The sequence below is a fragment of the Tamandua tetradactyla genome, chromosome X (genome assembly GCF_023851605.1).
Source record: "Tamandua tetradactyla isolate mTamTet1 chromosome X, mTamTet1.pri, whole genome shotgun sequence".
Classification (NCBI taxonomy): Eukaryota; Metazoa; Chordata; class Mammalia; order Pilosa; family Myrmecophagidae; genus Tamandua; species Tamandua tetradactyla.
The window spans coordinates 36,624,321-36,696,409 of NC_135353.1; the positions used below are offsets into that span (position 1 = coordinate 36,624,321).

Here is a 72,089-nt window from a genome sequence, read left to right on the forward strand (position 1 = left end):
CCATGGTCAAAGTGAAATTAGGACCAAACAATGAATTTCATGGTGATACAGGTGCTGAACACTCTGTAGTGACTCAGCCCCTGGGGAATACTTGCCCATCTTCTGTCTGAATGATAGACATTGTGGGTGCCATGGGTATGGTACAAAAGAGGCCATTCCTGAAAGCCAGACAGGGCAGCACTGGGGGCTACTCTATGTCACACCAGTTTCTGTATATGCCTGAATGCCCACTGCCATTGTTGGGGAAAGACCTCCTAAGAAAGCTGCATGTCCAGATTATCTTTGGCCCCAGAGGAAAAGCTTCACTAAAAATTAAGGGCCTGCAGAAAATCCTGTCATTAACTACACCTACAAGAGAAGAATGGTGGCTACACAAGAAGCCCGAATAGGGAGGGAAATTTCCCCTAACCTGCCATTTCCTGACATGCCAAGTGTCTTGGCAGAGTATAACCCACCAGGCTTAGCTAAAATTGCCCTCCGGTAATAACTGTTTTGAAACCCATGATGTGCCTTGTGGCAGTACGACAGTACTCCATCCATTAAAGGGCCCTCAAAGAGATTCAAAACCATTTGGTGTGGCTAGAATCCCACTGAATCATTCGGCCATGCAATTCTCCATGGAACACTACACTGCTGCCCATGAAAAAGGCTCAAACTGGGGAATTCCTCTCTGTCAGGACCCGTGAGCAGTTAATGCAGCTACAGAAACCATCCATCCTATGATTTCAAATCTATACACCCTGCTCAGCCTGGTCCCAGAAAAAAGCTAAATGGTTCTCTTGTTTAGATTTAAAAGATGCCTTCTTCTGCATATGAATAGCCCCAGTTAACCAGCAGATATTTGCCTTCAAATGGGAAAGGCCCTCTGGGGGAAATAAAAGATCATACACCTGGACCCAGCTGCCTCAAGGGTTTAAAAATTCTCCCACTATTCTTCAGCAAGCACTGGGGAAAGGCTTACAAACATTCCAAGCCAAAAATTACAATTGTACTGTCCTGCAATATGCAGATGACCTCCTGCTCACCACTGAGTCTCTCCATGACTGTAAGCAAAGGATGGAGCATCTTCTCTGCCATCTAGATCAGGCAGATTACCATGTGTCTTGTAAAGAGGCCCAACTGTCAACAGCAGGTTAAATACCTAGGTTTTTGCTTGCAATAAGGAATGCAGAGCCTGGGGCCAGAGCACAAGTGGGTAGTTTGTGCAATCGCCATACCAACCTCCCAAAAGCAAATCAGAGAATTTTTAGGAGCCACCGGATTCTGCAGAGTCTGGATGCTGAACTATACACTCTTAGCCAAGCCCCTCTATGAAGCCACAAAGGGGGGCATTCTGGACCCATTCCAATGGGGAACTAAGAAGGAACATGCTTTCCAGCATCTAAAAATGCTGCTCACCCAAGCCCCAAGTTTATGCCTCCTGAACTTAGAAAAACCTTTCACCCTGTTTGTCCATGAGTGGGAAGGAATGGCCATTGGGGGTTTAAACTCAAACCCTTGGATCATGGAAAAGACCTCTTGTCTATCTCTCCAGACAGCTAGACAATGTAGCACTGGGGTGGCCCTCTTGCCTGAGAGCTGTTGCAGCCAGTACCCTCCTGGTCCACGAAGCTGGGAAGCTCACATTTGGGCAAAAGCTAACTGTGCTAGTCCTCCACTCAGTCACCAGCCTCATGGAACAAAAAGGGCACCTCTGGCTATCAAATGCAAGGCTCTCCAAGTACCTGGCTACTTTATGTGAAACTCCAAACTTACAATTTGGGGTCTGTCAGAGCCTTAAACCTGCTACCCTGCTGCCCATGGGGCAAGGAGCTCCAGAACATGACTGTGTGGAAACCATAGATGAAGTCTACTCCAGCCGACCTGACCTTAAAGACCACCCATTAAAGCATCCTGACATCAATCTCTTCAGAGATGGAAGCAACATGATCATGTAGCGCAAAAACCAGGAATGAGGCCACAGGCCTCCGGGAACATTCCGCGAAGTTAGAACAGGTGGTGACTAAGGATCCGTAGTTTCAGGAAGCAGGTTTTATTTTCTATGGCCATAGGGCTCAGCCTAGAAGCCTCTGAAAGGCTGAGCCCCGAGCAAAAGGCAAACTTAGCTTTTATAGACTGAATTACATGTTAAAGACAAGATAAACAATTGGCTGATTTAAGTTGAGAATGGCCCAAACCCCTCAGCATCTAACCCCCCATACATGAATTTGAGCCAGGAGATTTAGTGTGAATCAAAGACTGGTAAAAAGGCTCTCTCCAGACTCAATGGAGAGGCCCTTATTATGTTGTCTTAGCTAACCCTACAGCTGTCAAAATCGCAGAGATCATTCTGTGTATCCATCACTCCTGGGTCAAGAGAGCCACCGCAGATGACCCCTGGGAGTGTATCCCATTCCTGGACACCCAACCCATGTCATTCTCCAGAAGCCATCACATCCCCCTCCTGCACAACTGGAATCAGCTGACCTACACATGGCCAAAGCTTGAGGAGATCATCAAGCCCTGCTTCAGTCACCCCGGAAGCTGACTGATCTATGCATGGTCGAAGCTTGAGGAGCTGCAAACCAGCCTGAGTATCTCCTCCCTCTCGCCATAAGTGCTCCTGCACTTCAAGTGCACCCCCTAAATTCCCCTGTGTTTTCCCAGCAATCCTCATATTTCTACATGAATTGCTGGCTCCTGCTCCCAATTGGGCTTCTTTCTCTATTATTTAGTATTGGGTTAGCAGCAGAAGCTCCCCAAGACTGGAATCTGCTAGAAAAAGTCCTGATTGCCCTAATGTACCTGTGTTGTGTAGGATGTATCTGTATCTTGTCCTGTGCACCCTTCTAGGGTCCATCAGTAGTAGTAGCCTCCCACCCTGCAACAGCTGTTATAGAGGGACAAGTAAATCAAAGTATTTCTCTGCCTGAACCTACATGCCGGCATCCTGTTACACTGTTTCCGAAGCCAAATTTTGCATAGGCCCAGACAAAAACAAATATTGGGCAGGTAATGTTAAGTATGGGGGAAACTGTAGGACTTATGGGAGGGCTAGGCAGCCTGCCTGCTAGGCCTATTATTATACACATGTAGGCATGAGAGAGGGGGAGGAGTTCAGGATTGAGACTGTGACAAATGGTCAAAAAAGTTAAAGAGCAGCTTGTGTCACTAGCGCAAGGTCCTAAATATAGGTGAGCAAACCTCACAGGGCTTGACAGTCTCAGCCAGTGTATAAATCCTGTACACCAAATAACCCACATACTGAATGTAACCTATGCACTCCTCCATAATGCCAGTATACAACTTATTGCATGTGGGCTCTGCCTTCCCCTTGCAAGGAACACTTTTATAGGCATCCCTTCTCAACCTCCCCAGAACCATATGCAACCACTAGCTGAAGGCCAAACCATACTTATGGGTCCAATTGCCCAGGGTGTTTGGTTAGCAGACTCAGGGAACAACTTAACCTGTCTCTAGGGGTGCCTTTCATCAGAGAGGGAGTTGCTGGGACCATCCTTGCCCATCTGTGTATCAGAAACCAGACTCTCCTGCAGTCTCCATGGGGTGTCCTATTTATGTGGGAGCTTTGCTTATAGGTATCAAGCTAACTCAGTAGGAAGTTGCACCCCAGTTTATTAACTCCAAAAGTATCCATTTACACTGAAAGGGAGTTTAAGCAAACCCTAAGACCCAGGAAGCAAGGAAAACATAAGCAACCAAAAAGGGCCGTGCTTGCTTCAGTTTTAATTGGAGCTGGCATTGCCACAGGAGTAGGAGCAAGAGTAGCAGGACTGGGCTCCTCCATAAGTTTCTATTACAAACTATCTCAAGAACTGAACAAAGATTTAGAGTGAGTGGCAGATTCCTTAGTCTCCCTCCAAGACCAATTAAATTCCCTGGCAGCAGTGGCCTTGCAGAACCAAAGAGTCTTAGACTTGCTCACTGCAGAAAAGGGAGAAACATGTATCTTCTTAGGGGAAGATTGCTGTTATTTTGTAAATCAGTCTGGCATAGTTGCTGCTAAGGTTCGGGAACTTATAGAGCAGATCCAAAACTGGGACAAAGAGTCAGAAATCTGGTGGAATTGGGACCCAAAAACCTGGACCAACTGGATCCTGCTGCTAGCGGGTCCTCTATTTACCCTATTAATTCTAATCACCTTAGGCCCCTGTGTAATCAGAGCCCTCATCAGATTCATCGAAGGTACCATAACCCATCGAACCAAAGCATGAATTCTCCTAATGAAAATGTACAAGCCGCTAAACTTAGAGTGAGGCTATAACCCGTCCCTATAAGTTGGGGTAAGCATCAAAGAGGGGAAATGTAGCAAACAGGTTTTTGCAGCAGGCAGGCCTCTTCCCCCTTTCTTTTTCTTTTTCAGCTGCCTTCTCTGTGGAAAATCCCAAACCCCCTCTCCTGACCTTCAGGAGTGGGTGAAACTGCAGGCAAGTGAGAAAAGACACATTTCTGGGCTAAAACCCCCTCTCCTGACCTTCAGGAATGGGTGAAACTGCAGGCAGGTGAGATAAGATACCTAGGATAGAGACCCCTCCCCTAACAGCTCATCTGCTTCTGTAATCTGCTTCATGCCTTAAACTAACCAACCATTTTTCTTTTAATATTGCTGATCGCCATATTAAGTTTACCTTATCTCTAGCATGTAATACAGTCTATAAAAGCTAAGGTTGCCTTTTGTTTGGGGCTCAGACTTTCGAGGTGACTCAGCTGAGTCCCATGCACATGAGCTAATAAATCACTTGCTTCCCAAAACTACGGACCCTTAGTCTCAGTCTGTTCTAATTTTGTGGAACATTCCTGGTTTTTGTGTTACATTTCCACCAACATATTTTGTTATTTACTATTCTTTGGTTATTCCAGTTATTCTTTGCGAGAAATTTCTTCCATCCTTTAGTTTATTTTTATCCTTACATTTTGTAGTCTTACTTTAATGTGCCCAAATAAGTGTATCCAAATAATTTCCCTGCATGGCATATATTGGATTAGTTAATCTGAACATGAGTGTCTTTCATCAGTCCTGGAAAATTCTAAACCTTTATTACTTCAAGTAATAGCTCTCTTTATTTTCTCTTGTGTGTCCTTATGGCACACTGATGATATTATCCTTCTGTGGTAAATTAAAAGATTGTCATCACTTTATTTGTTGTCTCCTTTTTCTTGTTATTGATGTTTGGCTTCTCTATAATGCATTCTGTGTAATTACCAAAGCTTTATCACCAATAATTCCAGGTGAAAATTTTCAAATATTTGCAATCCTTGTGGGCCTTGTTTTTTTTTTTTTTTCCTCATGGCCTCTTTTAATAGTGTCTTACATCCTTATGTGTTTTATGATTCATGTGTTTTTATGTGTTGGGAGATAACATCATGAATCCTTGAAATTCATCCATAGAAAATACTTGAGCCATGGTATGAATGTGCATTAATTCTGTGGTGTTTATTCCGAGAGATTGGTGATTGCTAATTACTCCTGCCAGAAGCTAATCAAGGAGCATTTTAAATTTCTGTCTTAGGTTCCTTAAATAATGCAGATAATGCAATCTAAGTCTAAACCACATGTGAGAAATTGCTAGCATTTTAAATGAAGATTTTTTTCCCCTTCCACTCAGGATAAAGAATGAGCTAGATGGCTTTGCTCCCCTTTTCTAGGGAGTTTTTTATTCCTATTTTCATGTTTAATTGTGGATACTTAACTTCAGGATTTGTGCCTTTATGCTAGGGTATCCAATCTTAGTTAACAGTACGTTTATCCCTTGTTGCCAAATGGGCCATCAAAACAATGCAATACATCACGAGAACCCTCACTTTTCTTTATGTTAAATTCTGTGTTTCTGTTCTTGTTTCTCTTTCTTTTCTACCATTATTATTTCATTTGTCACTTCTGAGGATTTCCTCTTTTTGGACAATTCAACTAGTATTTGGATAGTAAGTATATGTATGTGAAAATATATATATTTTTCAGAATATCTGAAGGCTTGTAGCCAGTGGATTTGTCAAACCAATTTGTTTAATATTTTGTGGTATATCATCTTGAAATATTTTATTAAAAATAAGATGCATGCATAATTTATAATTTACAGTTTAAAAATATCAGAGTAACTGATACTGGAAATGTATTCAGAAACTCTCCAAAACATATAAGAAAAACATGCATTTGTACATACTGTAAAATGGGCAAGGAAAGGCTATGATCGTTGAAGGAAAGGAAATGACAGCGGTTAGTCCACAATCATCCCTGGCTTCTGTCATGAGGCATTTTAAAGATTTTGGAACAAGGGCAGTGAATCCAAATAGAACATGGCACTCTCACTGACTGATGAGAAATAGATTGGCACACAAGAAGCTTGATTTAGTTGGAATTAGTATAACAGAATGTTGGAAAGGAGTGAGATAGGCTGAAATTAAGCTCTGGTCATCTGTATTAAACTCTCTTTGATTTTATTTAAACAAATGCCTAATTTTATAAGCATAGTGTCAAATTTCATAGGGCTTAGGCAAAAGCTATCAATGAGTCATAAGTTCAAAAATGGACAGCTCAAACTGAGTTAGATGATATTTAAGTTCTGGCCATTTATAGTGGAGAATCTTTGTTCAGCATCCAGGGCATACAGCAGAAAGACAGGAAGAGTTATAACTTAATGGTACAAGGAAACCATACCAAGAGTAATATCAACCACATATCCACCTGAAACATGTTTTAAAATAAACCATGAAAAGATCAAGCTGATTTTTAAGTAATTATCATGGTCAGGTTCATGTGTCAACTTGGCCAAGCGGTGGTACCTGTCTGTCTGGTTGGGCAAGTGCTAGCCTCTCTGTTGTGACATTTCATGGAATTAAATCATGATCATGTCAGCTGTATCCACAGCTGATTCCATTTGTAATCAGCCAAGGGGAGTGTCTTCTGCAATGACTGATGCTTAATCTAATCACTGGAAGTCTTTTAGGGAGGATTCAGAAGAGACAGGCTCCTTCCTGCTTCAGCCAGTGAGCCTCTCCTGTGGAGTTCAACCAGACCCTCCATCAGAATCGTTGGCTTCACAACCTGCCCTGCAGATTTAGTACTCTGTGTTCCCATGGTTACATGAGGCACTTTTATAAATTTTATATTTGTGAGTGTTTCCTGTTGATTCTGTTTCTCTAGAGAAGCCTAACTAATACAACTTGGTACCAGGAGTGGTTCTTAAGAAACAGAATCTTAAAAATGTGTTTTTATGAATGGTTTTCTGCTCTGACTGGACTCAAAGGCACTAAGGACTCTGATTCCCATAATCAGAATGACACTGCCAATCCATGCAGTGACTTGGCAAAAGAGATAGTCAAAATATCACCATTTGCTTCTCCTAATGCTTCGCTTGTATGAAGCCAGGCTCTGGGGGGTAATGTTTTTGACACCTTTACAGAGTTTTGTAGAAATAAGAGGTATTGAGGTGTTGGCTGGTTGTTGTTAGATACACTGGATACATTAAGGAGTGAAAGAGATGGGCTTAAGGCTTCAAATGAAAAACTTAAGCACCATCTGACAGTTGTAGAAGTTTCTATGAGTATCTGAAGGAAAATCCCATTTCCTGTAGTGGTAGACTGAAGATCTCTGAAAATGAGACACAGAATCTTATTGTTAGAGTAGCAACTTTACAACATAAACTGAAATCTCAAGGCTGCATGGTGTCTGCTGGTAAAGTGAAGGCACTGGTTGGAAAGGAGTGGGACCCTGAAAAATGGGATGGTGACATATGGATTGATAATGATGGTGGGGGTGAGGTTGAAACCCTAGGTCATGTTGAGCCTTCTCTAGATCACCCTGTAATAGTCTGCCCTGAGGACATAACAGCCCCACTTCTAGCGTGCCTTGAGGAGTTGGCCACCCAAACTCCTCCTGAAGGGATTAGACTTAGAGTGATTAATCCTGTTTCACCAGATGAAACTGCAAATGAATGCCCTGAAGCAAATGGCTTGGAAGATATTTCTAATTTTTTTCATGACCTACCCCTACTACTCCTCATTTCTTCCAGACCTATAACTAGACTAAAGTCCCAACAGGCCCCCAAAGCTTGTGAGACTAGCGCCATGATCCCTGAAGAGCTCTGTAGTTTCACTTCCCTGTAGGTCAGATATTACTGTAGGAACTGCTGTCACTGAGCTGGAATCCTTAAACACAATGGAGATGAAGAGATCCCGAGTTGGCAGAAGCCAGGTGACAGCATTTAATTGCCAAAGACAGGGTAGACATGGCTATTATAATAGACAGCAAACTCAAAATAGGAGTCAAAATTATATGACTCACAAAGATTTGTGGCATTGGCTAGTAAATCATGGGGTACCTACAAATACCATACATGAGCAGTCTACTAACTTCTTGTTCAAGCTGTATAAACAAAAGAGTTCTAGGTCAAGTGAACAGAAGTCTAACTTGAATTATAAAAATACAGAGTCACAGCCCCTTAATCAATTTCCAGACTTCAGACAGTTTACACACCCAGAGCCCCTTGAATGAATGGGGGGCCAGGTCCCTCTGGGGGAGAACCCTGTTACACTGCCATAAATTTATATCATTAATCTTCCTCCAAGCCCTCCCCAAGGAGACCAATGGTCTTTTACCAGGATAACTGTGCATTGGAGAAAAGAAAATGATCAGAAATTTTGGGATTAGACACAGATTTAGAAGTGACATTAATTCCAGGGGACCCAAAACATCACTGTGGTACAACAGTTAGAGTGGGGGCTTATGGAGACCAGGTAATCAATGGATTATTAGCTTAGGTCCATCTCACAGTGGGTCCAGTGTGCCCCCAGACCCATTCTGTAGTTATTTCCCACATTTCAGAATGTATAATTGGAATAGACATACTGAGCAACTGGCAGAATCCCCACATGGGCTCTCTAACTTGTGCAGTGAGAGCTACTATGGTGGAAAGAGCCAAGTGGAAGGCACTAGAACTGCCCCTACCTAGCAAAATAGTAAATCAGAAGCAATACCGGGTTCCTGGAGGGATTGCAGAGATTACTGCCACTCTTAAGAACTTCAAGGATGCAGGGGTGGGGAGGGGTGTTCCCACCACATCTCCATTCAACTCTCCTATTTGGCTTGTGCAGAAAACAGATGGGTCTTGGAGGTTGACAGAGGATTACTGTAAGTTCAACCAGGTGGTAGCTCCAATTGAAGCTGCTGTTCCAGATATGATATCATTGCTTGAGCAATTCTATACATCCCTTGATACCTAGTATGCAGCTATTGACCTGGCAAATGCTTTTTTTTCAATAACTATCAGTAAGGATCACCAGAAACAGTTTGCTTTCAGCTGGCAGAGTCTTCAATATACCTTCACAATCCTACCTCAGGGGTATATCAACTCTCCAACCCTATGTTGTCCACAGGGACCTTGATCATTTCTCCCTCCCACAAGACATCACACTGGTCCATTATATTGATGATATCATGTTAATTGGACCTAGTGAGCAAGAAGTAGCAACTACTCTAGACTTACTGGTAAGGTATCAGTGTGTCAGAGGATGGGAGACAAATCCAACAAAAATACAGGGGCCTTCCACTTCAGTGAAATTGCTAGGTGTCCAGTGGTGTAGGGCATGTCAAGATATCCCTTCTAAGGTGAAGGAAAAGTTGCTGCATCTGGCCCCTCCCACAACCAAAATAGAGGTAAAATGCTTAGTTGGTCTCTTTGGATTTTGGCAACAACATATTCCTCATCCGGATGTGCTACTCCAGCCCATTTATTGAGTGACCAGAAAAGCTGCTAATTTTGAGTGGGGACCTGAAAAATAGGAGGCTCTGAGACAGATCCAGGCAGCTGTACAAGCTGCTCTGCCACTTGGGCCATATGATCCAGCAGATCCAACGGTATTGGAAGTGTCATTGGCAAATATAAATGATGCTTGGAGATTTCAGCAGGCCCCTATATGAGAATCACAATGCAGACCCTTAGGGAATTTAGAGTAAAGCCTTACCATCTGCTGCAGATAACTACTCTCCTTTTGAGAGACAGCTTTTGGCCTGCTACTGGGTCTTAGTAGAGACTGAATGCTCAACCACTGAGAGCTGAGTTACCTATCATGAGCTAGGTGTTGTCACACCCACCAAACCATAAAGTTGGGCATGTGTAGCAGCACTCTATTGTAAAATGGAAATGGTATACATGAGATAGGGCTAGAGCAGGCCCTGAAGGCACAAGTAAGTTACATGAGGAAGTGGCCCAAATGCCCATGGTCTCCACTCCTGCCACATTACCTTCTCTTTCCCAGACCAGAGCTATGGCCTCTTGGGGAGTTCCTTACAGTGAACTGACAGAGGAAGAGTAAACTCAGACCTGGTTTACAGATGGTTCAGCACAGTATGCAGGTACCATCTGAAAGTGGACAGCTGCAGCACTGCAACCCCTTTCTGGGGTGTCCTTGAAGGGCAGAGGTGAGGGGAAATCCTCCCAGTGGGCAGAATTTTGAGTAGTGCACCTGGTTGTTCATTTTGCTTGGAGGGAGAACTTGCCAGAGGTGTATTTGTATACTGACTCATGAGCTGTTGCTAATGGTTGGGCTGGATGGTCAGGAAATTTGAAAGACCATAATTGAAAAATTAGTGACAAAGAGGTCTGGGGAAGAAGTATGTGGGTAGACCTTTCTGAGTGGGCTAAAAGAATGAAGATATTTGTGTCTGACGTGAATGCACACCAGAGGGTGACTTCAGCAGAGGATGCACTTGGTTTTAATAATCAAGTGGATAAGATGACTTGTTCTGTGCCTACCAGACAGCCTCTTTCCCTAGCAACTCCTATCATTGCCCAATGGTCTCATGAACAAAGTGGTCATGGTGGAAGGGATGGAAGTTATGCATGGGCTCAGCAACCTGGACTTCTATTCACCAAGGCTGACCTGGCTACAGCCACGGAAGAGTGCCTAATCTGCCAGAAGCAGAGACCCACTCTCATCTCCCGACATGGAACCTTTCCCCGAGGTGACCAGCCAGCTACCTGCTGACAGGTTCATTACATTGGACCACTCCCTTCACGGAAGGGGCAGCGATTTGTTCTACCTGGAATAGAAACATACTCTGGATATGGGTTTGCTTTCCCTGCATGAAATGCTTCTGCCAAAATTACCATCTGTGGATTTACAGAATGCCTCATCCATCATCATGGTATTCCGGACAGCATTGCTTCTGATCAAGGAACACACTTCACAGCAAATAAAATGTGTGAATGGGCACATGCTCATGGAATTCTCTGGTCTTACCACATTCCCCATCATCCAGAAGCAGCTAGATTGATAGGACGGTGGAATGGCCTTTTTAAACTCAATCACAGTGCCAACTAGGTGGCAATACCTTGTAGGGCTGGGGTAATGTTGTCCAGGAAGCTGTATTGTTCTGAATCAGCATCTGCTATATGGTGCTGTTTCTCCCATAGCCAGGATCCATGGGTCCAGAAACCAAGGGGTGGAAATGGGAGTGGTACCACTCACTATTACCCCTAGTTATGCACTAGGAAAATTTTTGCTTCCTGTCCCTGTGACCTTGAGCTCTGCAGGTCTACAGATTTTAGTTCCAAAAGGGGGAATGCTTCCACCAGAAGAAACAATGATCCCATTGAACTGGAATCTAAGACTGCCACCTGGTCACTTTGGGCTACTCATGCCCCTGGATCAACAAGTCAAGAAGGTGATTACATTATTGTCTGGGGTTATTGACCCTGACTATCAGGGGGAAATAGGACTGCAACTACACAATGGAGGTAAAGAAGAGTTTTCTTGGAATATAGGAGATCCCCTAGGCCATCTTTTAGTACTACCATGCCCTGTGATTAAAATCAATGGAAAACTGCAACAACCCAATCCAGGCAGGACTACCAATGACTCTGAAACTTCAGGAATGAAGGTTTGTGAAGAACCACAGCCAGCTGACGTGCTTGTTGAGGGTAAAGGGAACATGGAATGGGTAGGGAAAGAATGTAGTGATAAATATGAACTTTGACCACATCATCAGTTACAGAAACAAGGACGGTAATGCTGAGTTGTTCATGTTATACTATTTAAGTTGTAAGATATCAAGTTTAAGAGTGAATATTACTCAAGGACTTGCACCCTATTCTGGAGAGGTTTAATGTGTTTCCAGTTATATGCTGGACAGTTGAGTATTGTTAGGTGAAAAACAAATGTGTGTTTTATTGTTTTCATTTAGAAATTAGGTATGGTTTAAAGTGATATGTACAGCTGCCAAGTTGACAAGGTGTGGACTGTCATGGTCAGGTTCATGAACTAACTTGGACAAGTGGTGGTACCTGTTTATTTGGTTGGGCAAGCGGTGGCCTGTCTGTTCTGATGAGGAAATTTCATAGAATTAAATGGTGATCACATCAGCTGCATCCACAGCTGATTCCATTTGTAATCACCCAAGGGAAGTGTCTTCTACAATGAGTGATGTCTAATCACTGGAAGTTTTTATGGAGGATTTAGAAGAGACAGGCTCCCTCCTCCTTCGGCTGGTTAGCCTCTCCTGTGGAGTTCATCCAGACCCTCCCTCAGCCTCATCAGCTTCACAGCCTGCCCCATGAATTTTGTACTCTGTGTTCCCATGGTGTGGTAGTTAGATTCAGTTGTCAACTTGGCCAGGTGAAGACACTAGATCTGTTGCTGTGGACATGAGCCGATGGCATGTGAACCTCATCTGTTGCTGATTACATCTGCAGTCAGCTAGGAGGCATGCCTGCTGCAATGAATGATGTTTGACTTAATTGGCTGGTACTTAAATGAGAGAGTGCATTGTAGCCCAGCCCAAGCAGCTCAGCATACCTCATCTCAGCACTTGCAGTTCAGCCCAGGCCTTTGGAAATTCAGAAAGGAATCACCCTGGGGAAAGTTGCTGGAACCCAGAGGCTTGGAGAGAAGGCCAACAAAAATTACCTTGAGACTTCCCACATAAGAAAGAACCTCAGATGAAAGTTAGCTGCCTTTCCTCTGAAGAATTTATGAAATAAATCCCCTTTTAATAAAAGCCAATTCATCTCTGGTGTGTTGCATTCTGGCAGCTAGCAAACTAGAACAGATCTGATACTGGAGAGTGGGGTGCTGCTGTGGTTTGTAAATACCAGATATGTTGGAACAGTTTTTTGGATGGCTAATGGAAAGATTTTAGAGGAACTGTGAAGAGAATGATGGAAATGTCCTGGAGTGTTTGAAGAGACTGTTGGTGTAAATGGAACCACTGCCAATCTGGACAAAGGGGGACACTAAAAGGACAAATTGGTGTTTTCAGAGTGAGACCTGTGGAAGCTTGTCAACTTGGCAACTACACACATCACCTTAAACAATATTAAGGTACAAAACATTCTCTTCTGGCTATGGACCTGTGAATCTCAAAACAAATTGTCTGGTGCAAATATGCAAAGGAGGGATGGTCACAGGATCCATAAGGAGAAATTGGAAAGAAAACCTGCAGGGCAAACACCTTTGGACTTCAAAGTCTGAAAGTCATTTATCCATCAGCTTTAGAAAGTGGTAGTCCCACCATTTCCAAGGCAGCTCAGCCTAGGCCTTTGGAGATGCAGAAAAGGAATCACCCCAGGGAAAGTTGTTGGGACCTAGAGGCCTGGAGAGAAGGCCAGCAGAGATTACCCTGAATCTTCCCTTGTAAGAAAGAACCTCAGATGAAAATTAGCTGTCTTTCCTCTGAAGAACTAATGAAATAAATCTGCTTTTAATAAAAACCAATTCGTCTCTGGTGTGTTGCATCCCGGCAGCTAGCAAACTAGAACACACGGTTATGTGAGACACTTTCATAAATTTTATATTTGCGAGTGTTTCCTGTTGATTCTGTTTCTCTAGAGAACCCTAACTAATACAGTAACCTAACCACCAATGACAACAAATGCCACCCTTTACTAAAGAAATTCAAAAATGCTGGCATTCACCAATGTATCATTTATAATATCTAACATGCAACAATACATTACAAGGCATTAAAAGAAGGAGAAAAAAATATAACACAGATTCTGGAGTGAAATCTGCCAATAGAAACATTCAGAAATAACAGAAATAATAACATTTGCAGAAAAGAAAACTTAAGAATTCATTAGGAATACACAAAAATAGTTAAATGACAATATGAACATTATATGGAGAAAGTGGAAGATACAAATATAAGCGAATAGGTTTTCAGAGCTTAAAATAAAATATTTCAAATGAAGATACCACTGGAAGTACTTATAATGAACACTGCAGAAGAAATTATGAGTGAATTTGAAAATAAAATAGCACTAGAAACAATCAAAGCTGAAGACCAGTGGGAGAAAATAATTTGAAAAATGAACAGAATCTCAAGGACCTCTGTAATATAAATGTAATTAGATTCTGCAAAGGAGAGAAGGAGAAGATCAGTGCAGAAAAAGTAGATTAAGAACAAGTAGCCAAAATATTTCATATTTCAGGAAACTACAAATACACAGATAAAAAATCTCAAGAAATCTAATAAGAATAAGCACAGATAAAAACACATAAAGAAGGCAAACCATGGTGGCTCAGCAGGCAGAGATCTTGCCTGCCATACGGAAGACCCGGGCTTGATCACCAGTGCCTGCCCATGCAAAAACAAACAAACAAGCAAAAAACACATAAAGACACATATAATTTTTCAAAATCAATAACAAGAAAATCTTTAAAACAACTGGAATGAAGAAGAACAATGAAACAAAGAAAGGGATGAATGTAAAATTTCATCAGAAATGATTACAATCATAAAGCAATGGAATGAGGCCTTCAAAATAAAAAAAATGTCAGTTTAGAATTTTATATGCAGCAAACATCTTTAATATCAAGTATCTTAAAATAATCTATCTCCAGCACACTTAAGTACAACAAATTTTAAATAAAGTTCTTCAAGTTGAAGGTCAATGATGTTAGAAGTATTTGCACAAATTAATAAACAGCACTAGAAATAATAAATAATCGTGAAATATATAGAATTTTTAGTTTTGCTTTTTAATATTTAAAAAATTAATTGACTGTTTAAACAAAAATTATAACACTGTATTGCTGTGTTTATAAAATGAATAGACATACATGTATGAAAACAAGATTACAAAAACTGGGAGGAAAATTAGAAATATTCTGCTATAAGTTTCTCACACTATAGTTGAATTGATACATTATTATTTAAAGGTATAATGTAGGATGTGAATGATTCATATTATGAAGCCTAGAGCAATTACTAAAAATAAGTAAAATAAGTATGGCCAATTATCCAATAATATATATAATGTGGGATACTAAAATAATAATATTTAATTCAAAATAAGAAAGAAAATAGGAAAAAAACAAAAGTGAACATATTGCATAAATAGAAAGCACACAGCAAAGTGTTAGAAGTAAACACAACCATATTGATAATAATATTACATGTAATTGGCCTGAAATGTGTGATAGAAAATAGAGATGACCAGGTTGAATAAAAGTTTAAGGCTCAATTATGCAAGCTACCAGAAATACACTGTATCTACAATAACAAATGTAGTTATATATAAAAGTATGTCAAAATATGCATCAGGCAAACATTAATCACAAAAAGTGACTAAATTAATACAAAGAACATTATACTTTAAGGAATATTGCTGAGAATAAATAGGTACATTTTATAATAATAAGATACATCAAGAAAACATGACCGTCTGAAATCAGTATACAGCTAAAACAAAGCCTTTATAGCACATGAAGCAAAATATGAAAAAATAAGTATGCAAATATGTAAGTATGGGTGAGTATTTCAGCAGTCTATTCACAGTAATCGATAGAGAAAGCAGAAAATTAGTGAGGATATAGATGTCTTTAATATGCTATCATTCATCTTGACCTAATTGATACTTATGAAATGTGAGACAAAATAACAATAGAATATATATTATAACCAGTTATGCATGTTACATTTTTTAAGATTGACAATATACTGTGCTATGAAACAAGTCTCATTAAATTTAATAAAATTGAGTTTGTAGCAGTATACTAATTGAACACAGGGCAATTAAAAAGTAGAGTTGACTCACTTTTGCTTTCACAGACATTCAAAAAATAAAATGGAATACTATCAACTTTATGACAAAAAATATTTACAGCATATAGTAAATAATCATTTTTTAAGAAATATTAATTATCAAAACTGACAGAAAAAAGAAAAATTCTCAATTGTCTTATATATGGAAATATTTACAAGTAAAACATTTCCATTAAGAAAAATACAGGCCCTCATTGCTTCACAAATGAATTTTATGAAACATTTAAAGATTAAGACCATTGTTACATAAATGCTTTCAAATAATTGTAAGAGGAAACAATTCCCAAATTATTTGAGGCTAAGATTACCCTGAAAGGAAAATCAGAAAAAAAGGTATTACAAGAAAAGAAAACTAGGGTGGGCCACGGTGGCTCAGCAGGCAGAAATGCTTGCCTGCGATGCCAGAGAACCCAGGTTCGATTCGCGGTGCCTGCCCATGTTAAAAAAGAAAAAAGAAAACTAGAGTTTAGTACCACATATGACCATAAAAACAAAAATCCTTAATGTAATTTTACAAATAGAACCCAGCAATATTAAGAAAATAATAATACATCATGACATAAGGTTGGTCAGAGAAAAACTTAGTCAGTTTCACATTAAAAAATCAATAAAGAGCAATCAGTTTTTCAAAAATATGGAATGAAAATATTCCATTTTATTCCTCTAAATACCAACAAAATATACTGAACAACCACCATGTTCTAGTTTGCAAGCTGCCAGAATGTGATATACCAGAAATCAAATGTCTTTTGAAAAAGGGGAATTTAATAAGTTGCAAGTTTACAGTTCTGAGGCTGTGGAAATGTCCAAATTAGGGTACCAACAAGAGGTGACCTAAACTCAAGAAAGACATGAAGTTTGGGGTTTCTCTCTCAGCTGGGAATGGGGGGCATATGGTGACTTCTGCTAGTTTCTCTCCCAGCTTCTCATCCATGAAGTTCCCCTGTGGGGGTTTTTCTTCTTCACTGCCAAAGGTCTCTGGCTGCGTGGACTCTTGCTTCTGGCTGCTCTTGTTACTCTAAAGCTTTTTCCAAAGTGATTTGCTCTTAAAGGTTTCCTGTAGACAGCCTTAACTTGAATGGGTGGAGGCACATCTCCATGGAAACCATCTAATCAAAAGTTACCACCCACAATTAGGTAAGTGACACCTCCATGGAAACAATTAAAGAGGTCCCAACCAGCAATATTGAATGAGGATTAAAGGGCATGGCTGTTCTGGGGTACATTATAGCTTCACACTGGCAAATTCCACTTTTTGGACAACAAAAAGACATGTCATTTACAAATGCAAAATACATTCATTCCATAACAATATCAAACAGCCTCAAACCATTTCATTAACAATACAAATACAATACAAAGTCAGAAACAGTACAAAATCTTATCAAAGTCAGCTACAGGTGTGGTCTGTCCTAAGGCAAAACTCTCCCCCGGCTCTGGATCTGTAAAACTCAGAACAAGTTATCTGCTCCCAACAACATATGAAGGAAGAACAATCATAGGATATATATTCCTATTTCCATGTGGAAAAATTGGAAGAAACAAAGAGATCACCAGACCCAAGCAGTTTCAATAATTTGCAGGGCAAACTTCATTAGATTTCAATGTCTGAGAATCATTTATTTTCAGGGCTTTAGAGAGCAGCTATCCCACTCTTGCCTAGGGCTTATGCAGTAGCCTGCTTCTCTCTGAATGCAACCTTGGCCGGGCATTGAGGAAACGACTTTTTTCTCAGTCAGGGCCTCAGGTGACTCTCTGCCATCTCTGGTGCATAAGCTCAACCCCTCAAAATGGGTGGCAGTCAGGGTCTCCCGAATCTCCAAGGAATGTGCTCCACCCTCTCCAGGGCCTGATGCAGCACAACTATTCTACTGCAATGAGGTGGAAGACCAACCCTCTGCCTTCAGGCAAAATCATCCTCTCCAAGTCCTTGGGTGGGTCTGCTCTTCTGGCTCAAGGCCTCTTGACTTCAGATTTTAGCTTCCATAATTCCATCTCTGAAGCTACTTTTCCTCCAATGTATCCCTTTTCTGCCCCTCTTAATCCAGACTGGCAGTATTTCCATTTATACAAAACCCACAACACTCTTGTTGGCTATATAGTAGAGAAGTATCATGCCCATAAGACAAAAGGAGTTTCCACAAATCCTTCCTGGATATCTCAATCTCCAATTCTGGCTTTTTCTGAAATTGCTGACTTGTTCCATGTTTTATAAAATCCTCCTATCTGGCACTGTTCTCTGGGATCTCCCCTTCAGGAAGCCTAGAATTTTCCAGACCATCAATTTCTGGTTTCATTATACCCAAGAGTTCAGTTCTCAGCTTATCTCTTTCCTGCCACATTTCACTATAGGCTGCAAGGAGAAACCAGGCTGCACTTTCCACATTTAATCTGAAAATCTCTTCTGCTAAATATCCAAATTCACGGCTTTTAAAATCTGCCTTCCAGCTAAAACCAGTAGTAAGATTATTTCAAGATTATCTGCTATTTTAAAACAAGGGAATTGTCCCCCTTCGAGTTTGCAATAATACATACCTCATTTCTATCTAGAGTCTCATCAGAGGTAACATTAGAGGCTACATTTCTATGAATAGTCTTTTAAAAGCATTCTAGGCTTTTTCTCTCAAGCCCCTCAAAACCATTCAGAATCTTCCATTTATCTATTTACAAAGCCATTCCAACACGTTTGGTATTTGCAACCTCAGCAGCATCCTGCTTCTCTGGTACCAAAATGTGTTCTGGTTTGCAAGCTGCTGGAATGCAATATACCAGAAACAGAACAGCTTTTAAAAGGGGAATTTAATAAGTTGTAAGTTTACAGTTCCAACGCTGTTGAAATGTGCAAATTAAGGTACCAATGAAAGGTTATCTTCACTCAAAAAAGGCAATGAAGTTCAGTGTTTCTCACTCAGCTGGGAGGGCATATGCTGTTTTCCTTCTTCATCCCCAAAGGTGTCTGGCTGTGTGGCTTCTGTTGGTCCTGGTTGCTCTGGTTGCTCTAAAGCTTTTTCCAAAATGATTCCCTCTTAAATGGCCCCAGTAAGCATCCCTACCTTGAGTGGGTGGAGATACATCTCCATGAAAACCATCTAATCAAAAGTTACGATCCACAATTGCAGGGTCACATCTCTGCGGAAACAATCAAAAAGGTCCCACTCAGCAATATTGAGTGAAGATTAAAGGGCATGGCTTTACTGGGGTACATGATAGCTTCAAACTGGCACATAGCAGAAGACCTTAAAAAGTGGAGAAATGAAAATGGGCTTGTTAGAAACTTGGGAGTTGAGGAATGATCCATTGGTGAGTTCTATGTTGTTGTTCTTGTTGTCATTGCCATTTTTCTTTCCTTCCTCCATACCTCAGCCCTGGAATCAGAGAAACATATAACCTAGAAATGGCAATGCTGCCAGATAAATATTGCCTTAAACACAAGTCTTGTCTCTTTAGCAATGGACCAGAAAAACGGTCATCCACCAAGACAGAAATATTTCACCATACTTCCTCATTCAAGAGACAAACACTGCAAACAGATCATGTCCCTCCTCCACCCCAAGAAGCACTGCATCATTGGAGTCAATAGGCAGAAATTTGTCTTCTACCTCCCTGATGAAATAAGGGTGCTGTGACCCTCCTTCTTGAAGCGCATGAGCAAACTCTGATTTCCACTCCTCTCTCTCTGCAGTAATAAGGAGGCACCCTTGCCCCACAAACCTGTTTGTAGAACTCTGTGCTTACCCCAACCATGCTGTATTGAGTTGGTATCCCTCCGGGGAGGAGCCTGGGAGTGGTACTCTGACTTTAATCCCTCACTTGAAGACTGCCACTCTCACTCCCAGCTGTTGCTGCTCAGGAAACTGCAGTGCAGAATCCTGTCATCTAAGTAATGCATACGTGAGGCAGAATAGAACGACATTTCAAATCTTTATCAATAAAATAACATTTGGACTATGGCCCACAAGAGAGAGCTAGAACATGCATTAGAAACATAAATGGCTTGTCAACTAAAATAGAAAATTTAAGAAACTTCCAAATTGGAATCGTACTCAATATGTTCAAAATACAAGTTATTTATCATAAGAACCTGAAACTCTCAAGTTGAATGAGAAAAGACAATCAGTGGACACCAACATTGAGATGACAAATACATCAGAATTGTTGGAAAATATTTTAAAGCAGCTATCATAAAAATGTTCCAAAAGAAATTATGAATACACTTGAAATAAATGGAAAACTATAAAACTCAGTAAAGAAATAGAAGATATTTAGAAGAAAAAAATGGAAGTTTCAGAATTGAAAAATACAATAGTGGTCCTACAACACACCCAATAAAGACATAATAAGAAGAAATCAAACAACTCAATTGAACATAAGTATCTTAGTCTATTAGGTTATTATGACAAATACCACACAATGTGTTGGCTTAAACATCAGAAATTTATTCATCACATTTATGACACTAGATAAAGTCCAAAATCAAGACAATAAGATTTGCTTTCAACTGACATCTGTAGTGTTCTGGATTGTTGCCCACATTCCTTACAGTCCTTAGCTTGTAGTTCTGTCTCCCATAATGTGGACAGGGATGTTCTTTCCATACAGAAAATGTACAAACTGTAATTAAACTGATTAATGGATAATTAAACACCTAATAACCACTTGGAATCCCACAGCAAGTTGCTCTGTCCCTACCAGAGAACAGTAGTTCTCAAGGACCCAGTTTTCAAATAGTTTATACTGTATGTTTCTGTGCTGTAGATTATAATGTCTTTACCCAAAACATAAGGAGCCTATGTTGTGATTCTTTGATTAGGATTCACCATATATTACATACTGTGCCTTTTTCCAATACCAATACCACTCATATATTATGGTCTACAAGTCATAAAGCCAAGCAGGAGGATCCCTCACCATGTAGCTTCAACAGGGCGGAGTTCTTTCATACTCTGGGCCCCACTCAAAGCTGACTGCTTTTGGTGTAGTCCAGCATATTTGTTGGAATATATCTCCAAGTGTGAAATATACCTGCAGAAACTTATCTATCCTTGTGATTCCTTGTAGAAGTTAAAAACTCCAGCAATTTGTCCTTTAATTCGGAGAGAATATCTAGCACATCCCATACCCCTGAAACACCCAAATCCTAGGGATGTGCAAGTCCCTGCATCATTTTAAAGTTTACCTCCCACCCTCTTGAATACATGTATCAGACCAAGGTCTCCAATACATATTCTGTTTCTTGTTCATACAATCCAATTAAAGATGACATCAATATTATGGGACAATGCACTTTTATCCAGGATGTACATAGGGCTCAGATACCTTCAGACTAAATTACAGAGATTAAGAACATGCACATACATTTATACACTGATCTATTCCAAGTGAATTAGAATTGTTTCTAATGCTCCTTTTGGATAAGGATAGAATAAACTACATCAGTAGATTGATGTCTATGAACCATGTACATGAGACCATGTTAAGTTTTTCTAGCAAAGATGCCACATCTATCACAGAAAGTTCCATCGGGGATACACTTCTTTGAAGTTACTGTAATAGACTGCCATCCTATAGAATTAGTCCAATTTTTGTACAGTCAGATTGGTGAATTAAATTAAGACCATCACCCAGCTTCCTTTAGGTTTTCAGGTCCAGCACTAATCTCTGTCACTGCCCCTCACCCAGATAGAGTGTTGTTTTTACTCACTGTCCTGGCTGCTGTGGATGCCAGAAGAATATAATTGAAAGTCCTCCAACTACAGCAAGCATTAACTAATGATCTCGGTTGCTGTGCTTTGAGATACATCACTGCATTTGTGCCAAGGCCAATGACTGGTTGTGGTGGAGATACTAAGGCAGATCTATTCTGGAGACACATGGGGCAGTTTTGTAGCTGAAGTTTGGCTTGAAGATTCCCCAAGAACTTTGCTGAACATTCCTTAGATTGCATGGCTAAAATGCTTCCATTAAACTTCTTTCCCTCTGCTTCACTTAATATTAGACTTACATTGCAGTCTGGGATCCCCATAAACTTTCTCCAGCTCCCTCAACATTTTTTTTTCTCATAGGAATTTCCTCTAATAAAATTCTTGCACATTTAGTCTAATTTTGGCACCTGGTTCTTGGAGAAACCAGAATAACACTGCTGGAAGGAAACATTTTCAGAAACTTCTTTGTGGTCTTCTCTATCTTGACATCTTTTAACACAAACCAAGTAGGCAATTGGAATTCTGCCAAGAACCCAGTAACCCTTGCAATTTATACATTTGGAGACTAGGGAGATAACAAGTGGATTGTTATCCACTTGTTATGGATAGCATAAAATGGAAAAATTGGATCCCCTATGAGCCAGATCTGTTCCAAGATTCCAATCATTACTTGGATCCCATATGCTCCTACCTAAAAAGGGAGACCTGGTATCACTTTTGAACTTAGGGTATTACTGGTAACTTGGGAACCATGTATTTCAAATTTCTAAGTGCATCAACATAGTCCTCTCCATCCACATATCAGTTGCTATTATAGGTTATAATCTTAGAATAACAGACCTATGAGTGTTGAGAATTTAACTCTCTCTGGATCCCTGCTATTCAAGTGGTTATGTCGCGAGCCTGGCCAACAGCATATTCTGCTTTTAGGCTACAGGAAATGAAGTCTCTTTATAGGGTTCATGGAGGCCCTATGTTTTTGACACTAAACTTAAAATGCTGCTTACTAACCCTCCAACATACAATGTCTTTCTTCACAACATCAGTTGCCCCAAGCTGCACACCAGCAAATCCATTTTCTTCATAATTTTTATTTCTCAGTACTTCTCAGATTATGATACATATCTCAGCCAGTGTATTCCTTTTATGCCATTCCAGATCACCACCAGTGAAAGCTCTCAGGCTTAAAACTTATGGGAGAAAGAAGGATACAGGATTGGAGAGAGGAAGATGTTGGATTGTAATGCATTTTCCAGAAACCCTCAGCCAATTCCAAGGGGAGCTGTGGATCTTGGATAACTTTGCAAAGATATTTGCAGTTTGGACAAGAAAATCAAACTTGTATATCTCTTGAATTCATCAGTAATTGTATAAATGCCTCCTGGTAGAAGGTGTGACACTGGGCAAGGTGTATTTTTTCAGCCAAGCAAAACTGATGGGAGGGAATACTCAGAAGCTTTCAGTATTGAAAACTCACAGTAGCTAGTAGAATGAGTATCTCAGTATTAAGTGATTCTAAGTGGTTCTGGGTGATTTACCTCTCCTATTATTATTTTTACTTTTGTGTCCTGTTTATAAAACTGACAAACCAAAGTTAAAAATATTCTTCTATATTTTTACCTAAAATTTCTAAATATTGTTGTTTTTGTTTCCTAGGCTGCTAAAGCAAATACCATGAAATGGGTTGGGTTAAACAATGAAAATTTAATTGCTTGTGGTTTTGAGGGCAAAAGAAAGTCTAAATCAAGGCATCATCAATGCAATGTTTTCTTCACACAGACTAGTGTTCCAATGCTAGCTGCCGGTGATCATTGATTCCTGCTTCCTTTGTTACATGGCAATGCATATGGCCACCTCCCATGGTCTTTCTGTTCTCTTCTGGGTTCTGTCAAATTTCAGCTTCTCGCTTCCTGTAGCATTTTCTTTCTGCATGAATTTCAATCTGCTTATACAAGACTCTAGTAATAGGATTAAGACCCATTCTGATTGAATTGGGCTGCATCTTAACTGAAGTAACCTCATCAACTGGGCCTACTTACAATGAATTCACACCCATAGAATGGATTAAATTTAAGAACATGTTTTTCCACGATACATACAGCTTTAAACCATCACAGCTGCCTTTCATATTTGAATCCTTGATATCTACGTAATTGATTTCACTGTGTGGGAATACTGTGATATGTACATTATTATCTATACTTTTTTCCATAATATTAGCTATTTACCCAAGCGTTACTCTACTGAAATTAACTCCTGCAGTTTTCCAAATTTGTCTGTCTCTGGACTCAGGTTACTATTATATTTGCTTACTTTTAGATCCTTTATCCCTGGGTCATTACCACACTACCTTAAATGTGATATAGTTGCAATAGCTCTTGATATCTTATAAATCAAGTCCTTATGACTCATTCTATTTCTGCACTGTCTTGCATATTTTTGGCTCTTTGATTTTACATATACATTTTAATAAAGTATTTATGTCATACAACTTTGTCAATATTACAACGTAAATTCTTTGAATCTATATATTGTTTCATGGAAATTTTTCATTTTATGATTTAGAATCTTTCTGTCAATGATGATAATGGGTCTCTCCATTTCTTAGGTCTTCTATAATGATTTTCAATACATTTAAAATATTTTTTCCATGAAGGTGTTGCCATAGATTTATTTCTAGAAATCTTAGTCTTTATTGCCATGGTAAATAGTATTATTATAAATCTGATTTGACTATTTGGTGCTACTATTATTAATGGAAATGATTTTGTTAATATTTATTTCATATCTGAAAAATGATAAATTATTTCAATTCTAATTTTTTGCAGATACTGTCAAAGAAAAGGCTTGCATTGAATAATAGGTAAGGATAACTTTATTTAAGAGATGCTATACTTGGGGAGAGAAAATAGAGCTCAACTCTGTTGAAACAAAGAATAGCAACATTTTTTAATTGCTGGGAGTGGGTTGATGGAAAAGCAGTGGAAGAGTGTAAGAGGAGATTGATCACTGGGATGGGTGAGTGATTACTGAGGTTGAAGTTAGGACAACTTGATTTAGAATGCTTTTCTATGCAGTGATTAGACCATTCAAGTGCATGGCAGGAGGAAGGGGGAGATAAAGAACTATCTAGTAGGTGTCTTTCACCTGGACAGGTAAGGGTTGGGGTAAGAAGGAGGTCAAAACTTTAGAGTCAGGAAAGAGACTGTCTAGAGTTTAATTAAGATAAAACAAAGTTTTGGTCAATACTTTCCAGGTTTCTGAAGAATATCCTAGCATCTCTGAATAATGGCAATTTATTCTTTCCTATTCCTTGTGCCTTTTGTTTTCTCTGTGATTTCTTGAATTGTGTAGTATATCTAGTACAATGAAGAATACAATTGGAGATAGAGCAAATCCCTGTTTCTTTACAGTTTCAATGCAAATATTTTAATAGCTCACACTTTTGAAAAATGTTTGATGTAGGTTTTAGGATAATATTTATCATTTTAAGTTAATTTCTCTTTCCCACTTGATAAATTTTATCACAGATAGATTTTGAATTTGACCATATTCTCTAATTTTGTGTCTGTTAGAGGGCTGTGCATTACATATAGACTTAAAAACTGCATACCAAACTTACATTCTGGAATAACTCAAAAGTGATCTTCATAAATGATCTTTTTCATACATTGATAGATTTTATTGGTTAATATCTTGCTTATGATATTTGTACCTATGTTTATGAGTAAGAATGATCAGAATTTGTCTTTCACCTCATTCTCATGGTTATTTATGGTTTCGAAGTTGAATTGTACTCACAAAATGGGTTTGAATTTCCTTTCTCCTCTATTATTAAATATTTTGCAGGTAGCTTGAACTTTGAATGACTGATAGAACTTATCAGCATAAGTGTACTTTCTTTACAAGATTTATACATAATTTTATAAATTTTTAAACCTAGGAATATTTATTTCTTTAAATAATTGTTCAGATTAGCTAATATTTAGCAGAGTTAAAAGCAAAGTGATTCATAATGTGGTCATTGTTTAATTTTTGTTTCATCTGCAGAAATTTATCACTCATATTTTAAAATATGTTCATTGTAACTTTTTGATCAATATTTCCAGTAGTATGTCAATTTTAGTCTTCATGAGAACCAACTGTTCTCCTTCCTCATCCCCTTTACCTTTGTATACAATCATTGATTTTGGCTCTCTTATTTTTTATTTTCTTCCTTCTATTTTTCTGCAGTTTTTAGGTATTCCTTTTCTAACTTCATGAATTGTGTGATTAGCTCATTTATTTTCACTTTCTTCTTTTCCAACACAGATTGTTTCAGACTATATATCTTACTCATTACACATTACCTCTATTCCATCACTTTTGTTATCTACTGTTATTTATCATTCAATTTTAATTAGTTTCCAATTTCTATTACATTTTCTTCTGTGATCCATTATTTATACCTTTCAGTAATTCCAAATACCAGAGTTATTTAAGTAAATTTTACTTGCTTTTTAGTCAAAATTTATTCAATTTCAGCATAAAGATTTTGAATTTAATTATGCTTCTCTTTTTATGAATCATTCAAGTACATTCAACGGTTTTTAACATCAACTGGCCCCAGTGATTTTTGACCTTTTCTCTTCCATAATTTTCATTTCCTTGTTAAATTTTTACTTTAAATTTATACAGTTAATTTAAAAAATTTAACTATCTTCACCACTTTTTATGTTCACTATTTCTTCTTGCATCATATATATCTTTCTTCTCTGGTTGTATTTCTATATACCTTAAGTTAATACCATAAAATTCTCTTTAGTGGTGGTCTGTTAAGAGGAAAACCATTCCATTATTGTTTGTCAGAAAATATCTTATTTTACCACCTTTCTAGGAATTGTTTCTCTATGTATCTAATTCTAGATAGTAATTTTTTTAGCACTTTGAAGGTGTTATTCCACTCTCTTCTAGTTCCATTGAGGTTTTGATAAGTTATTTTTAAACAGAAGAACTCCTAAACTAGTTCTCTGAAGAGAAAAATAAAAAGGTTTGATTTGTAGTGACTTAAATTATTTGATGATTTTCATAGCCAATTTCAAGTTAATGATGTGCCATCACTGAACTCGAAATTGGGAAGATAGACACAAAGTAAGATTTTTTTTTTGAAGAATATGTTTATTTCATTTTGACAGAATCTTTTTAGTATAATAGTTTATTTTACTTTTTCCTTCCACTTCCTTTCTTCCCTTCCACCTGAATTACACCTCTCATGCCCTCCTTCCCTAATCAGCTTGTGTATCCTCCCAGGTGTGGTATATCCATTTGTACTTTTCTCCCATGTATGTATAACCATATTAAAATGCATATTAATTTACAGACTTCTCTGGATTTTCCTTTTCTCTCTGAATAATATTTTTGGGACATTCCAAGAAAGCACTGTGGAAAATCTCATTTATTTATAATTTATTCAACAATTATTTAATTGATGACCTTATAATTGCTTTCAGTGTTTTAAACCCAAAACAATATTCTATAAACATTCCTTAAAGTAAAAGCAAACAAAATAACAAACAATGAAAATCACAATAATCAGAGATTCTTAATATGCCACCTGGGAGGAGGGGCCCTGAATTTAGAGAGCTGTAAACAAGTGTCCTCACCTCTCTTCCTTACCAAAGACTTTGGCTCTATTCTATTTAGTTATCTGATCTCATGAAGGCAGAGAAAAAGCTTTATTGTACTAAAGACCCACTCACATAATGATTTAGTTGCCCCAGAATAGGGTCTTTCCTGCTTTTATTCCTCCTTGTCCCTTTTATCTCTGCTGACTTTTTCTCCTGAGCACCGGGTATATTACAATTATATAAGACATTTAAAATGAAGATTCCATGTCCCATATTGAATAAGTCTCTGGACATGAGATTCAGACACCTGCTTATACTATAAACACTACAGATGGGCATGGCCTCAATTCATAACCCAAAACTATCTTAGGAGAAAACAGCTGAATAGGTGCATGGTGGGTATGAAATAGAGCCACTAAAAAACCTTCACTACCAGAGTCACAAATTATTCTTAAGCTACCAAAAATGAACTGAAATTCTAAATGGCAAACCACTTTTATTGAACATCCTGATGAAATAAAGCTGAGAACTTTACTTCTCCCACTGATGTTCCTGGGATCTCTTGGTTCAGTCTGTTCTCTGTGTTGAGTCCTTTAAAAGCATCCTCTCTGAATAGCAGACTTCCCAAACTCCTTGAAATCTGCAGAGGTGATCCACATCTGCTTGAAACTGCTCAGAGATGTCACTATAGATGCACCCATCCATGCAGAGAAACACCTGTCAGGGGGAGCTGTAATCCTGATGGGGATTCCTTTGGCAGCCAGCTGTTCCAGCTCTTTCATGAGTCGTTCCTCAAAACCAGGGAAGAGAGTGGTGCCCCCAGAGAGCAGAATCTCTGCAAAGAGCATGCTGTGGATGTCAGTATCACACTTCATGATGGTGCTAGAGACCATTTTTGAGAGACCTGGGCTGTGGATGCCCAGCTGGTCAGGTGCAAAAAGAACTTCAGGTGCCTGATACAGCTGGTCCCCAATGTGGATGACATTCCCATCTGGCAGCTTGTATTCCTGTAGGATCTTCTGTGGATTCTTGCATAACTCCTTCTCTGGCTCCAATGCAACATAGCACAACTTCTCTTTGATGTTATTCATCAAGGCCTTGTCAAACATGCCAGGGAAGTTAAGCCCACTTGCAAGGAGGAGCCGGGTGAGGTGCTCTGTGATGTCCCTCCCTGCTACAGAGAACTTGGTGATAGCATGAGGCAGAGAGTAACCCTCAAAGACAGGGACAGTGCAGGTAACCCCATCACCACTGTCTACGACCAGGCCCGAGACACAAGCAGAGGCATAAAGTGCTACCACTGCATGGTTGGACAGGTAGAAGGCAGGTACGTTGAAGGTCTCAAACATCAATTCTGCCATCTTCTCTCTATTCTCTCTTGGGTTTAAGGAAGTCTCAGTCATGAGCACTGGCTGCTGACTAGGTTTTACTCCCAGCTCCCACTCAAAAAGATGCATCCACAGTTTTTCCATGTCATCCCATCCCACGATCAGGCCACGTTCAATAGGGTGGTGTAAATATAAGGACTCACACTTGTATACAGCTGCATCTTCCACAGAGTAATTCTTCTGACTGGCTTCTGCTGATGGTGTGCTGAATTTAGGATACCCTATAACTGAGCTGATGACATGACGGGGTCCTACCTCTCCGGATAAGCCAGCTTTGCAGAGTCCTGATCCATTGTCAAAAATCACAGCTGGAGTATCTAATACATGTGGATTAAACATGTCTGCAGCATCCTCTTCTGAACTTCATCAAAATGAAGACAGAACACTCAGGCCACTTTGTGACACCAGAGATACCTATGGAAGTTTCAAGGTCATAGGATTCCACAGTTCACAGGTTATCTCCCAGACAGAACTAATAGGCTCCCCCCATCCCTAAGATCACCCAGTCCCCCACCCATGAATCTGTCCTGGTGGCCCAGGACATTTTCACAGATAATTGTGCCATATGTAACAATGTAGTCAAGGCAACAATTGTTCTCAGTCAACATCAGAGAGATATTAAGGGGTGGGGCTCTCCCTGCTTGGTGTGGCCTAAAACAGAAAAAACAAGTCACATTTATGGGTAATTGGATAAACCTATGAATCCAAAGCAAATTCTAGCCCTAGAGCCAAATGAAGTGGCCCAGCTCTCACCTTGTCCCAGGGAACTGGCTTCTCTGCTCAGTTGAGCTCTTGTTTTGGAGATGACAAAAAAAAAAAATACACTAAGGCAATGAACTAAGCAACAGACTCAGGTCCACATCAACATGGTGACGTCCACAACCCAGTAAAACAGGCAATCAGAACATTCATTTTTTATTGACACAATTTTTAATAACATTATTGCCTTATAATTCACATAAAATACAATTCACATACTTATAATTCAATAGTATTTACTACATTCACAGATGTAAGCAGTCATCACAAAAGACAATTTTAGACTATTTATATCACCTCTAGAAGAAACTCCATATACTTTATATATCATGTCCCTACAGCCCTCTTTTCCCCAGGCTTAAACAACTCACAATTGTGTGGGTCACTTCTCCATGGAAACAACGTAATGAAAAGGTATCCCTTTAACAATTGGTCTACCACTGCAAGATTAGATTAGAAAGGAGAATCTGGCTTTTCTGGGGCATAGTTTCAAATTTGCACAAAACACTAATTTATTTTCTGTCTCTATAGATTTACCTCTTCTGGATTTTTCATATAAATGGTATCATACAATATGTGGCCTTTGGTGTTTCACTTGCTTCACTTGGTATATTGTTTTCAAGGTTCATCCATGTGTTAGCATATCTCAATACCTATTTACTTTTTGTGGATGATTAACAGTCCGTTGCTTGTATATAACACCTTTTGATTAATGATTCATCAGTAGTTGATGGACATTTAGGTTGTTTACACCTTTCAGATATTTTGAATAATGCTGCTAGAAACACTCAAGTACAAGTTTTTATGAGGACATATGTTTTCATTTCTCTTCAGTATGTACCTACAAGAGGAATTGAAGAAATGTGAGTTTAGTAATTAGCTGAACTACCTGAAATTCTTATCAGCAGTATATGAAGCTTCCCACATTTCCACATCTTTGTCAACACTAGTTACTGGCTGACCTTTTGATTATAAACATACAAGTTGGTGTGAAGTGGTATGTCATTGTGGTTTGATTTGCATTTCCTTGATAATGAATGATGAGCTTCCTTTTATGAGCAATTGGCCATTTGTATGTCTCATTTGGAGAAATGTCTATTCATATACCTTTACCACTTTTAAATTGTGTACTTTTTCCTTTTATTCATGAGTTATGAGTCTTTTGTACATTCCAGATACACATCCCTATCAAATATATTGTTTTCAAATATTTTCTCACATTCTGTACATTGTCTTTTCATTTTCTTGGCAGTAACCTTTAAATTTAAACAGTATTTAATTTGATAAAGTATAATTGATCTATTTTTATGTTCTGTGGCTTGTGCTTTTAGCATCATATCTAAGAACCCATTGCAAAATCTGAGGTTATCAACAGTTATCCCTATATTTTCTTCTGAGAGTTTAATAGTTTTAAATCATATATTTAGGCATTTGATCCATTCTGGGTAAATTCTGTATATGTTCTGAGGTAAGGGTCCCACTTCATTCTTTCCATATTGCTATCCAGTTGTCAAAGCACCATAGCACATTTATTGAAAATAAAATTCTTTCTTCATTAAAAGGTATTGGCAGGTGTATTAGTTTCCTAGGAATAGCATAACAAGTACAAAAAATGGGTAAGTTGGGTGGGCCACAGTGGCTCAACAGGCAAGAATGTTTGCCTGCCATGCCAGAGGACCCAGGTTCGATTCCTGGTGCCTGCCTATATAAAAAAAAAATGGGTAAGTTAAAATAGCTGAAATTTATTATGTCACAGTCATGTAGATGAGAAGTATAAAATCAAGCTTTCAGAAGAGTTTTGATCCCACTGGATACTGTAGAGAAGGATCTGTTCTATGACTCTCGCCTTACTTCTGGTGTGCCTGCCAATTCTTGGTGTTCCTTGGCTTGTGGAAACATAACTCCAATCTCTATTTCCATCTTCCTTTGATATGTTCTCTGTTGTGTCTGCATGTCTGTCTTCAAATTTCCTCTTCTTATAAGGACAACATGTGTATTGGATTAAGGCCCAGCCATATCCACTTTGACATAACTCTCAACTAAATGCATCTTCAAAGACCCTATTTCCAAAAGAAGGCCATATTTACAGGACCAGGAATTAATACTTAAACATATCTTTTGAAGGCACTCTTGTCAAAAAAAATTGCTATGGATTTACTTTTGGACTCTTGATTCTATTCTATAGATATATGTGTATTCATATGTCAGTACCACACTGTCTATTATTCCCCTATTCCTACTACCTACTCTGTAACCATAAGCAACCACTAATCTACTTTCCAACTCTAAAGATTTCTGTTTCTTGACATTTCATATGAAATGAATCATATAATATGTCACATTTTGTGACATATTTCACTTAATACAATGTTTGCACAATTCATCAATATTGTAGAATGTATCTGTACTTAATTCTTTTTCATGGCCTAATATATTTCATTGTAAAAACACACCATATTTAAATGATCCATTAACCAGTTGATGGATGATTGAATTATTTCTGCACTTTGCGTATTATGAATAATACTGGTAGAAATATTTCTGTAAAATTTCTGCATGGACATGATTTCCTTTCACTTCAGTATATACTTAGAAGTGGAATTTTGGAGTCATATGATAACTTTATGTTTAATCATTTGAGAAATGGCAAGTATGTTATCCAAAGCTGTTGTATCATTTTTCATTTCCATGAGCAGTATATGAGGGTCTTGATGTCTCATCATCTTTTCAACATTTGCTATCTTCTGATTTTTAAATTATAGCTGCAATAGTTATGTTCAGGTGTCAACTTGTGCAAGTGATGGTGTCCAGTTGTTCTTTTGTTACTTATGGACATAAATCAGCAGCACATGTAATTCATATATGTCTGATTAAATCTGTGTTTGGCTAATGGGAATGTCTTCCACAATGAATGAGGCTTAAAAGAAGAAGTCAGAAGGAAGCAAAACAGCTAAGTGGAGTTCAGCACAGCCCATCACAACTCAACCCAGAGCTCAGAGCTGACACAGACACTCAGAAACCAGGAGAGAAGACTGGCAGACATCACCATGGACATTCCCATGTGACAGAGAAACACAGAGGAAAGCCAGCTGCCTTTTCACCAAGGAACTGTGAATCTGTAACTGCATAAATCCCCTTCATAAAAGGCATCTATCTCTGGTGTATTGCGTTTTGGCAGTCTTAGAAACTAACAATAGCCATGCTAGTGATTCTGAACTGGTATCTCATAGTGGTTTTGATTTGCATGTCCCTGATGACTAATAATGTCAAGTGTCTTTTCATGTACTTATTGGCTATTTTTACAACTTGCTTGGAGATTCATCAATTAATCTTTTGCCCACTTTTAATTTAGGTCAATTGCCTTTTAATAATTGTGTTGTAAGGTTATTTATATATACTGGATTCAAGAACCTTATCAGATATATGATGTGAAGTATTTTATACTATTCTGTGGTTGTCTTTTCATTTTCTTGATTGTATTCTCTGAAGCACAAGAAGGTTTCATTTTAATCAGGTCAAATATATCTTTTTTAAAAAATTTGTTCCTTGTGATTTTGGTGTCATATTTAAGAATTCTTCGATAAATGCAAAATCATGAATATTTACTCCTATGTACTTAACTAAAAGTTTTATAGTTTTTGCTTTTAAATGCAGATAGTTATCCAAATTAAGTTAATATTTGTGTATGGCTTGAGGTAAAGGTCCAAATTTATTCTTTGTATGAGGCTATCCAGTTATCCAGTTGAAGGGAAAATTTTCTTTGTTGAAAAGACTTTTTTAATATATTATTGGAAAATTTCAGTATCTTTGTCAAAAATCTTTTGACCCCAGATCCATTAAAATGGTGACATAAGACAACCTTCAGAAAATCTCCCCTCAGAAAGAACTACTTAAGGATAAATCCAACTTTCTTGGAACCCTGGAGGATGAAACAGACTGGAGAAGGTCTCCACAAATGTTGACATGAAGAGAAGAAAGCACTACAAAAAACAGACATACATAGACCACTCCCTCTCACTCAGTTCCATGTGGCTAAAGAGTGACACTGCTATAACACTTTGGCCCAGGTACTTCTTGCCATGTTTCCAGACCACAGAGACGTTCTCAACAGTGAATTAAAACCCCATGCAAATTCATGCCACATGGACTCAGGGAAGAACTTAAGTGGCTCCAAATGCATGCAGACAAAAGTGCTCCTAGGCAGCAGAAGAAAACAGTGGCAAAATTGTTGGTAAGAGGTTCATACATCCAAATCAGTTTCTAATTGCTGGAGCACCTATAAAAAATGGATGTTTTTTTAATGCTGACCTCATCTGGTTCTCATGGGCAGGATAACCTAATGGGGGAACATGGTGAAGGAGTGCTTTGCCTTCCTCTTTAACAAGGATGTGCTCCTCCTAATGGGAAAGGGTCTCAGCATGCAGTACTTCCCTGTGCACAGGTTCATGCTAGCCATGGGTAGTGCCATTTTTGTTGCCATGTTCAATGGGTGGATGGCCATGACATCCATGGAGAGTGAGTTGCCGAACATGTAAACCACCACCTTCCTAGCCCTGCTCAAGTTGTCCCCATGGAGATGTGATGCCACCCACTCAAATTGGGTCTTAATCTGCTTACTGGAGTCCTTTAAGATGGAGATATTTTGGAGAAAACACAAACTGTGGAGACAGAACATGCCCCAGGATATGCTAAGCTGAGAGATGGAATCCAGAGTTTGCCCCCAGAAGCTGGAAGATGACCCAACATTGCTTAAAGGATCAACATGCCCCAGGAGAAACCAGAATATCACTCACAGGAGCTGAGAGAGCCATTTAAACACTAACCCAGGAGAAAAGGGCCAGCAGACATGGCCATGCTCCTTCCCATATGACAGAGAAACACTGGAAAATAATCAGCCTTTTTTGAGTGAAGGTATTCTCTTGTTGATACCTTAATTTGGACATTTCCATTGCCTTAGAACTGCAAATTTGCAACCTAATAAATTCCCTTTTTTTTTTTTTAAAAAAAATCCATTTCTGGTATGTTGCATCCTGGCAGCTTTAGCAAACCTAAACAGATTTTGGTACCAGAGAAGTGGAGTGCTACAATTGGCAAATACCCAAACTGCTAGGATGGCTTTATAAATGGATAAGGGGGAAGATTCTGGAAAATTGTGAGATGCTTGATAGAGAAGGCCTAGATTGTTTTGAAGAGGTGGTTGGTAGAAATGTGGACTATAAAGGTACCTCTGATGAGCCTCTAGACAGAAATGAGGAATGTTTCTTTGCCAACTGGAAGGAAGATGATCCTTATTTTAAAGTGGAAAGTTGAGTCATGATTCTGGATTGGGAGGTAGAATTTGAAAGCAGAGCTGGAATATCTAGCTGGGGAAATTTCCACACTAAATGTGGAAAATCCAGCCTGGCTTATCTTTGCAGCTTATAGTAAAATGTTACAAGAAAAGGATAAGTTGAGAACTGAATTCTTGGGTACAAAGAAACCAGAAATTGATGGTCTGTAAAATTCTGGGCTTCCAGAAAATGAGACTACATACATTTCTGTCCCATGTGAGGATTTAACCAAACAGAGAACTACTTGACTATTTCAGAAAAAGCCAGTATTGGAGATGGAATTATCTAAGAAAGATTTGTGGAAAGTCCTGTTGTCTGATGATTTTGACCCCCTATGCTGCATGACAAGCCAACACATTTTTGGGGGAGATTTGTATGAATGGAGCCACTGCCAGTCTGGATTAAAAGGGACAGGAAAAAGATATATTAAAAGAAAAATGACTTCAAATGAATGGAAGCTATGGTCTGGAGCCAGGAAATCTCAGACCAGATAAGTGGACCTACTGATTCATGTAGAGAAGGTGAGTTTGCCCTGGAGGCAGAGGGTGGATGGAAAAGTGTTACTTCCTCAGGCTTTAGAGAGGGTGGAGCACATTCTCTGGGAATTGTGGGGAGCCTGAATGCCACCTCCCTGTTCTGAAGAAGTTGATCTTGTTCCCCAGAGATGGCAGAGTCCAGGTACCACTATGCTGCCTTTGGAGAGTGGGGCTGAGAACAAGGTGGTCTCCCCAATGTTCCTCAATGTTGCAACCCTCAGCCCCATGTTCTCAGAGAGCAGGACTACTGTGAACGCCCTTTGAGAGGGTTGGACTGATGATCTCTCAGGCCCCAAGAATAAAATATTCTTCTACAAATGACTCTGAGACTATGAAATCAAATGGAGCTTGTCCCTTAGGCTTTTGGAAATGTTTGAGTCCAGTGACCCCTATTTGCCTTTCAATTTCCCCTTATGGAAATGGAAATGTTTATCCTATGACTGTCCATCCTTTGTATATGGGCAGCAGATAGCTTGTTCTAAAGTTCACAGGTCCACAGCCAGAGGACAATTTTGCCTTAAGACAGACCATGCCTGTAGCTGCTTTGGTGAGATTTTGTACTTTCTTATTTTGAAGTGTATTTGTATTGTTACTGAAATCATTTAAGGCTTTTGTGATATTGTGTTAGAATGAATGTATTTTGTATATGGAAAGAACTCTCTTTTTGGGGTCCAGAAGGTGGAGTGTGCTTGCTCAAAATTGTTATGTACCCCAGAAAAGCCAATTTTGTCTAATCCAGTTTTGTGGGGACAGACCTGTTGTTGGGTAGGACACTTTGATTAGGTCATTTCCATGGGCATGTGACCCTGCCCAATCAAGGTAGATCTTAATCTGCTTACTGGACTCCTTTAAGAGGGAGATGCATGGAGACAGAAAATGTGCCAGGAGATGCTAAGCTAAAAGATGAAATCCAAAGTTTACCCACAAGAAGCTGATAGAGGACCCACCATTACTTAATGGAGGAAAACTCCTCAGGACAAGCCAGAAGGAGCCACCTGAGCTGAGAGAGCTATTTTGGAAACCAACCCAGGAGAGAAGGGCCAGCAATTGCCACCACATGCCTTACCATGTGTCAAAAAAACCTACATGCCATTGGCCTTTCTTGAGTGAAGGTATTCTTTTGTTGATGCCTTAACTTGGAAATTTTAATTGCCTTAGAACTGTAAATTTGTAACCTAAAATAAGTTAGTCCAATGGACACATAAAATCTGACTACTGACTCTGAAAACTTTCAGCCCTCTACCAGAACCAAGAAGCTCCACTCACACACATTAGGTTTTCAATCAGCTTTTAGGTGCCTCAAGCTTAAATATTCTTCCATTTTCAAGCATTTGTTTTAAGTCTGTTATGTGCCAGGCACTGTTGTAAGCTTTAAGGATACATTAGTGAATAACACACAAGGAGTTTATATTTCAAAAGGGAAAAAGGTAATAAGCGTATACATACTATAGAACAGAAATAGAAAAATGCAGGGAAAGGGAATAGAATAAAATAGGAAGGGAAAGAAGAATTTTGTTTTATGTAGAAAAGTCAGGGATAGTTTCTGTGATGAAGACAGATCAGAACACAGGCCATAAGGAAGTAACAGAGTAAGCCACAAAAATAATCTCAGCAAAAAGTGTTCTAGGCGGAGGGAACAATAACAAAGAGCCCCTGAAATGAGATTACACTTGGTCTGCAGAAGGAACAATGGGGCCAGTTTAGTTGGAGCAAAATGAGTAGGGCAGAGTGATGGAGGCAATATCAGAAAGGCTGAAGTGGGCCAGAACATAGGGTCCATACTGTTCATTTTCGTCTATGCCAGTAATAAGCAATCTCTAGGGAGATATATATATTTTTCCCCCCGAGGGGGTGCACCTGGAGATATTGCAATACCAGGTCAATGTGTGGAGTGGGCGGAGCAAGCTCTTATTCCATCTCCTAACTCCAAAAATCCATTTCATATATTGTCCTCAGATAGAGGACGTATCAAACATTAAACTGATAAGAACAGATACTACACTTGATCTTAGTCAAAAGGCCGAGAAGCAATCTAGGGAGATATTTTAAGACCATGCAAATATTCTAATCTTCATTAAAATTTCTTCATTGATTAAAAAAAATGAGAAAAAAATATATGTTAGAGATATACAGCAGCATCCATCTAAAAGACAGGATAATAAAAAGCGTATTGTCTGAAGAGCAGATAGAGAAAATAAAAGGAAAAATTGAGCAGTGTATGAAGAATATGCACGAGAGCATGACGCACATAAACATAGATATTATGGGATTTGCAGAAAGAGAAGAGAAGAGAAAATGAGAAGAAAGAATATTTGAGGAAATAATAGCTGAAAATTTCCCATCACTTATGAAAGTTGTAAACATGCGCATCCAAGAAGTTTGATGGACTCTAAACAGGATAACCCTAATGGACCTACTCCAAGACAGATACTAATCAGAATGTCAAATGCCAAAGATAAAAAGAGAATTCTGAAATCAGCAAAAGAAAAGTGTTTTGGCACTCAATAAAACTAATTGCCTATTTCTCATTTAAAAAAAAGAAACAGAAACATGGAGTAATTTTTTAAGTATACATATTATACTTAAGGTAATGAAAGAGAAAAACTGACAGTCAAAAATACTTTACCTGGCAAAACTGTACTTCAAAAATAAGGGCAAGTTTAAAATATTCATGGATAAACAAAAGCTGACAGTTTCTCATCAGAAGACCTAGCCTACAAAAACTGCAAAAGAAAGTTCCTCATTTTGAAAGGAAAAGACAGGAGAGATTGGAATGAAGAAGTGTAAAGAAGGTAAAAACTTCAGTAAAGGAACTAAGTGGGTAAATGCAAAGCACAATAGTACTACAAACTCAACATATTACTCTACTCTCTAATTCTTATAAAAGTTAGCACATAGGTGAATAAAACATAATCATATTTTTATAACAGACATGCAATATATAAAGAGGTAATGTGTGACAGACACAACATAAAGAGGAAAGATGGAGGGATATGGGAGCAATGAATGTGTATGCTACTAAATTTAAGGTGGCATCTTTTCAAAATCGAAGTAAATACACTTAGGTTGCGCAATGCACATCTCAAGGTAACCAAAATAAAGTATTTAAAATACATATAGAAATGGAAATGAAGAAAGCATCAATGACCACGTAAAAGATTAACTATATACAAAAGGAGACTGAAATAAAGAAAAACAAAGACAGACATAAGACATATAGAAAAGCAGAGGACAAATGGCTGAAGTATGTCCTGCTTTTATTGTAATAACACTGAATTTCAATGAATTAAACTCCCCAATCAAAAGATACTAATGGATAGAAAAAATATTATCCAACCATATGTTATTTACATGAGACTCACATTAGACCCAAAGGCACAAATAGGTTGAAAGTGAAAGTATGGAAAAAGATAATCCATGCAAAGTGTAACCAAAAGAAAGTTTGGGTAGCTATACTAATATCAGACAAAATCTATTTCATATCAAGACCTGTTACAAGAGACAAATAAGACATTATATATCAATAAAACATCACCCACCAAGAAGAAATAATAATCATAAATAGTTATGAACCTAATCACAGTATGAACAAAATATATGAGGCAAACACTGGCAAAACTGAAGGTAGAAATAGACATCTCTTCAATAATAGTTTAGATTTGAATACACTATTTTCATCAATTGATAGAATGTCTAGACTGAAGAACACTAAGGAAAGTAGAATCTGAAAACATGCAATTATATCTAACAGACAAATGTAGAGCATTGCACAGCAAAACAGCAGGGTACACATTCTGCTGAAGAATACATGGATCATTCCAAGGACAGGGCACATGTTAGGTCACAAAAAGTCTGAATAACTAATAAAAGACTGAAATTATAGAAACTATATTCCCTTCCTACAATGGAATGAAACTCAAAATAAGTAGGGGAAGAACTGAAAATTCCATATCTGTATGGAAATTAAACAACACAGTCGTAAAAAAATCAGTGGGTCAAGGAAGAAATCACAAGGGAAATTAGCAAATATCCTGAAATAAATGAGAATGAGAACACAACAAATCAAAACATGGAATTCAGTGAAGGTAGTTCTCAGAGGGGGAATTTATGGCCTGAAATGCTTACTTTAAAAAAGAAGAAAGAGATCAAATCAATAAACTAATTGCAAGCTGGAAGAATTAGAATAAGACAAGAGAACTAAACCTCCAGAGAGCAGGATTGAAATAACAAAGTTCAGAACAGAAATACATGAAATAGAGAATAAAAAAGAAATGTAGAGAATTAGCAAAAGTAAAAGTTGTTTCTTTGAAAAAATCAATATGATAGACAACACTTTTGCTAGACTGAAAAACGAAAATAGAGTGAGAGTGAAAAGAATTAAAATCAGAAATGAAATGAGGGACATTACCATTACTACTGACCCACAGAAATAAAAAGGAAATTGAGAAGATAGAATGAAACTCTCAGTTTCATTCCATTGATATGCACATCTAAAAGTATGCCAGTGCTACACTTATTGATTATTGTTGATTTGTAGTAAATTTTTAAATCTGTACATGTGGGTCCTCCTAATTAGCTCTTCCTTTAAATACCATGTTGGCTTTTTCAGGGTCCTTGCAATTCCATATGAATTTTTAAATCTGTGTTGACTATATCTACTGATAAGTCTCTTGAAATTCTATCAGGGATTTCCTTGAGTCTGTAAATCACTTTAGGGAATATATCAAACTTAAAATTATTATGCATTCTGATCTATGAACATGGAATATTTTTTTTCTTTTTATTTACATCTTTAATTTCTTTCAGGGATATTTTCTCATTTTTAGAATAAATGTTTTACAGTTCTTTCACTAAATTTATTCATAATATTTTACTCTGTTTTGATCCTATAGTGAATTTAATTACTCACTTAAATTCATTTTCATTGAAATTGCATAAAGATGCAATAGATTTTTGTATACTGATTTCTTTTATTAGAGAAGTTGTGCATTTACAGAAAAATCATGCATCAAATAAAGGATTTATATATATATATCATCTTATTATTAACATCTAATTGATGAAAGCACATTTTTATAATTTTATTATTAACTATATATAATACATGGTTAACTTAGGGTTCACTGTGAAGTGTAGGTCTAATATTTTTTTTTTTAATTTTTATTTTGTTTCCCCCTTCAACCACATTCATATATAGTTTTCAGTATTGTTGAATGAGGTTGTGGAACTGCTTTAGTTTCCTAGGCTACTCAAGCAAATACAATGACATGGATTGGCTTAAAAAAATAGGAATTTATTAGCTTATGGTTTGGTGGCTAAAATAAAGCCTAAATCAAGGTTTCATTGAGGTAACGCTCTGTGTCTGGCTGCTGATAATCCTTAGCTCCCCTGTCATCTGGCAAGGCACAAGGCAGCATTTTCCGGTCTCTCCCTTCTCTTTTGGGTTCTGTTGATTTAGCTTATTGCTTACTCCCTATGGCTCTCTCTCTCTCTCTCTCTGTCTCTGTCTCTCTCTCTCTCTCTCTCTCTCTCTCTCTCTCTCTCTCTCTCTCTCTCTCTCTCTCCTCTCCATTTCATTCTCTCATAGAATCCAGTAATATATTTAAGACCCATCTTAATTGAGGTAAGACACACCTAAACTGAAGTAACCTCATCAAAAGATTCTACTTAAAGTGGTTTCACATCCAGAGGACAGATTGTATTGAAGAACATTTTTGTGGGGTACATACAGCTTCAAACCACCAGAGCTATGATCCCCACCGTCAATTACCAAAGCATTTATATCATTCCAAATAGGAACCCAATACATTTTAAGCCTGACCTTCTCACTCCCTGTGCCCAACCTGCCTCCTGCTAACCTGTATTCTATACTCTGACTCTTTGATTTTGCTTATTGTAATTTCTTCATAATAGAGAGCTCACACATTATTTGTCCATTTGTTTCTGGCTTACTTCAATCAATATGATGTCTTCAAGGTTCAACCATATTGTCACATGTATCAGGACATCATTCCTTTTTATAACTGAATGATATTACATTGTTTGTATATAACACATTTTTAATTCATTCATCAGTTGCCAGACACTTGGGCTGCTTCCATTTCTTGACAATTGTGAATAATGCCACTATGAACATTACTGTGCAAATATATATATATATATTCTATATCCTGAAAACTTGCTGAACTTGTTTTCTAATTCTGATAGTTTTTTTTAACAGATTCCTTATGATTTTCTATGTTCCTAATCATCATTTGTGAAGAGAGATAGTTTAACTTCTTTCCTTCTAATCTAGATGTCATTTATTTCTTTTTCTTACTTAATTGCCCTGGGTAGAACGTCCAGTAAAATGTTAAATAGAAGTAGCAAGAGGTGAAATTCTTGTTTTTTCCAATGTTAGAGGGAAAGCTTCAAGGCTTGACCGATTTGATGCTAGTTGTGTGTTTTTGTAAGTGACCTTTTATAGGTTAAGTTCCATATATCCTGTTTTTGAATGTTTTTATCTTGAAAAGGGTGATTACTTCATGAAGTACTCTCTCTGCCAATTTTGAAATGTTCATGTGGGTTTTGTTTCTTATTATATTTATATGGTTCATTGCATAAATGGATTTTCTGGTATTGAAACAAATTGTATTCCTGGAGTTAATCTGCCTGCTTATGGTACATGAATCTTTAAAAATTGCTGGATTTCGTCTGATAGCATTGTGTTGAGGATATTTCCATCAACATTTATAAGAGATAAAATAATATTTTTGTTTTCTTATGATGCTCTTCATTTTGGCATTAGGTTAATTCTGGCCTCATAGAATAATCTGGAAACTATTAACTCTTCTATATTTTGGAAGAATTTGTGAAGAATTATTATTAGTTTTTCTTGAAATGTTTCGTAGAATTCTACAGTAACGCTTGTAGCATGATCCTGGGCACTTCTTTGAGCATAGTTTGTTTTTCTAAGTCATTAATTAAAACTCGACGTTGTATACTTCTATTCTTAATGTCTTTTTATTTGAGAGCCTATATGGGGAGTCTATGTCTTTAAAAGCATTTGGCCACTTCATGTAAGTTATCTGATTTACAGCATAAAAAAGTATTCATCGTATTCTTTTATAATCTTTTCTATTTCTGCAATATAGTATAAGGTACCCTCTTTAATTTCTGATTTTAGTAATTTGAGCAAGTTTTTTTCCTTGATTAAAGTAGCTAAAGATGTGTCAATTTCGTTGACCTTATCAAGAACCAAGTTTTGTTTTATTGATTTTGTCTATTGTTATTTTATTTTTATTTAATCAAATTCCACTGTAATCATTTTAATGTCATTCCTTCTGTTTTCTTTGATTTGTTCTTTGTTTTCCTCTGAATTAAAGTAGAAGGTTGAATTCATAAAGTATATTGTAATATATGGGTATAGATTTCACTATAATCACTACTTTAGCAATATTCATAAATGTTGATATGTTGCACCTTTATTGTTTTCATTTATTTCAAATTATTTACTAATTACCCCTTTAAATTTCTTCTTTGGACTATTTATAATTTAGGAGTGTGGTGTTTAATTTTTGCACATTTGTGTAATATTCCATGGGTGTTTGCTAGGTCAAGCTGGTTCATAATATTGTTCAAACTTAGTATTTCTTTGTATATCTTCTACCTAGCTGCTGTATCCATTACAAAAATTTGAATATTGAATTTTCCAATATTTGTATGGCATTGTCTACTTGTCTTTTGATTTTTGTCTGTTTTTGTTGCATGTATTTTGGTGGTCTAATATGAGGTGCATATATATTCATAAATTTTATATATTTTAATAGATTGACAATGTTATAATGATCATATGTCCCACTTTATCTTCAATAATTTTTTTAAAAATTAAAAGGAATTTTTTTTCTGATTTTTGAAGGTAAAATGTGTCTCCTATAGAGAGTATAGAGTTACATACTTTTATCCAGTCTGAAAATCTCTGCCATTTGATTGGGTTATTTAATCCACACATATTTCATGGTATTGATGTAGTAGGATTTACATTATTTAATGTTTGTTTTCTATATTTTTGAACTCTTATATTGTTCCTATTTTCCAGTTTACTGCTCTTTTGCATTAAGTTACTATTTCTAATGTATTAATTTAAGTAATTTAATGTCTATTTTGTGCTATTTCTTTAATAGTCACCTCAGGATTTAATATAAATCCTAATTCACCAGATTCAGCTTCAGATTTATAATAACTTATTTCCAGTGAAATACAGAAATGTTATTCTGATACATCACTACTTGATTTTCCTCTTTTCTCTGATATTGTAACAACTATAAATGTTACCAACCCAGGAATACATTGTTATATTTATTACTGTTTACAATTTTATATATTTTAAAGGTGCTTAGAGAATAGCTTTTGTTTCATTAGCCCTATAATTTATCTATTTTAGTTCTTTTCATTTGTTCTTATAAGTACTTCAGCTATATTGGGTCAAGACCCACCCTCATTCAGTTTGGACAGATCACAACTAATAACATTTCAAAAGTCGTACTTACAAGTAGATTCACACTCACAGGACCAGGGATGGGTACCTGAGCAGGTCTTTTGTGGGAGGCATGATTTGATTCCTGACGATAGTTAAGAAAAACTTAAAATGCAAAGCTAAAGGACGTGAGGTTCATGAGGACTTTGAAAACTCTTCACATTCCTGGGAATCCTAAAGGTCACACACATGGGTAGAGCTGTATGCATTCGCATGTATGCTCAGGATATACATGAGCAGGCCTTAAGTTACCACCACCAGCTAACTTTGAGGATATGCACTAGAGGGACACAGAGATGTAAATTGCCTGACTCAGTATGGAAGGCATGTCCAAAAATGCACCAAGATTCACTCATCAAACCTTGGAGACATTAGTTCCAGGTATGAGGAAATATTTTTCTGGTAATTATCTGACTACTAAGCTAAGTGAGTAGAGAAATCACTAGTCAAACATAATAAAGGCTGAAGTCTTGGTAAAATTACTTATTGAAAATCAATAAATGAAACAACACAAACAGCAAAGAACCACAATAAGAAGCACTAGGGAAGAGATTGAATATGATTTCCAGAGTTGCAACATTATCATATTGAGTATAACCAGTTTTCAACAAAACGTTATTAGATATACAAAAATCAAAGAAGTATGAGCCATGCAAGGAAACATAGCAGTCAATACAAACTGCTCCTAAAGAAGCCCAGATATTTATATTATCAGAATAAGACAATCATTTATTTTAAAGACAGTCAAGGAACTGAAGAATATTATGTCTAAACCACTAAAGGAAAGTTTAAGTATGATGTTCACCTACTATGGAGTGTAAATAAAATAGAAAGAAAAACCAGATAAAAATTCAGGAGTTGAAAAGTACAGTAACAGAACTGAAAAAAAAATTTCACTAGATGAACTTTGGGACAAACATGAGCAGGCAGAAGAAATAGTGAATTTGAAGACAGATTAAGATTATCCAATCTGAGGAAATGAAAGCAAAAAGAACAAAGAAAAGGGAAAAAAGGAACCTCAAAACTTGGAGGACACTATCATATGTACTAACACAGACATAAAAGGAGTTCCAGAAGTAGAGGATAGAAAGAAATTCGAAGAAAGAGTACTTGAAAATAAAATAGCTGAAAATGTACAAAATTTGATGAAAATATTCTACAGGTTCAACCTCAAAACCTCAAAACAAATTAAACTTGAAGATATCTATACCTAGACATATCCAAATTAAATTGTGAAAGGTCAAAGTAAAAGGGAAACCCTAGAAATCAGCAAGGGAGAAGAGACTTATGTGTGAAAATTATTGCCAATGATATTAATAAATCATTTTCCATAGAATGTTGAGGCAATAAAATAATGAGACGAAATATCAAAGTGCTTAAACAAATCATTGTTAATCAAGAATTCCTTGTTCAGAAAAACTAACCTTCAAAAATGAAAGAAAAATCGAGATATTCTAAGGTTAACAAAACTGAGAGAAGTTGTGGCAAGTACACCTTTTCCAAAAGTAAAGTTAACAAAAATTCTCCAGGCAAAAAAAAAGGGGGGGCTCTAAAAGGCAATTCAGACCCTCTTGGTAACATGAAAAACACTGATATAAGTAAGAACATAGGTAAACTAGAAAGTAAGTATAAATGAAATTTTTGTAACACTTTTTCCTCCTAGTTTATTTGAAGACAAATGTATAAGCAATAATTATACATATACATTGATGCTCATACAATGTTTAAAGATGCAAGTTGTATGACAACAGAAGTACAGAAAAGGAAGGAGGGAATGGAGCTATATAGGAACAAATCTTTTGTATATGATTGTAATTAAGCTGGTATTAATTCCAGCTAGATTGTTGAGAAAAATTAGGGTGTTAATTGCACCCCCCAGTACAACCAGTAAGTAAATAACTCAAAAATATACTCAAAAAAATGATAAGGGAATTAAAATAGGATGCTACAATATATCTATTGAGCTAAAAGTACATATTAATTGAACAGTAGAGGGAGACAAAATGGCATAACACAGATAGAAAAAAAACAAAATAGCAGAACTAAACATTACATTATTAATAATCTTGTTAAATGTAAATAGATTAAACACTGCAATGAAAAGGCAGAGATGGGAAGAATAGATGTAACAAAAATAATATCAATCTACATTGTCTATAAAAGGTACACTTTATATTCAAAGACACAGATATGTTTAAAATAAAAGGATAAAAATATATATACCATACAAATGGTACACAAAAGAGAGCTTTATTAGAAATATTGGCACCAGGCAATATAGGCTTTATGACAAAAATGTTTGCAAGAAACCAAATGAATATATTATAATAAAAGAGGTTCACTCTATCAGGAAAATATATCAATAATAAAGATATATATGCCTAACCAAAGAATCCAAAAATAAATGAAGAAAACACTATCAGAATTGAAGAAACAGATAATTCAGCAACAATAGTTGGATACTTCACTATGCCACATTCAATAATAGAACAACTAGAGGGAAGATCAATAAAAAAATTGGAACTTGAACGACACTGTAAAACTATTAGGAATAAGAGTTATCTATACAACACTCAACTAAACAACCGAAGAATACAAATTCTCTTCAAGTACATATAGAATATTCTATAGGATAGACAATATGTTGGATCATAAGTCTAACATGAATAAATTCAAAGAATTTACATCAAAGTATGTTCTTGAACATAATAGAATAAAAACAAATCGTGAAAGTCACAAACGTGGAAATTAAAGAATTTATTACTAAATAATCCCTTACTAAATAAATGAATTAAGGAGTAAATCAAAAGGGAAATTACAAAATATTTTGAAATAAATGAAAATGAAGTCACAACACATAAACATTTATGGGGTGAAGCTAAAGTGCTTAGTGAAAAATGTACAGCTGTAAATGCCCACATTAAACAAGGAGAACAATCTCAAAATTCTAACCTCCCCACTTTTAGAAACTAGAAAAAAGCAGGAGAAACTGAATACAAGCAAGTAAAAATAAAAAAGAAATAGTAATGTTTTCAGTGACGGTAAATGAAATTGAGAATCGAAAAACAATGGAGAAAATTAATGAAGCAATTCACAAATGGACAAAAGACAAGAATAGACATTTTTTCAAAGAGGAAATTCAAATGGCTGAAAATCACATGAAAAGATGCTCATCTTAATTAGAGCAATGCAAACCAAAACCACAATGAGATATTATTTCACATGATTGGAATTGCCACTATTAAGCAAACAGAAAACTACAATTGTTGGAGATGTGCAGAAACAGAAACACTTATTCATTACTGGTGGGAAGGTAAAATGATACAGTTGCTGTGGAGTACAGTGTGTTAGTTCCTCAGAAAACTAAATATAGAGTTGCCTTAAGATCTAGCAATCTCCCTACTCAGTATATACCCAGAAGATGTGAAAACTGAGATGTGAACACTTGTACACTGATGTTCACACCAGCATTATTCACAATTGCCAAAAGATGATAACAAACCAAGTGTCCAAAAACCAATGAATTGATAAACAAAATGTGTAACATGCATACTTCTTATCAGAAGTAAGGAGAAATGAAGTCCGGCAGCACACAATATGGATGAACCTTGAGGACATTACACAGAGGAAATAAGTCAGACACAAAAGGATAAATATTGTATGAGCTCACTAACATGAACTGATCATAATATGTAAACTCATAACATCTATAATATAATTTACTAGAAGATAAAATGAAGCTATAGGATGGGGATCAGTTGCTTAATCAGTGCAGAATTGTTAGCTAGGTTGAACTTAAACATTTGGAAATGGATAGAGGGGATGGTTATCATATTATTGTGAGTATAATTAATAGTGCTGAATTTTATGTGAGTGTGATTGAAAGTGATTGTTTAAAATCATTTATGTTATCAGAAAGAAAGCTAAAGGTTAAAATATGGGAATGTATAACAACAAAACTTGTGGTGGACAATGACTATGATAAACACTAAAAATATAAATAAATTCTTTCATGAATCAGATCAAATGTATGACTATTTAACAAGGAGTTAATAATAGAGTGTTAAAGGGGAAGTGTAATTAGTGCACACTATGGATTATATTTAACAGTGATATCATAATATTCTTTTATCAACAATAAAAAAGCGCCACACCAATACTAGGACTCAACAATAGGGATGAGATAAGGGTGATAGTATGTTTTGGATTTTCTTTCATATTTTTCTTTCATATTTTTTATTTTGAAATAATGAAAATGTTCTAAAATTGATTATGGTGGTCAATGCACAACTACATGATGACACTATGAGCCATGGATTGTATGTTTTGGGGGTCAATTGTATGGTGTATGCATTTTAAAAATCTGACTAAATTCAACGCAAGTTAAACCCAAAGAAACTCATGGTCTGATACATAAAAATTAAACTGTTAACAACTAAAGACTTGAAATCAGGCAGAGAAAATGATACACTTTGTAGAGAAATAATTATTTAGACACATTAATTATACTATTTCAAGAATTTTTACATCTCAGTTTTCTAACTTATTAAATAAAAGAAGTTGTTGGTTTACAGAAAGTTTGATCATGATGAAAGTACAGAATTCCCATATAAGCCCTCCTCACACACTTGGTTGTCCTTATTATTACCACTTTGCATTAGTGTGGCAACTTTGTTACAATTTATGAAAAGTATTATTACTTTCAAACTGTGAACCATAGTCCCTAGTTTACATTAGTGTTCACTGTTTGTGCTTTAAAATTTTGTTTTTTTTTAAACATTATCCTGATAACATATATGCAAACTAAAAGTTCCCATTTCAACAGCATTCAAATGTATAATCCAGTTGTGTTAATTACAATCACAATGTTCAGCTACCATCACCAACATCCATTAAATACATTTTTCATCACCTCAAACAGAAACTCTGTACCCATTCCCTACCCCAGCATGGCCTATGATAAGCAGGATTCTGATTTATTACTATATATTTTCATATTCTACTTATTGCACATAAGAGAAATAACACAATATTTGTACTTTTGTACCTAGTTTATTTCACTCAACATGATAGCTTCAAGATTTATAGGTGTGGTACCCATATCAAATATTCATTCATTTTTACAGCTGACTTATATATATCCCATTGAATGTATACACCCCATTTTGTTTAGCAATTCATGCTGTGATGGACACTTGGGATGATTCCATCTTTTGGCAATTGTGAATAATGTCACTATGAACATGGATGTGCAAATATTTGTCCAATCCCTGCTTTAAACTCTTTTGGGTGTATACCATAATGGGTCATATGGTAATTCTATATTTAACTATACAAGGAATGATAAAATTTTATCTGAGAGCAACTACTTCATTTTACATTTACACCAATAATGAGCTAGAGTATCCATTTCTCTACATTCCCTCCAGAACATTATTTTTGATTTTTCAATAGTAGCCATTCTAATGAGTATGAGATCACATCTCATTGAGTTTTGGAGTGCATTTCCTTAATGGTTAATGATGTGGAGCATCTTTTCATGAATTTGTTGACCATTTAATTATCTTCTTTGTGGAAATGTCTATTTCAGTCTTTGACCATATTTTCATTGGGTAGTTTGTATTTTTGTTCAGCTGTAGGAAGTTTTATATATCCTGGATAGTAAAACCTTGTCAGATATGGAGTTTACAAATAATTTCCCCATGACATAGGCTGTATTTTTACTTTCATGATAAAATCATATGATGCACAAAGATTTTTAATTTGAGTGAGGATGCAAATAATTAAAATCAGAAATGAAATTTCTACTGACCCTACAGAAATTAAAGGATTATAAAAGGACATAATTCAAAACTGTATGTCAATAAATTAGATCAACCAAATGAAATGGACAAATTGCCAGAAGCATGCAAACTATGTACATTAACTCAAATAAGAAGTAAAAGATCTCAGCAGACCAATAATATGCAAATGACTGAACAAGTCAATAAAAATCTCCCAATAAGTAAAAGCAAAGGATCTGATTGCTTCAGTGGTGAATTTTCCTAAGTATTCCAGGAAGATTAACACTGATTCTGCTCCAACTCCTCTAAAGAATTGGAGAGGAGAGAGTGCTTCCTAACTCATTGTATGAGGCTACCATAACCTTTATACCTAATCAAGATAAAGATATCCGATGAAAACAAAATTGCATACCAATATCCCTCATTAAAATAGATGCAAAAATCCTCACCAAAATACTAGGAGACCTAGTCCAACAGCACATTAAAGAATTATATGTATTCACAAAGTTCCCTTGAGAATCTGGAGAAAAATGTGAATCTATTGTACATCCCCACCTGGGAAAATCCTGATATTCTCTCAGACATTAAGAACTCCCAATTTAATGAATCAAGCCCTTCATCTTGAGGTTTGCCCTTATGAAACTTATTTCTGCAATTGCAAAGCTAGACCTGCAAATAATTATGCCTGAGTCACCTCAAGAGAGCCTCTTCTGTTGCTCAAACATAATTTTTCTGCAAATAAATTCATTGCACTCCCTCTTTTGTGGGACATGATCTCCCATGACTCCCTGGATGTAATTCTCCTTGACGAAGTGGGGCATGACACTCAGAGCTTATTGTGGCTCTGGCCCTAGCATTGTGGATTGGGAATGATGAAAGGGGGGGAAAGAAATTTAAAAAATAAAGTTTCAAAAAAATAAAATAAAGGTACAGTGGTTAAGAGATTTCAAAGAACATTGAGGGGACATTTTGGAGTTTACTCTTATCCAAGCTTTAGCAGATATTTCAAACAACCACACTATGTCATGCCTCAACCAATAGCATTCCTGGGATCACAAAGGAGTGCCCTGGGCTCTATCTAAGTCTCTATGAAAGTTTTTCTTACTAAGTTTATTGTCTCAGAAACTTAAGGCTTCCATATTGGGCCTAGGCCTGATAAGTTCTGAAACCCAGATATACTAGTAAATCAAGGAACAAGAACAAGGTTCATTCCTCTAACCACAAAGGGAAATATCCATTCCAGCATTAATAAGTTAACATGGTAATTCCAGCCCAGATATTGCTGAGAATTGAGACAAGATCAAATGAGAGGAAGCAGATTTAACTGAGAAACTAGGGTTTAACAAAGGACTGTGATTAATGACTCATTATATAGGTATTTCTTTTTAGAGTCTAGTGTTTTAGAATAACCAGAAGGAAATACCTGAAGTATTGAACTATAATCCAATAGCTATGATCTTTGTTAGTGATTGCATAACAATATTGAAAAAAACAAATTCAGTTGCCTATGCTTGTATGGATCTTCATCTGGTTGCTTTGATTTGTTCCACTGATATAGATAGTTAGATAGATATATATATATAGATATACATATATAGATATCAATACTACACTGTCTCAGTTAACCTGCCTCTATTTTAAGTCTAAAAGTTTCAGAGATTACAACACTAGTCATCAGTAAGAAGGAGGGGTAAGGGGAATGGGATAAATGGGGTTTTTTTTTCTTTTAATTTCATTTTATGAAGTAATTCAAATATTCTAAAAATGATCATGCTGATGAATACACCACTATGTGATGATATCTTGAACCATTGATTGCATATTTTAGATGGATTGTATGGTGTATGAATACATCTCAATAAAAATACATTTTTTTAAAAGCTGGTCAAAGCTTCTCAAACAAAACAAAAATAATTGTGTGTCATGAATAAGTGGGATTTACTCCAGGAATGCCAGTGACATTCAAAATAAGAAAATTAAATAATATAATGCACCAAATTAATAGAATGAAGTATAGAAACCAGATCATATCATTTGATACAGAAAAAGAATTTCAAAAAATCCACAGCACTTTCTTGATGAAAACGCCCAGAAAACAATGAACAGAAAGAAACTTTCTCAACATAAGAAAGGAAACATAGGAAAACCACATCATTTACATCATTGGTAACAGTGAAATAGCGAAAGCTTTCACCTTAAGATCAGGAACAAGACAAGGATACACACTGTTACCACTGTTATTAAACACTGTAATTGACATCCTAGATAGAGAAATTAGGCATGAAATTATAAATAAAATCCATAAAAATTGGAAAAGAAGAATTGAAACTTTCCTTATATACAGATGACTGCATCCTATAAAGATAAAATCCAGAATGAAATCAAGAAAAAATTCAATTTACAATAGCAACCAGAATAATTAATTATCTAAGAAAAAATTTCACCAAGGTTGTGAAGTAATTATACATGGGAAACTACAAAACTTTGCTAAAAGAAGTAAAAGAATACCTATGTAAATGAAAGAACATGAAATGTTCATGGATTGGAAGACTACATTTTATTAGATGTCAATTATACTCAAAGTGACTTACAGATTCAATGCAAGGTCAATCAAAATTCCAACAGTCTTGGCAGAAAAAGAAAATCCAATCATCAAATTTATATGGGTCTTTAAAATCCAGGTAATCACCACCAGGTCAAGATGGCACCATAGTGGGTGACTTACAGATTCAATGCAATGTCAATCAAAATTCCAATAGCTTTCTTCACAGAAAAGGAAAATCCAATCATCAAATTTATATGGGTCTTTAAAATCCAGGTAATCACCGGGCAGATCAAGATGGCAGCATAGTGAGGGTTGGAATTTAGTTTGTCCTCCAAGACAGTTCATAACATCTGTTGGTGGAACATCAGTGGCCAAACACATGCATACACTAGTCTGGACCAAGTGGAATGGCTGAGATCCAAGACAGAACTATAAGTCCACCAAGCCACAGAAGCCAGTGCCCCTCTCCTATGGGCACGGCAGTCTGGTTACTGAGAGGAGAAGTAAAAGTCTCTACTAGTAGCAAAGGCTTAGCTCAACCAAGCTTCAATTTCAGAATTAATTAACAAATTCTAATTATTGAAAACAGGCCCCCAACACAGATAAACCTAGAATAAGCACTAAGTGAACCAAGAGTTTTGGCTCCTGCAGAGAGGGAGCAAGGCTGTCAGAAAAAAACAGAAGTTATTTGAGTTGGATGGAACAAAATACAGGAAAAATTCTGGACCACAAGAAGAGGGGACACATAGAGCCTGGGGATATGTGAGTCACATACAAAGACAAGCTCTTGATTGACGAACCTGAAGAGTGGAAGTCTGGCCCTGAAAAGGTTTTTCTGCTTTCTTTTTATTTCTTGACAGCTCATTAGATAGAATTGGAAGCACTCTCAGGCTCCAGCATTACCTCAGGTAAAGATAGAACTAAAGTTTGTCCAAGAGACAAATAACTAGTCAGGTGAAAAGGGTTAATTCTCTAAAGGCTGTGTATTCCTTAAGAAAAGAGGGCAGGGCCTAGCTCAAGTGGAATCACTCCTTCAAGGAATTCATTCCCAAGGAGCTGAAAAACAGAAGCAATCAAATCCATGCCCCTGTCAGGGAAAATCTACTTAAATTAAAGGCACTACACCACTTTAAGCTGGTGGTAAACCATAGGCAGAAAAGCACCACATGTTAGGCAGAATAGGAGAAACACAGAGTCCAGAGGTTTCATGGGAAAGCCTGACACCTTACTTTGTCTCACCCTCAGGTGAAACTGATGCTGGCTACTCTTCCTCCTAAGATGTAGGCCTGTTTGATCTTGGAAAATAAGACTTGGGTCTATAATACCTGAAGAGGCCTTCCACAGGAAAAGGTTCCATATAGGCAGGGCAAGAAACAGAAAAACAGTATAAGTTGAACTGAATGTCAAAGAACAGGTACAGAACAAAGCCAGGCAGCAAGAAAATCCCAGGAAAATTCGGAATAAACTAATTAAGGAAATCAAATTCCCAGACACCAGGAAAAAATAAGATTCAAACTTGGAAAATCACAGACGTGGCCCATTCAAAGGAAGAAACCAACACTCCAAATGATATACAGGAGTCGAAACAATTAATTCAGAATGTTCAAACAGACATGCAAAATCTCATCAGAAATCAAATCAAATCAATGAGTTGAAAGAAGACATTGGGAAAACAAAAACAAGGACTCAAGAGGTTGAAAAAACAAATCACAGAACTATTGGAATGAAAAGCCCAATAGCAGAGAGAAACAGAAACAAGGGAAACCTACTAAAATAGATTTGAAGAAGCAGAAGAAAGGAATAGTGAACTAGAGCACTGGGCATCTGAAATCTGACATACAAAATAAAATATAAGGAAAATAATGGAAAAATTTGGGTAGGGTCTCGGGGAATTGCATGACAAGATGTAGCACATGAATATACCTGTTGTGGGTGTCCAGAAGGAGTAGAGAAGGGGAAAGGAGGAGAAAGACCAATGGAGGAAATGATCACTGACAATTTCCCATCTCTTATGAAACACATAAAATTATAGTTCCAAGAAGGGCAGTGTACCCAAAACAGAATAGATCCAAATAGACATACTCCAAGATATTTACTAATCAGATAGTCAAATGTCGATGACAAAAAGAGAATTTTGAAAGCAGCAAGAGAAAAGCAATCCATTACATACAGGGGATGCTCAATAAGACTATATGTGGATTTCTCAGCAGAAGCCATGAAGGCAAGAAGTCCGTGGTATGATATATTTAAGATTTCAAATGAGAAAAACTGTCAACCAAGAATTCAATACTTTGTAAAACTTCCCTTCAAAAATGAGGGGGAGATAAAAGTATTTTCAGGAAAGCAATCACTGAGAGATTTTGTGACTAAGAGACCAGCTCTGCAAGAAATACTAAATGGAGCACTATAGGCAGTGAAGAAATAGCAGGAGAGAGAAGCCTGGAGAAGAGGTAGAAATTAAGACTATCAGTAAAGGTAAAAAGAGAAAAAAAATTAGATATGACATATAAAATCCAAAGTACAAAATGGTAGAAGAAAGCACTACCTTTACAGTAAAAGCATTTAATATTAATGGATTAAACTCCCCAATCAAAGGACATAGAGGGGCAGAATAGATTTAAAAAAAAAAAAATAGGACCCAGGCAGGCCACTGTGGCTCAGTAGGCAGAGTTCTTGTCTGCCATGCTGGAGATCCAGGTTCAATTCCCAGGGCCTGATCACGCAAAATAAAATTAGGACCCATATATATGCTCTCTACAAGATACTCATTTTAGATTCAAGGACAAAATAGGTTGAAAGTGAAAGGTTGAGAAAAGATCTTCCTGCAAAACACAATCAGAAAAGAACAAGAGTAGCTATACTAATATATGGCAAATTAGACTTCAAATGTAAAACAATTAAAAGAGACCAAGAATGATTCTGTTTATTAATTAAAGGAACTACTCAACAAAAAGACATAATAATCATAAATATTTATGTACCGAGCCAGAGTGCTCCAAAATTATATGAGGCAAACACTGACAACACTGAAGGGAGTGGTAGATAACACTTCCATAATAGTTGGAGATTTCAATTTCCTGCTCTCATCAATGGATAGAACATCTAGACAGAGCATCAATAAGGAAACAGAGATTTTGAATAATATGATAAATGTCTCTAGACTTAAGAGACATTTACAGAACATTAAACCCCACAACAGCAGAATACACAATTTTCTCAAGGGCTCATGGATCATTCCCAAGGATAGACCATATGTTACAAAGCATGTCTTAGTAAATTTCAAAAGATTGAAATCATACAAAACACTTTCTCAGATCATAATGGAATGTAGTTGGAAATCAATAACAGTCAGAGGGACAGAGATCTCACATATAAATGGAGGCTAAATAACACACCATTAAACAACCAGTAGATCAAGGACGAAATTGCGGGAGAAATCAGTAAATATCTTGAGGCGAATGAAAAAGAAAACACAACATATCACAATTTATGCGATGCAGCAAAGACAATGCTGAGGGAAATTTATTGCCTTAAATGTCTACATTTAAAAGGAGCAAAAATCAATAAATTAACTGCACACTTGGAAGAACTAGAGAGAGTACAACAAACCAACCCCAAAGCAAACAAAAGGAAAGAAATAACAAAGATTAAAGCAGAAATAAAGGAAACAGAGAATATGAAAACAATCAAGAAAATCCAAAAAAAACAAGTTGGTATGTTGAGAAAATCAATAAAATCAATGGACCCTTAGCTAGGCTGACAAAAAAGAGAGAAGACGTAAATAAATAAAATCAGAAATGGAAAGGAGGAATAACTGCTGACCTTGTAGAAATAAAGGAAGGAATGAGAGGATACTATGAGCAACTCTATGCTATTAAACCAAACCCCATTGCTAGTTACATAATTGGAGGACTGAGAGTGGGGCATGAATGGACATTTGCTCACTGATGTTTACAGTGGCAGTATTCATGATTCACAATGGATGGAGGTGGCCTAAGGGTACGAAAACTGCAGGAAAGAAGGGGAACTATGGTGCACACATACAACAGACCACAGAGCAGCTGCAAGAAGGAATGATATTGTGAGGCATGCAACTTGGAGAATGAACCTTAAGGACTGTGAATGAAATGTTAGAAAGAAAAAGAAAAATATTATCATGCCTCACTCTTATGTACTAACTATAATATAAAAACACAGTGAATTTAAGTGGAGAGGATGGGTTACCAGATTAGGTCCTATTGCAAATGCTCCTAGATTATAAGCTTTTACAGCAGTCACATATATTCAGGAGTTGTAACTTATTTCTAAATTCTGAGATATGAGTTATTTGTATATAACCTGGTCATTCTCACAAACTTTGGGTATTCATATGACACCTGACACTCAAGAATTAGGGCTCTTAAACTGTGGAAGTCTGGCACTACCCATACAGGAACTGTTTAAAAATTCGAAAAAGGGATCACATTTCGACTAGAGATATGAAAGAACCTGCCATGGATAAGACTAGGGTAGGTTAGAATACAGGGGAAATTATGCTATGCCCATGTTTTAAAACTTTAACTTCAGTGTGAGACCAAAGGGAGAGATGTTTACTTGGTGAAAAATTTATAATTTGGGGAGCACATAAACTAATTTAACTTGTAAAGTCAGTTTACTTGAGCACAATAAGTTCACGGAATCTTGAATAAGATGTGATATCTTGTTGGTTTGTCCAGATTAAAGTGATATATATCTCAAAGCAATTTGGGCAGTGCATTGAGAAGTATTTGTGAAGTCCCCTGGGGGACTGGGGAGAAATGAGGAAGTATTAAACTTCCCCATTTGGAGAATTGTTGATATTCTCGCAAGGAGTGGGATAACTTAATCAATAATTGAGCCCTCAATCTTGTGGTTCACTCCTATGAAAATTATTCCTGCATAGAAGAAGCTAAGCCTCCTTATAATCACTCTCAGACAACCTATTTTGCGGCTCAGTTGTGGCCTCTCTCTCTAAGCCAACTCAGCAGGTGAAGTCACTGCCATCGGCCCTACATTGTATATATCTCCCATGTGTATAAATCTCCCTGGCAACATGGGACAGAACTCTTGGGATGAGCCAGGACCAGGCATGATGGAATTGAGAAAGCCTTCTTTACCAAAAGGAGGAAGAGATAAATGAAACAAAATAAAGTTTCAGTGGTTGAGCGATTTCAAACAGAATTGAGACATTATCCTAGAGGTTATTCTTATGCATAATATCGATATCCCCTTTTAGTTTATGGTGTATTGGAGTGGCTGGAGGGAACTGCCTGAAACAGTTGAATTGTGTTCCAGTAGGCTTGATTCTTGAAGATGGTTGTATAGCGATATAGATTTTACAATGTGACTGTGTGATTGTGAAAACCTTGTGTCTGATATTCCTTTTATCCAGGGTATGGACAGATGAGTTAAAAAAAATGGATAGAAATAAATAAATAATAGGGTGATAAGGTGTAATATAAATTGGGTAGATTGAAATACTAGTGGTCAATGACAGGTAAGAGTAAGGAGTATAAGATGTACGAGTTTTTCCTTTTTATTTTTTCTCAAGTGTTGAATATGTTCTAAAAATGATCTTGGTGGTGAATACACAAGTATGTGATAATATTGTGAGCGGCAGATTGTATGCAATGTATGGGCTATATGTGCATGCACATTTGGAATAAAAATATTTTTAAAAAATCCAGGTGCTCAAGGTTATAAAAAATTCATTTCTATTTCTTACTAAACTTAACTGATTTCTTAAATATGTCAGGATTTTTATTATTATTATTTATTCATTTATTTTATATGTTTTTTAAATATAATATGTCAGGGGTGCATAGTTTGGGAATTGAATCTGGGTCTCCTGCATGAAAGATGAACATCCTACCACTGAACAACACATGCACCCTGATTTCTTAAATATAATATGTTTGAAGCATCAGCACATTTTAAATTGTATTATACTTTATATATATTATTATCACCAGGTTTTTTGCTCAGTTTATGTAACTCAACCTATCTAGTTAGGCTACTTTAGAGGAATTTGGAGAATGTATTTACATTACTAGCCTAATTTATCAATAAACTTATATAGATGTAGGGAGAACACACCCAAGCAGAATAAAACTGCATTTGTTCAATTAAAAGCAAACACAAAAGAAAAACAAAAAAAGTAATTATATGGAAAGGGAATCTGTCCTGTCCAAGCAACACTGTCTTGAAAAAAGAAGAATTAAGTTGGAGGGAGGACTCACAGTCTCCAGTTTTAAAAAATTCTTACAAAACTACAGTCATCAAAACAGCCTCATACTGGCACTAAGACAGACATATAAAACAAAGGAATTGAATTGAAACCCAGAAATAAAAGCTAATTTTTATTACAAGGGTATCATGTGCACACAATGGAGAAAGAAAAGTATTTTCAAGAAATTATGCAGATAAAACTATATATCCATAGGCAAAAAAATTAATTTGGATCCCAACCACATACCATATAAAATATTAACTCAAAATACTTCAAATATATGAACATAAAAACCCAAAGTATAAAACTCTTAGAAGAAAACATAGTGGAGTATCATTTGGCTTTTTTGTGTGGTAATGATTTTTTAGACCTTACACCAAAAACATGACTAACAAAAGAAAAAATAAATAAAAATAGATAAATGATTTTGTAACTATGAATTTCTCAACAGAAAACTATTAGGACAGAGGGAAGTGGCACAGACTTTTGAAATTAAAAAAAAAAAATCTGTCAACCCAGAAATAAGTAATGACATTCAGGAAAGAACATAAAATAAAGACGTTTTCAGACGAAATAAATTTGTTAACCAAAAGACCTGCTGTATAAGAATTTTCATAAGAAGTTCCTTGGACAGAAGTGTATTATACCAGAGGAAAACATGATATGTTAGGAATGAAGGAAGAGCAATGAAATCGTACCTCTTTGGGTGAATATAATAAACTGTATTTTGCCTCTGAAATTCCTTAAATTATATTTCATGGTTGAAAGCACAAACTGCCTCAGTAGGTTCCCAATGTATGTAAATATAAAATATAAGATAATTATACCATTAACAAGAGAGTGTAAAGGGTTACAACATGTTTGTAATGTTATCAGATTTCAATGAATTGGTGAAAAAATACTTATTCAAAGTACACTGTGAAGAGTTAGATATGTATATTGTAGTACATAAAGAAACAACAAAAGAAAGAGATATACTTCAAAAGAAAATGAAAAAAATTAAATTGACTGCTGGAAGAAAACCCAAATAATTCAAAAGAAGGAATGCAAAGGGAAACAGAGAAACAAACAAAAAATAAAAACAGAGGGAAGTGTAGAAAACAAACAATAAAATGGTGGAACAAAACCCAAACATATCAATAATTACATTAAAGGTGAATTATTTAAACAAACCAATTAAAGACAGTTTTCAGAATGAACAAAAGTGTAACAATATTATGCTATCTATAGGAAACTTACTTCAGATATAGTGCTATGAATACATATTGATTGTTTGAACTTTAAATATTAGAATATATATGTCCCACCAATGTTGGAATTCTTCAGTGGTTAGATATAACAGACTAAATAGAATTAAGAATAAAAAACACTTACCAGGGATAGGGAGAGGCATACTATACTAATAAAAGTATAAATTCACCAATAAGAAACAAAAATCTTAAATATTCATGCCTGAAACAAACAAAAAAGAAAACGCTTCAATACCTGAAGTAAAAACTTGACAGAGTGGAAGGTAGTAGTAGAAAATCCAAAATTATAATTGAAGACTTAAACACTCCTCTGAATAATACCATCAATCCCCTTGGTGTAATTGCCCTTTATGAACTCTTTCATCTAAAAACTGCAGAAAGCACATTATTCTCAAATGAATAGGAAATAATCATCAAGAGCCGTCATATTGTGATACACGGCAAACTTTAATATATTTAAAATAATCAGGACACAATGGAATTAAGCTAAAATCAGTTACAAAATGATAATAGTAAAATTTCCAAACACATGGACATCAAACAACATAACTCCAAATAATTTATGGGTCAAAGAGAACATTTCAACGGGAATTAGAAAATATTTAGAAAGGAACCAATATGAAAATACAACATACCTTCATTGCTACCATATTAAATGAAAGAGGAAATATCACTAAAAATCTCATGGTCATCAAGAGGGTAATACTGGAATAATCAGAGCAATTCTATGCACATGAATTTGACAACTTAAGTGAAATATAAACATTTCTTGAAAATCACACACTACACAAACTCAACCAAAATGAATTAGACAAACTGGTTGTCCTATAACTATTTCAAAAATCTAATTTGCAGCTAAATGTCTTCAAAAACAAAATCTCTATTCCCAGAGATTTTGTTGGTGAATTCTACCAAATATGTTAAGAACTATCAATAACTCTACATGAGCTCTTCCAGAAAATAGAAGAGTAAGGAAACATTTCCAACACATCTTATGAAGTCAGCATTACCTTGAGTACACCATAAAATTACCCACCAATATTCCTTACAAATACATACCAAAGTATTACTGAACCAAATCAATAAATATTAAATAATAATACACTATGATAAGGATTATTTATCTCAGGAATGTGACGCTAGTTCAACATCAAAACAGTAATCAATGCAATCCACCACATTTATAGTCTATAGAAGAAAAACAACATGATCAAATTAGTAGGTAAATAAAAGTATTTGACAAAATGCAACAGCTATTCAAGATAGAAATGCTCACTAAAGTAATAATATAAAGGAACTTCTTCAACCTTATATAAAGCATGTACCAAAAAATCACAACTACCATCATTTATGTAATGGGGGGAAGATGAAGTGTTTCCTCCTTAAAATCAGGAAGAAGTCTTGGCTGTTGACTCTTACCACTCAGAGTCAACATTATACTGGAAGTTCTGGCCAATGAAATAAATCAAGTAAAAGAAGTAAAATCATATAAGCTGGAAATGATTTAATAGCATTATCCAGATGTTATGGTTAAGTTCATGTGTCAATTTGGCCATGGATTGTGTCCAGCTGTTTGGTTAAGTAAGCACTGGCCTAATTTTACTGTGAGAGTATTCCATGGACTTAAATAATCAAAAAGTTGATTGCATCTCTGACTGATTACATCTATAATCAACTGAGGAGTTTGCCTTCAACATTGAGAAGTTTCACCTATCAGTTGAAGGCTTTAAAAAGGATAAGTGATTATTTCAGCAGTCAGAAGATAGAATTTCCACCACTATTCAGTCAGCCGATTTCTTTCCTGCAGATTTCATTGAAAATCTTCATTAGAGTTCCTAGCCTATAGAATTTGGACTGATCTCTCCTTTCTATAGATCAGTTCTATAGAATTAGGACTTGCCGTTCCCCAAAGTCACATGAGACAATTCTTATAAAAACTCACTTTATATCCTATTGTTACTGTTTCCTTGGAGAACCCTGACTAATAGACCTTATTATGTTGCTTTGGAGTTATGTACCCCAGAAAAATATGTTCATAAACATAATCCAATCTTGTGTGACCTTATTGTAAGTAGAATCATTTGATGAAGTTATTTTGGATAAGATATGGCCCCACTCAATCAGGATGGGTCTTTATTCTGTTAATGGAGTTTTTTATAAGAAGAATGAGGTTCTGGCAGAGAAAAAGCCATAGGAAGTAAGAGCTTGGAAGAGAAAGGAGACATCAGGAGTGGCCATCATATCCACTGCCATATGGCAGAGGAGCTCAGACCAAGGATTATTGGTGACCAGGCACAGAATTACAGTCTGGGAAGAAATCATCACCCTGATGACAACTTCATTTGAATTTTTTCTTAGACTCAAAACCATGAGCTAATAGATTTTCATTGTTTAAACCAACCCACTGCATGGAATTTGCTTGAGCAGCCAAGGAAATTAAAACATTATTCACAGAGTCCATGACTGTCTATCTGAAAATTTCACTTTATCTACAGAAAACAATCTCCTAAGAATAATAAATGAGCTTAGCAAGTTCTCAAGATACTAGGCAACACATAAAATGTAATCATGTATCTATATACTAGGAATGGACTATTATAAACCAACTTCATCAAATGATTCTACTTACAATAAGGTCACACAAGATTGGATTATGTTTATGAACATATTTTTCTGGGGTACATAACTCCAAAGCAACATAATAAGGTCTATTAGTCAGGGTTCTCCAAGGAAACAGTAACAATAGGATATAAAGTGATGTTCTTGGAGAGACTGGCATCATTGGGCTTCAGGACTTACCTGGCCTAGAAACCATATGAAAGTTTTAGGTTTCTGAAAAGTAGGTTTAGTGCATGAAACTTTTTGAAGGATCTAATATAGAGCCCTGAGTGTTCTTTAGGGTTGACATGAATGATGTTGGGTGGGGTTTGGAAAACCATGGGAATTAGCAATATCAAGCTGAATAGTAACCTCTAGAATAACCTCAGAACTCTATTTGAGCTCTCTTAGCCACTGATACCTTAAGTTGTTACATTTATTTTTCCCCCTTTTGGTCAGGAAGGCATTGCTTATCCCACAGGGCCATGGACAGTGTCATCTCTGGAAGTCATGCTCCACATTGCCAGAGAGACTCACACCCCTGGACATCATGCCCCACATAGGAGGAAGAGTAATGATTTTACTTGTGCATTTGGGCTCAGAGGTCACATCTAAGTGAAAAAATGGGCTCTTTGGAAGTAATTCTTAAGCTTAATTATAGGTAGGCTTAGCTTCTCTGCTAGAGAAATAAGTTTCATAAGAGCAAGCCTCAAGATCAAAGGCTTAGCATATTAACATGGGAGTCCCTAGTGTTTGAGAGATATCAGGGATTTCATAGTTGGGAATGTTTAATAATTCTTTATTTTTTCTCCAGTTCATCTAGGGACTTTGCCAATACTTTTTAGTTATCTGAGAAATAGGGAGATTTTTTTTAAAGAATAGTTTAAAGTACATTTATTTAAGGAAATAATGGTTATGAATTAGAATCTGAAGAATGAAGAGGAAATAAATAGATAGGAAATGGAAGAAAGAGCATTCTGTGTATAAGAAAGGGCATTTGCAAATGCATGTGGTAAGAAGAAGAAAGAGAGACAAAAATAAATCCATGTTACTAAAGCACAAAAAGCAAATAGAGGGTGGGCCATGATGGCTCAGCTGACAGAGTTCTCTCGCCTGCCATACCAGAGACCCAGGTTCAATTCCCGGTGGTGCCCATGCAAAAAAAAAGCAAATGCAGAGTGGTAAGAGATGGGGTTGTAGTGATATGGAAGGATAAGACCATTTATAGACTTGTAATAAAGTTTACAAATCTTTGTACTTTTTTTTTTAGTTATGAAGGGATAATTCTGAAGGGATATAAGCAAGGGAAATTGGCCTTCCATTTTTAAATGTCACTCTTGCTGAAGTACGTAAAGAAAATTGTAAGGGGGCAGAATATGGAGAAGTAGTAGATAGTAACAGACCCTAGATGGGTAAGTTTGGAATATATGTAGAACTTCATTTTCTAGTAATATGAAATTGCATAGTTGAAACTCTTTTTCAGATTATAACTAGAGAAACTTGGCAAAATATATATTAAAATTTATTTGATGATATTGGAAAGCTAACAAATAATGAAGATTTATCAGGCCAGGAACTAGGGGAAAATGGAGATGCAAGCATTTGCTAGTTACTTATATTGTGGAGAGGTTTACAATGTAGGAGAGGGTGAATTAGAGAGTGAAAAGGATTTTGATAATTATGAGAGACTTGTGGCACTAAGGAACAGAGATATGAATCCAGGTCCATCAATAGGGGTACCTGACAAAACACTCCCAATTTAATCTGAAGCTGATAAAATGAAAAGCAGAGACAGAGTTGAACTATAGACAGATTCCTGTAGTTACTGCATCTGAATCTAGATTTTTTGTGCCTGTGGACAGAAGCTAAAGTAAATACTTTTTTGAGAGAGATAACATGCTAAACCTCATATTATTTCTATAAAAAATTTCACAAATACAATGTTTGCTACTCAATCAAAATCAACAGCCAAATGAGGACATTTGAAAACAAGAGGAAAAAAACAGAACAGAAATCTAATGCCCTAGGCCTCTGTAACATAAAGCTATTAGACATAGACTGAAATATAACTATTATTATCTTATGTACTTATTATGTTCTTGTATATTACACACAAGATTGAATTACTAAGTGAATAATTAGAAATTATAGTTTAAAAGAAGCCACAGGAAATTTAGAGAATGGGGAAATGCAACAGTTGAAATTAAAAAGTTTCCCTGCAGGAAAAGCCAACTAATATATATTCTGATTTCACTCTCTTCTCTCTTTCTGATCTCTTCTTAGAGTGTCCTGATAGTTGAACTCAACTCAAAGTCAGACGTCAAGGAAACCTTGTTGATTTTGGCTTTTTATGTCAGCCACCAGGGGCACAGAAAAAGCTGGAGAAATGGAGAGAATGAATATGGAGAGGAAAATGGAAGCTATTCAGTAGAAAGTGTAAAAAACATAGAAGAAATAACAGCAGAGAATTTTTTAAAAACATATGAAAAGTATAAAGAAAAATATTTAAGAAAAGACTTTAAAACTAGAGTACAAGTAACAAAAGAAAAAACGTGATAAATGTCACCTCATCAAACTTAAAAACTTTGGTTCTTCAAAGGATTTTGTCATGAAAATAAAAGGGCAAACTACACAATGGAAGGCAATATTTGTAAACCACATATCTGAGAAAGGATTAATATCCAGAACATAAAAGAAATCTTTGAACTTAATAGCAAAAAGACAAATGGTTATTTAAAAATGGGAAAAAAGACTTGAACAGACATCTCTCCTAAGATATACAAATAGCCAAAACGAACATGAAAAGATGGTAAAAATTCATTATCCATAAGGGAAATGCAAATCAAAACCACAATGAGACACCGTTTCACACACATTAGAATAGTTGCTTGTTTTAAAAATATAAAACAAGTTTTGGAGATGATGCAGAGTAATAGGAGCAGTCATTCATTGTTCGTGGCAAACTAAAATGGTGCAGGCTCTGTGGAAGACAGTTTAGTGGTTCCTCAGAAAGCTAAGTATAGAACTACCATATTGCCCAGCAATCTTATTACTAGGTATATTCACAAAAGGGTTGAAGACAGGGACCCAAACAGATATTTACACACCAATGTTTATAGTGGCATTATTCACAGTTGCCAAAAGATGGACATAACCAATGAATACATAAACAAAATGTAGTATATACATAGGATGGAATACTATTCAACCATAAAAGGAATGAAATCCTGATAATGTGACACATGGATGCACCTTGGAGACATTATATTGAATGAAATATAAGAAACGCAAAAAGACAATATTGCATGATTTCACTGTTTTGAAACAATTAGAATATGCACACAAATATATTCAGAATCTATAATATAGGTTACTAAGGTACAGGGAGGGAATAAGGAATGGGAAGTTTAGGCTTCAAATGTACAGGTTTCCAACTTGGGATAAGGGAAATGTTTTAGGCAATGGATGGTGGTGATATTAACACAAAACTGTTAATGCAATTAACAGCACTGACACATATATCTGAATGTGATTAAAAGGGGGAAATATGTGGTAATAGAATAAAATATTTAAAAAATTAATTGAACTACCCTATGCAAACAATGGTCCCTAACTAAAACATCAGATTATTATTAATAGTACAATTATAAATATATGCTATCATAAATTGTAACAAAGCAAGGTGCTGCTCGGGGGTGGTATAGAGCAATCTATATTTTATACATGATTGTTCTGTAAACCCACAACTTCTCTAAAAGAAATTCAAGAAGCCCTATGAAGCTCAAGCAGGTTAATAATAATTTTAAAAGGTTATTGACAGCTCATCATATGGTAATAAAACTATTGAATAACAAAGAAAAAGATCAGTGGAAAAAGGTAGCTTTTTTTCATACAAACAATGATTTAAGTGATGGCTGACTCTCCAACAGAAACTAGGGAAACTATAACAGACTGGATTTATATCTTTACAGTGTTTAAGATATGTTGAGAAACAATAACTGAATGGATGTGAAGCCACCAGATCTTCATTAAAAATGATAATAAAGTAGGTTATGCAAGGGTAGTTCAGTGGTAAAATTCTCGCCTGCCATGCAGGAGACCAGGGTTTGATTCTTTATCCATGTACTTCCCCCCAAACAAAACAAACAAGCAAAACAGACAAACAAAAAACAAACAAAAAAAATTTAACAAACGGTGTTGCAATAACAAGATAATCAGATGGAAAAATAATGAAATGTGACCCTGCCATACAGTATATAAAAAAAAGTGATAGCAAAGTGCATTATTAAGAAGAAAGAAAAGCATCGTCTAAGGGAAGTTCAGGCATACAAGAAGTAATGAAATACAGAAAAAAACCTTAATGTATGAGTACATATGAACAAATATTTACAGTAAAAACAATAATAGCATCTGTTGGTGAGGTAAAATACATTTAAAACAAAATACCATATGTGGAAGGGGTAAATTGAAAAAGTTCAAAGTAATTATTGACATTAGACTATGATAAATAAAAGTTTAGGTTTCAGTCTCTTGAGTAACCATTAAAAACTTATAAATTAATGTACCATTTCCAATAAAATGGAGGGGGAACAATATGATGAACAAAAATACGTAGTTTAGTCAGAAGAAAACAAAAAAAAATGAAAAAGGAATGTAGAATATGAGAAAAATATAGCGAATTTAGTAAGGTGGTTGATTTAGATTAATTGGATCAAATATAAAAGACTAAGATGCCTCAATTAAATGTCAAATATTGTCAGACTCAAATTCATTACAACTCAAAACAAACAAATGAGCAAACAACAATGAGTACTAATTACAAGGCACATATTAAAAACATGATGGAGAAATCTTAAAGTAATAGAAAATTATATGCTAAACAAACATGAATCCCAAGAAAATTGCTGTGGCTATATTAATAGACACATAGAATTTAAGGTAAAACCACTACTAAGGTTAAGAGTAGTATATAATGAGACAAGGTTTAAGTTTGGGGAAATCTTCAGAAATTCTAACTCGAATGGACCTAATAGCTTCAAAAAAAGTAAAACATAAATTGACAGAACTATAAGGAAAACAAATAAAACCACTCATGTAGTTGGAGATTTATCATTATATATTATTCTGCAAATTTTCAAGCCTAGAAAAAAGTGTAAAGAACAGTATAATGAACTTACATAGAACATAGAGTGACCAATTTTTAGCATTTTGTCAAATTTCTTTCTCTCTCTCTCTCTCTCTCTCTCTCTCTTAATTTCTCTGTCTCCACCCCCCATTCACTTACTCTGGGTTTAGCTTTTTAAATATTTCTCTTTGTGTGATTATACATACTTTTAAACCACTTGAAATTAAGTTACAGATATCACCCCCACATACTTCACACCATGAAAATTATCATTAATATGAAAACATTAACTAATACAAAGTTCATTTTCAATTTTATTTATTTATCCCCCAAATTTCTAATATATGCATGTGTTTAAATTTAATGTCCAATCAAGTTTCATATATTGCATTTAGCTATACGTTATTATTATTCTCAAGTATAGGACAGATCTTACCTTTTACTATTGTCTGTTATTCATGGTATTGGCCTTTTGGAAGCGTCTGGAACTGTTGCTTTGTAAAATATTCCACCATTTTTGGCATTCCCAACTGCTTCATCATGATGGGATTCAAGAAAGCAATTTTTGGAAAATCTATCTATATAGGTGAAATTTTGTACCTCATATTCAATAAAATTGGATGCACATAATATAAGATAGTCCCAACTATCAGTGACACTACATTTGATATCTTAAGATGTTAATAGCCAGATCTACGCATTTTCCTTTGCTGTTAAGAAGTAATTTATGGCAAAGTATGTTGAAACTGTGTGAATACTCTGTTCGCCATTAATATCATACTCAATAGTTTCAGAATCTGTATTGGTTGGCTTTTAAAAACAGATGAAATATAAAAGAAATGGATTAGCTTTTAGAAAGGGAATTTAATAAGTTACAGGTTTCCACTTCTGAAGCTATACAAATGTCCAAACTAAGGCATCCAGAGAAAGATACCTGATTCAAGAAAAGGTCAATGATGTTTGGGGTTTCTGCCAGCTTGGAAGGCACATGGTGATGTCTTAATTTTCTTTCCCAGATTCTTCTTTCAAATGTCTTCCCTGGGGATGTTTTCCTTCTGCATCTCCAAAGGTCTTTGGCTGTGTGGATTCTAAACGTTTTTCCAAAATGTTTCCCTCTAAAAGGTTTACAGTAAGCAACCCCAACTTGAATTGGTGGAGACACACGTCCGTGGAAACAAACTTAATCAAAAAGATTCCATCCAACAACATTGAATCAGGATTAAAGAACACAGCTTAGGTGTCCATCAACATGTAAGTGAATAAACAAAATGTTATCTATGCATGATAGAATATTATGCAACAGAAAGATGAAATGAGGTCCTGAAGCATATAAAGACATGGATGAAATTTGAGGACATAATGCTGAGTGAAATAAGCCAGACACAGAAAGAATATATACTGTATGATTTTGCTTTTATATCCTTGGTAAAGGCAACCTCAGAGGCTTATAATATAGAATATAAGGAATACAGAGGTACAAAGAAGCTGGAGATGGGTGAATGGTTAGCTAATGAGTTTGAATACAAATGTAAGGCAATGCATAGACATGAAGGCAGTTGCTTGGTGGATCTATAAACAAGATTGCCATGTTGAAGATGACTGTGATTGAAAGGAGTTTACAGACTCATGTATCCCACTGATGAACACTACAAATATAAATAAGTGCTTGCATGGACTACTTCAAAGATTTGAAACTTGTACAAAGAGTAAATAATATCAAGGCATAAGAGAAAAACTACTTTTGCATGTTGTGGTCTATTTTTAACAGGAAGATATCAACAGTACCACATCAATACCAGGGGAAAATAATTAGGGGGGAGAACAAGAGTTTTGGGGAGGTTTATAATTTTCTATTTGATGAGGGTGTGTTATCAGTTATTTTTTCTCTTGGCAGAAAAAAAAAGTGTCCTAAAGTGAGAATGTTAATGGCTATACAACTAACTGAGGATAATGTGAGACATGGATTACTAACTTTGGACATAATAAATAATGCCCACTGGATGGGGCTGGCTAAAGAATACACTGATTGAGAAGTATAATGCTGAACTGTGGTGTATACATATGTTCAATTACTGTGTGGCTACAGAAAGGAAAAAAGTTGTGAGACATGTATTGAGATGAAGGAAACTTGAGGACATTATGTGATATAAAATAAGCCAGAAAAAAAACCAGTAAATATTGTATGGTCTCTTTTAGAAAATAATTATAAGAAAATTGTGGCCTAGATTGTAACCTCTTATAGCAGTCACATTTAGTCCAGAGCTGTAATTGTTCTTCCTAGATTTTGAGAGGCTTTGTTATATGTATAGCCTGGTGTTTCCTTGGAATTTTAGGTAACTGTGACACATAAGATTCAGAATAGGAGTTCTGCATGTCTGAAAGTCAGTATCGCCACATGCAGCAACAGTTAAAGAAACTCAAGAAGAGATCAGGTTTCAATTAGAGATAAGGACAAAGTCAGTCAGGTCAGGATTAGGGAAATCAGAATAGGGGGGTAAGGAGGACCTGTCTGTATCTTAGAACTTCACTACCCAATGAAACCAAAAGAAGAGAGGCTAAATTTCTTGTAGCATATAATCTAACTCAACTTGTCTGCATAGATCATTTAAACAACCCAAACACATGGAGCTCAGAAAAGGAATGAGGGCTTGTAATTCTGTATAGCTCAATGTAATGCCCAGATATATTCCAGAGTATTTTAAGCAGATAATTTTAAAATATGAGCTGAGTTCCTTAAGAGATGGGAGAAAAATATGGAATTATTAAGCTTTACTACTCAAGAACCCCCTAATATTGTTCAAACATTAGGAAACCTCAAGTCAATAGGCTAAGTCCTTCATCTTGAGGCTTGCTTTTGCAAAGCTTATTTGTGTAGGTGAAGAAGCTAAGCCTACCTACATTTATGCCTGAGAATTACTTCCAGAAGGCATCTTTTGTTGCTCAGATGTGGCCTCTCTTTCTCTTTAAGCCCAGCTCTGCAGGGAAAATAATTACCCCTCCCCCCCACATGAGACATGACATACAAGGGTGAAAGTCTGCCTGGCAATGTGGGATATGAATCACAGAGATGAATTGGGCTCTGGCACCGTGGGACTGACAACACCTGCCTGACCAAATGTAGGAAAGAAGTGTAACAAAGTAAGGTATCAGTGGCATAAAGGGTTCAAATAGAGTCAAAAGGCTGTTTTGGAGGCCAGCACATGAACACAAGAAAGGGGTGCTGTGCATAGACCATTGCCCTGCTTCAGTCACTAATTTGAGACCTGCTGGCTATGGAAAACTGACATCCACTGCTGAAGCTGACCCTTGCTCTGTCTCTTCTCTATATGAGTAAAACGTCTTTCCATCAATGCCTATAAACCATGATTTTGCTCTTTCTGACCAACAGTTAGCTGTTATTATTAGAACACCTTTCCTGTCTTATTCTGCCTATATACAAATAAAATGAAAAGAATCAAAGATTGGTTAAAGAAATACTTCACCAGATAATCTCTTTATTATGATGTCTGTTGATAGTAATATTGTTTTAACACTCCCCTATATAGAGAATAAAAACACATTCATAAGACACAGGCAACTGAAACAATTCCTACAGTGCATTGCCAGAAGCCTATCACTCTGCTAGAAACCAGGGCTACAAAAATGATCTTGTTATGCTTCTGGGACTTGAGGGTCTCACATCCAGTGGGAGACATAGGTGTATAACCAAATTATTACAATTGAGGAGGTTTAAATATAAATGATGCATCAAATTTGCTTTTTAAAAGAGATCATACTGGCAGCATCAAAATGGAGAATAGCTTAGGGGACAATGAGGCAAACAGCAAAACCAATGAATTTGCTACTGTTATCATTCAGGTGAAAACTAATGAGTGTGTGAACAAAAACAGTTTGGTCAAAGGCAGAGGGTGCAGATCTGAGATGTAGAATCTCCATGTGAATTATTAAGGGTGGAGAAGTCTTGGAAGTTTATATGGCATGGAAATAACATTTGAATATTTGCAAGCCTCTCATGTGAATAAGGACTTACATATTTTTGTTCCCTGTAATGCATCTGAAAATCTACAAGGTAGATTTGAGGAAAACATATTAGTGGAGGCAGATTTAGAAAAATGGTCAAATGATTCCTCATGAAGCATGCAAAGCAAATGGAGGAATTTAAAACAGAACATGAATGAATATTTTGCAACAACAATTTTAGAAAGTATTCACACATATGCAATGGTATGTCTCTACACAGTTTCCTCTCCTTCATCCTGTGCCTCAGCCAAATGTCTTCTCAATATTGCCTGAAAAGGCCTTATATTTTTCTACCTTTGTATCTTTGAGTTTACCCATGCCATTCCCACATGTGGTGCATTCCTTCCTTCTTACGTAAAACGTTAAGTATTTTTGCAAATATTTTTTTCTTAAATAAATGTACTATCCTAATTTAAAGATAAAGAGGGAATTTTAATACTCTGACAATGGAATCCTACTCTGGTGCTATTGATGGTATCATTTGGTAAGCTCCCTGCCAAATTGACTGCTTTCCATAAAATTTTCTAAAAGAAAAGCCTCTATCACATTGCTTTATTATGTGATCTTGGAGAAGAGAAAATCTAGATACACTATTTGAACTAATTTTGTTCGAATTTCCTATTGGATATTTGAGTTTTTCCAT

At 36.2% G+C, this 72,089-nt stretch overlaps 1 protein-coding gene and 1 non-coding gene across 2 annotated transcripts; both read right to left on the bottom strand.

Moving 5' to 3' along the window:
* Positions 1-27,830: 27,830 nt before the first annotated feature.
* Positions 27,831-29,282, bottom strand: ACTRT1 (actin related protein T1). The gene has a single exon (XM_077147057.1). It carries the CDS (start codon positions 29,075-29,077, stop codon positions 27,944-27,946), a length of 1,134 nt encoding a protein of 377 aa, XP_077003172.1. The 5' UTR covers positions 29,078-29,282; the 3' UTR covers positions 27,831-27,943.
* Positions 29,283-37,209: 7,927 nt separating this feature from the next.
* LOC143672398 (U2 spliceosomal RNA) lies at positions 37,210-37,395 on the bottom strand. Its single transcript, XR_013169850.1, has one exon. It is a non-coding gene; the product is annotated as a U2 spliceosomal RNA (small nuclear RNA).
* Positions 37,396-72,089: the final 34,694 nt, after the last annotated feature.

Excerpts from the sequence above, each read along its gene's own strand:
- ACTRT1 (XM_077147057.1), bottom strand. The coding sequence starts at position 29,077 with ATGTTTAATCCACATGTATTAGATACTCCAGCTGTGATTTTTGACAAT.